General features: G+C 39.5%; 1 protein-coding gene and 1 long non-coding RNA gene across 2 annotated transcripts; both read right to left on the bottom strand.

Annotated features, from left to right (window-relative positions):
* Positions 1-8,895: 8,895 nt before the first annotated feature.
* ITGB1 (integrin subunit beta 1) lies at positions 8,896-55,096 on the bottom strand. The gene is made up of 16 exons (XM_072854601.1): positions 54,800-55,096; positions 34,640-34,709; positions 34,314-34,399; positions 32,530-32,752; positions 30,374-30,544; positions 29,824-30,062; positions 28,298-28,453; positions 27,239-27,334; positions 26,257-26,346; positions 25,384-25,524; positions 25,046-25,248; positions 22,799-23,037; positions 20,957-21,179; positions 19,481-19,713; positions 17,172-17,338; positions 8,896-10,099 (listed from the first exon to the last, which is right to left on the bottom strand). Exons 1-16 carry the CDS (start codon positions 55,079-55,081, stop codon positions 10,034-10,036), a joined length of 2,685 nt encoding a protein of 894 aa, XP_072710702.1. The 5' UTR covers positions 55,082-55,096; the 3' UTR covers positions 8,896-10,033.
* LOC140648502 (uncharacterized) lies at positions 45,925-49,890 on the bottom strand. Its single transcript, XR_012041240.1, has 4 exons — positions 48,278-49,890; positions 47,774-47,889; positions 46,503-46,617; positions 45,925-46,004 (listed from the first exon to the last, which is right to left on the bottom strand). It is a non-coding gene; the product is annotated as an uncharacterized lncRNA (long non-coding RNA).
* Positions 55,097-72,089: the final 16,993 nt, after the last annotated feature.

Raw genomic sequence — 72,089 nt, forward strand, 5'->3', positions numbered from 1 at the left:
CTTCAATTTAGATATTTTTAAAACAACTTTGAGTAATTACTGTGTCTAATATTTAGTATACCGTATTTACTATGAGAGTGCAAAGACAACTTGTCAACCATAAACACTGTAGCTTAAAATCTTCTATTACAAGAGCTTGTAAAACTTTAAATTGAATAATATATCTGTCATTTTCTACAGAGAGGAGAGGACGTGAGCTAAAAAGGATTTTAGCTGCAAGTCTGGAAGCAAAATTGAAAGACCTGCAGCAAATGGAGACTTCTGTAGCAGATCAACCAGGCATACATGCGGCAGAGGGTGAGACTCTACATGTACATTCATCTATATGTAGTCAGTAAAAATTCTGGCTTTGGGAGACAGTCCTAGGATGGATGCTTAAATATCTAATTTTGTACTGAAAATATGTATTATTATCATTTGTGTCTGATCTGGAATGTGTTAGATGATTACATTTCTTAGTCATAGAAGAAATGTGAACAAATATTCTGAACTGATCTATACACTGTAAAAGATAATTAGCCTCAAGAGTCTTCTGCCCTATCAAGTTAGGCAAATAAATCAGAAGATTGTAAATTCTTTTTTGACAGATCCCTCAATCTTTTTCTTCCCAGTTCAGTACTTACTTAATTAATAGAACTGAAAAATATAGCTAGTGATCCAAATACGTATTTAAGTAATTTTAACATTAATCAAATTTACCTTAAAGTTCTCAGTAAGTTTTAAAATATGATTTTGTGATGTCGTTCACACACAAGACCTATGTTCTAAAGCACAGAAGGCAGAGCTCATTTATGTAGACTTTCCTTTTGTGTCCTTTTTGCTGTAGCCGTTGCTGTGTTATGCTCTTGTGGTTCTACTGAAGCTGCGGAATACTTCTTACAGGCTTTATTCACCTTCTCTATTCAGCTGCAGCTATTTTGTTTTTGCAAGACTCTGAAAAACAGTATTATGGTTCAAGGTGTCAACTAGAATGTGTTTTATATCCAAGTCCAAATCTTAATTTAATAACTATCTGTCATTGTTATGTGGGTAGTGAAATTTTAATATATAAACTTAATATGAAAATTTAAGGATATAATATTGTAGTCATAAGAAACCATTTTGGTATAAAATTGTTGATGGTGAGACTTTAAATTCTGATAATATCTTTGGAAATTATTTAAACATGGAAAGATTTTCTAAGAGCAGGAAAACTTGGTTCAGAAAAAAACTTTCTACTAATTTGTGTCAGATTTTCAGGTTTTATTCAACTGTAATGGAACTGATGAGATATTTCAGAAAATCTACTATATAAGGGAAAGAAATATTAAACTTGTTAGACTGCAAATTTTGTACTACAGGCACAGGTAGTGTTCCAGTCTGCATATGCATTAGCTGACTACATATTTGCGAGCTGAAGACTGTCTCATAAAGGTACTGAATAAATGAGCTGATGAAGGAGCTGCCTGGACAGTTAATATTAAATTATAGTAATTCTTGAAGCAGTGGAGAATTTCCAGAAAGCTGTAATGGAGCTACTGTTGTGCTAGTGTTTTAAAAGGATAAATGGGACAATACCAGCTTGACACTGATCTTGGATAGAATAAGTTAGCAGGACTACATTAATAGGAAACTAAGGGAAGGAAACATAACTGATTTCAATCATTGTTGTTTTATGGAAGGTAACATGCAAACCAAAGTAAATTTTTTTGAGCGGTGTTGAAGTTACCCTATTGATTAATAGCAGTTATGTTGGCATAGCTGAGATCCGCAAATCTAGAGTTTTGCAGAAAGATATTTTTATTATGAAATTAGATAAATATGGAATTGACTGTCCTGTCAAATGTATTCCAGCTGAATACTTGTCAGCTTTGTGACGTGTTCCTTACCAATGTAAAATAAAAATGGGTTGTTATTTTCATTTTAATTTTCTATCTTGAAAGGAATTCATTGAGGACAATTTGATGGCTGGTGTTATACAGGAGATTGATTTCAGTGCAAAAGTCAGACCTGACTTGCTTTGGCACTTAAGGTAGGATGTTTCATGAGGAACTGAGGTGCCCAGGTCCAAGAGGGCAGTTCAGCAGAGGCTGAATGGGTTGAATTACCTGTTACAGACTATCATGCCTTCCTGGTTGTCAACTGTCCAAAAGATTTCTAGGTTTCTGACTGCCCAGTGATCCAGTTTCAACAAGGAACGGAGTCCAATAAAACTCTGCTACTTGATGGTGTGCTCCAACCACTGAACTCTATTATACCTGCCCACACCCAGGGCAGGACTTGGTGCTCTGGATCCTGAATGGATGAAGATGCCACTAAAGTGCCAGTGAAAGGCAATAATTGACACAAAATTTTATTTTTAATATTTCTTATTTGCTGCCTGCAGATAATGCTTCAAACAGGAGCACAAAATCATCACATTTTAGTTTGGGGATTAAATTGTTTGGCGCTTGGTTCATTTCACTAAAACAGCAGTTCTTATAGAAATGTAGATGGATTTGGATACTTCCAAGTTATAGGTGGCTTTGAAAATCCCAGACTCTATAAATTAAATTCAAATGGCTAGATTTTCTGTTCTAGTAATAGAATTCGTGCACCATGTGAAAGAACAGAATATAAAGGAGCTGACTGGTGGTGTCTTCCTAGCCATGTACTGCTAAGTGCCAGCAGATTTTTTCTGATGTATTAAAGTGAAGTGTCTCTTTCAGCTCTTTCTGCCAGGCATCTCTTCTGCAACAGCTCCCAGAACTCTTGACATACACTGGTTTCCTATTGCTGTTTGAGAGATTTAGGGAAAAGTGGTCTAGTTTTACGTCAGTGGAGGGTCTTGAAATAAAGAGAATTTGTTGCTTCCTGTTCTGGGTAGGATGAGGTTTTGATGTGCCCATTAATGTGACACAAAGTAGCAGGCCAGACAACCTTACTGAAATAAGTCTATTATTTCTTTTGAATCAGACTTTAAAATAGTAAATGTAATTTACTTCTAATTATTGTGACAAAGTATTTTTCTTGTGATAGAGAAGAAAATGCAGGAGGTAACAGAAGAAAGCTTTTGCTTACTAGCTTGGAATCGAACTGGAAAGGTGTGCAACAAGCTAGGCTCTTGCAGCTAGCCAGTTTTGTGGCATGAATGGTTAATGCTAAAGAGCATAAACGTTTCTAACCATCCTGGATCAGATTAAAGGTTCATATGATCCAGTGCCCTGTCTCCATCTGTGTTCAAAAGCAGATGTGTAGAGAACACTACATGATTCTTCCCAAAATATTCTCCAATTTCAAACTAAGCTGTATTTGCTATGTTCTGTAGCTAATATCCCATGATTCATTCTTCTTTTGTGAATTTATCTATTCATTTTAAATCCATAGTATGTTAAAGGATTTTACAACTTAACTGTGGGTTATGGGAAGAAGTATCTTCTGTTTATTTTGAGCCTGGAACCATCTTTGTCTGATAACTCTTTGATCTTCCCCTATTTATCTTCTCCATTGCCTCTCATAACAGGTCAATACGGTGTCCTCATCGAGTTGTCTTTTCCAGGCTGAAAATCCCGTTGTATTTAATCATTCCCTGAATAGAAACTGGTATGCAATGTTTGTTATCTTTGTCATCCTTCTCAGTGTCTTTTCTAGTTTTATGGTATCTTTGCTGAGATGTCTGAGACCAAAGTGATATTCAAGATTTAGTCACACCAGGTTTGTTTTTTTTTTTTTTAATTTGACAGTGTTTTCAGTTTTGTTTTTTACTCTTTTTCTAGTCATTCCTAGTTATGCTGTATGTTTTATTGACTGTTGCTGAGCATTGAGCTGACGGTCTGTGCCTTATTTCCTGAGTAGGCAACAGGTAGTTGAGAGATTGTCACTGAATATGTATAGATAAAATTTTTACCATTTCCCTTGGTTTAAATGTATGAATATAATTTTCTGAGGGGCGAGCAGTGGATGTTATCTCGACTTTAGTAAGGCTTTTGACACCGTTTCCCATATCATCATTGTAGACAAGGTGATGAAGTACAGGTTAGAGAAGTGGACAGTGAGGTGTATTGAAAACTGGCTGAATGGCCGGGCTGAAAGGGTTATCATCAGTGGCACAAAGTCTAGTTGGAGGCCAGTCACTCGTGGTAGATCCCAGGGTTGATACAGGGCCCTATAAAGTTTAACATCTTCTATAATGACCTGGATGATGGGTCTAGACTGCACCCTCAGCAAGTTTGCAGATGGTAACAAAACTGGGAGCAGTGGCTAGTACACTGTGTGGTTGTGCTGCAATTCAGAGGGACCTGGACAGACTGGGAATTGGGCAGAGAGGAACCTCATGATGTTCAATGAAGGGAAGTACCAAGACCTGCACCTGGGGAGGAATAACCCCATGCACCAACACACAGTGGGGGCCAACCATCTGGAAAGCAGCTCTGCAGAGGAGCACCTCGTGGTCCCGGTGGACAGCAAGCTGATGGCAAGCCAGCAATGCCCCCTCATGGCAAAGGCGGCTAATGGTATCCTGGACTGCAGTAGGAGGAGCGCTGCCAGCAAGGTGGGGACTCCAGCAAAAGCTGAGAGTGTGATAGCAAGCCATTTAATCACAGATTCATTGGTAATTGCAAAGTAAATAACTTGGTAAAAGGATATGAAAGCAAACATGGAGTGTGGGTGACTTAAGGAAAACAGGTGGATTTCCCATCTTTCACACGTGCTCTGGCTCCCCCTTCCCCTGCCTACCCTTCCTCTGTGCGCTGCTTCCATACCTCAGGCTTTCTCCTGATCACTCACATTCATTCCTCACTCTGAAACTTTCCTTCTTGACAGTCACCCCGTTACAAACACTGGCCAATGTACCTTGCTGCCAGCAGTGCCGTGTACTAGCTCCATCCTCCCCTTTGGTACATCATGGCTCCAGGAAGCAGAGAGCAAAGGAAGCAAGCAGTCTGTGACCAACAGTTGTATTAGAGGCTGATCCACAACACCTAGTATCTATGAAGGATAATCTACGCTTTCATCTGCGGCGTTGGCTCATTCTTCACAGCGAGATATCTTTAGCTGGTAGTGAACATCTTGATAAGAAGATGCAGCTTGGAACTTTCAAATAGCAAGAAAAAGTATCACATAGGTAAAAGAATATTCAATAGCTTGCAGTGCAAGACATTGGTAACAGAAGTCTTGCTCTTTAAATCACTTAAAAGTGAGATTAAATTTAAAGTGTGTATTACTGTCTGCCTTGGCAATCCTGATCGTGTATGTAAAATCAGGCATGGAACCAAGAGGTTGAAATTTCACATAGCAGAGAATCTACGATATAGTACTTTGAAATCTCTTGTGGATAAAAATACTTGGTTTAGGTTTTGTGTAATGCAGTGTTAAAGCAAGGTGAGACAGTTCATATAACCATCATATGAAGAATAAACAATACAACATATCTGATCATTTTCCATTGACAGAGTATTTGAGGCTCTTATTTTTTTATTTCTCTGTATTTTAGAAGATACATCTTACATTGATCTGTATGAAGCACTTCAGTTTACTGTTAATAATTTTTTTGAAAAATGCCTGCCTTCAAAATTTAAAATTAATATTTAACCCAAATATTCTCATAATTTATTTTAAATAAATTATGCCCTACAGTGATTTTTTTTTCCTAGCTGCAATTTATCCCTTTTAATGAGATGGGGCTTAATGTATTTATCATTAATGAACATTCACTTGAATTACTTTGCAACACTCTGTGTTCTGGTACTTGTATTCACAGTTGCTTATAAATATTTTCTTTCTGCTACATAACTGCTTTGGCAGCAATTCTGATTTTTCAGAAAGAAAAACAAAAGTGCTTGGAAAACAGCCTCTAAATAGAACTCTGTAACTAGAGCACACTCTTTCACCACTTCTACTTGATTAATACCAAACCTTTAGTAAATAAAAGAGTTCTGCATAAAAGTTGTTTGGTTTTTTTTTTTCCTATTCACATTCTGTGCTTGTCTGAGATTGAATTTGTATTTGGTATGGGTAAGAAAAAATGTTCATATTGTAGAGCAGTACAATTGTGCAGAAAAGAAAAACATCGAAGGACATATCTATTTATCAGTCTAGACTTCCTCATATATAGGTGCTCAAGACTGTGCTAAGAGGCTGTTTCAGTTTGTGCTCTAGACTAGTCTTCAGTCAACCTAGAGGTATTTTAAGGCAAGAGGCTCGACGTACTGTGGCAAAGTTATTTCATGGATGTTACTTAATAAACTACGTGATTACAGAGAATTACTTTCTTTAGCTGACTTGTATTTTTGCTGTTATAGTTTCAATCCAGGATAGGAAACTTTATTAACAACTGCCATGAAGCAATTCTAGCTTAGGTCTTTAGTTACTGGGCAGGAACTGGGGACATTGATGGATTAATGATAGCTAGGCTATGGTTACACTAACGGTAATTCTTTTAAAACTGATATACTGCTGGGATCGTATATCTGGCCTGTGTGGGATCACAGTCTTTTGATTCTATGCATCTGCTGGTATTTTAGCAAGAGTTCAGTGCTTTACCAGCTTGCAGAATTCAGGGTAGGTAGCTGAGGTCAGTACTTACAAGCCAGGAAGGATTCACAACTAATTCTGTTTTCCAACACTTAATTTCTATCATATTTGAATTACAGCATCTCTCTTAGCTAGAGCATCCAATCCTGCTTTAAAGCAAATCATGCCTTCTGTGACACTAATAGTATCTTGAATCTGATACTGTAGGATGGCAGCTGTTCTCTCTCATTTAAGCAACTGTTCACTTGCAGATCATTAAGCAGCTTCCATCTGGCTGGAAGTGACTACTAGAAACCCAGTTTAAACAAGGATTCAAAAAAAGCTCTCCTTAATGGGCCACTTGAATTCAAAGCCTTCAGGACCATCTCTGTGAAAAAGTCATCTACCAATCCACACAAGCATTTTGAAACCAGACTTGTTAAGGAAACTGCAGAACATGTAACATAGATGAGTGGACAGAAGCAGGTCCATGCACACAATTAAAAATTTGCTTACTTTAGGAGGACTGGTAATGCTCTCTAGGAATCAGAGTTACTAATGGTCAGCATCCCGCTCTCTGTGTGACATGAATTCTGCTCAGTTCAGGATTCCAGCATTCTGTGCAGTCTAGGAAAGACCAAGGGGTAAAGAGAGAGATCTGAAGGGGACTTTGATACATTCTGAAACAGAAATTTGGGATTAGCCTTTCCAGAACACTGAAAAACCAACAGCCATAAAGGCCAGAAATTATCCTTTCTGTTTAAGCTGCCTTGTCTCCAATGAAGACAGTTTTCATGGACAAGTAACACAGAATGTGTTTAGAAGAAATTTCTGTATCTTTTCTTACGGAGTTACTGAAAATCCTCAGTATTGTTGGGAAGTGACCAAAGCAGTAGGAAGGGAGGCAAGTACTCAAACGTCAAAAATAAAATCTCATCTATCACGGCCACAGTGAAGTCACAATTCTGTAAAGTCAGTATCAAGAGGAACAGGTAACATGAGCTGTACATACAGGTGCAGCTCCCACTGGTTTCTAACCTTGTGGTCAGGTTAGATGGCATTCGCAGGCTGTTTTGGTTCCCTTAGTTGGAAGGGCAATACAAGAAAGAGCATTCACGATGTAAGAACTAATCCAGAGCAGTACTGTGGACTTTGTTATGAAGGATAACAGGCTAAATTATTGCACAGCCTCTTCCCATCTGTGAGTTTGCTCGTTTGCACCAAACAGCAGAAAATGTACCTGTTGCCAAATCCGGTAGCCCAAGAGAAGCAAGGCCGCAGCAGCTCCATTTCCCCAGGTCCAACCCGTACTGAGCCTAAGCATGTATTCCCAGCAAGCACGTGCACACACGCAAAACGTGTACAGTACATAGATAGACAGGCACAGAGCATCACAGACAGACAACAGCACTCATGGAAATACGAACAGGACCAGCGGCCTCCTCCCCTTCGCCTTTCCAGCTGATCAGAATGAAGACCCCTCAGTGGCAAACACAGACATATCTAGAATGCCCGTCCCTCCTGCGGCTGGGCTGACACTCAGTCTACCCGGCAGCTGCCCCTGGATCTCCGCTTTCCCGTGCTGCTGCCCCCTGTGCCTGCCCTGCTCCAGCGGCTGCTGCAAACTGCCCCCCTTGCACATGCCCACATACCCCCACCCACCCCGGATCCCTCCAGTAAGCGGCCGTAGACAGCCAAGTCCATACCTCGTAACTGGCCCTTGGATGCTCTTGTCTCCAGCTGCTTCCCTCAGAGAGAGGTGGAGACAGACACACACACAGCCCAACCTCTCCGTCGATGCCCCCCTCCCGCTTCATGGAAACCAGGCTTCTTCTGCCCTCAGATGGAGGTTAAAAGGGACTTTTAGAACAGATCCCCATAGCTTCTCAGGATAACCTGAAGTACCAACAGTTAAAAAAAGGAAAAAGAATCATACAGATTCCATGAATATACTTTAGGAATGTATTTAATTACAAAGTGGTCTTGATAATCTATCTAGAACGTTATACCCTTAAAAAAAGATTTGGAAGACTTTCTTTTCCTTCAAAATGCAGTAATTTTTCTCATTTGTTGTGTTGTGAAACAATTATTAACCAAATAGTCCATTTGCTGGAACAGTTATTAAACTACAGAACTTCTTTAGCACACATGCAAATGAAAGCCTGGGGCTTTACTTCAATGGCCACCGTATGTAATGTGAAGCACTGTGCTGCATCCTGGCCTTTGTGCATTTTATACCGCAGCTAATGTTTGTTACCCAAGATCACGTCTGCTTAACTTGTCTCAGATTTGATCTAAAGGACATACTTGGTATTATCACAATGTCTATTACCTCTTGCCCAAATAGACGCAGTTCTCAGGTTTTTTGAATAGTATCAACTTCTACAAGATAAAGAGACGAGATTTAAGTATTTTAAGGTAATTTTATTTAATAAATAACTTCAGTAATAGCACTGTAAAAAGTGAACATCTGTTAAAATAAAAAGGCACTTAAAACAAGAATATGACTATGATGCAGTTTGAATGGTTGAAGGCAAATATACATGGCACATGTCAAGAATGATGTGTGACTCATGTCACATGACAGACTACGCAATCTTAGCTACGGGGCAAAGGCAAATTTACAGCTAAGACTGCCCAAAAAAAAGGAAAAAAAAAAAAGCTTGTGTTGATACAAAAATATTACAAAAAGAATCACAGCCAAATACGTTAGAAAGATTAGAAGGGTGACAAAGCACCAGGCTTTAAACCAAAGAAACATTACAGAATAAAGACACAGTATGATGTAAGGCCCTTAAGAGTTTTGAGGATGTCTTGGTAAGGTACTTCACGATACTGCCACCCAGGGCTTGAATTTACAAAGAAAAACTAAGCAAGTTACCAGTCAGCAACTTTTTCAGTAATGGCACGTGTTTTAAAGCTATTTTTGCCTTCTTAACATTCTTCTCAAACCCTTTCATTTTAACCATAACCTGGCAATAAGCAACTTAAAAATTAAAAGTAAGTTTGCACACACTTTTCAGTCTTTTACACTGCTCACTTCCAACATACTCAACTTACCATATACTTAATCATATGTCTAGCAAGTAGAAGACCAATTACCCACCAGCTCCATGCTACATGAGTTTAATTACATCTGCAAACTCAAGCCCTGATTTCCCTGTAAAGCTAAAAAGTTTAATACTAAATGGCTAGGCAGAGCCCTCATGCCGATTGCTTTAACCATTTCCCTCCCAGTCCTGCCACAGCAGTATCGCACCCTGCAGAAGACCTGGATTCACAGCACGGGAGTGGAAAAGTCAAAAAGGCACCATGTGACCTTCGCTGACTAGGCTACACAGTCTCAAGTTTTTTTATCAGACCCCTGGCACCGATTACTTTTATTTGCAAAAAACATAAAAATAAAAAATTACATATGGTACATTTTTCAAAACCTGCACAGGAAAACAAACCTATATGTAATGAATTAGTAAAATCACTGCAGTTTGCCCTACATCTATCTTACTGTGACTACAAAAATTGCTATGCTGCATACAGTGTTGTGAAGTTATACAAGCAGTGTTCATTTTCCCTCGTATTTAGGATTGACCACAGTTGTCACTGCACTCTTGTAAATAGGATTTTCACCCTAGAAAAGGAAAAATATTTATATTAGCATTTAAAGAGATGAAAAAAAGCACTGTGTTTGCAAGAAGTGTAAAAAATCACCCTAAGAAATTAGCTTAAGAAATTACCCATTCATGTTTTGTTCGTACACACAAACAGCTTAAGTCAAACTAGTTTTCCCTCTAGCAACTTGAACACAGGCATGCTCAGCTAATAAAGCAAAGGGTTAGGGCACGGTCCTGTCCAGTTTACATCACAGATCTCCTTGAAAGCTGCTGAACCTCATATGGTCATCTCAGGGTTGAGCCATCAACTTGAGGGGTCTGCAGCCCATGATGTTTATTAAAGAAAGAAAGAATTGTAAACAACATTGCTTGAAACCATGACTGACCACAGACCACATTTTGCTATAATAAACATTTAAATAGCTTATCTTGTATTAAAATTTAATTCTAGAAACAAAGTGGAAAGGTTTGTACTATTTTGATAATACACATTCAGTATATATATATTGAACATTTAGCACTTGTCACTCTCATTTTATTCCTGCAGATCCCCCCAACCCCCATATGCGCAAAATGCACAGTTAAAACTAAGAAACTTATGTAGTGGTGCAAATGCTGTAATAAAAACATGATTTCTGCTGGTATGAGAAATGCCTACAGAACAACTGCTTACATATCTCTTGCTGAAATTTGAAAGTCTCTAAATTAAGCTTATTTTAAGCTTCCTTTGTTCCCAAGTTTCCTTTTATCTCACTACATCTTACTCCATTTATGGCATCCTTGCACACCTAAGATGAACAGCTTGAACTCAATATTAATAGATAAATCTTAGTAGAAGAAAGGGCTACTGCTGGGGCTCCACTGACACAGCCTGGATCTGCAGTACTGTGCTCTTATCACAACCTGAACTTCAATCTAAATAAGTGTTGTTTACCAGTACGAAGCTTTCCTGTGCATACAGAAATAATTCCTGAGGAAATTCAGTACTGTGCAGATGTCAGCCTGAGTGCAGTTGTGGACAGAACCATATCTGGCCTTCATCAGCAGAAAGGGAAACTCCCTCCTTTTGAAGTTCCCTCCAATCTGAGATGGCCTGTATAATCATATTAATTCAATTCTACTCTATTAAGTTACACAGTGTTTAAAATATTCCAGGTTAAACCAATTTTTCCTACAGTCAATTAAAGGAAATCCTTCCCCTAGACACAAGCACCAGCTGTGTCTGTTTTTTCAGGGTCATAAACCTGGAAAATCAACTGGGAATACCACAGGATGTGCCAAAAGGTGACAAGGCAAGCAAGAAACCAACTTAGTGTGAAATTTTCATATCAAAATTTCTGGGAAGTTTGTTGCCTTCTATTTGCAAGATTTCATCTGGGGCAAGTAACTGGTCTACCCCAACAGCAGCAGCTGCTGCTAAGGAAGACCATTTAGCTGGTGAACCTCTCTGCCATGGTTCCTTTCACAGAAAAAGGGTGTTTCTCCTTAAAGCTGGCTTCGCTACATGCGAAGAGCAATGAGGCACATCCAGTCCCACCTAGACCTGAGAGACTCCAGCCTAATCTCTCAAGTCCAGCCAGAACCTGGATTGCTGGACAACAGAAGTGAAGGTTCTCTGTTCACTCTTCTCAAGACCTGAGTCAGTGTCATCTGGCTTGAGGTGAAGGAGGAACTAAGTGTCCAGTGCTGGCTACGCTTCACAAATACATGGTAACAGCAAAATACCTTTCTATCAGTTCCCAGGCCAACTCTCTCTTGATTAAAAGTGTATCAGCTACTGGTTTGGAAAGAAATAGGGAGTTAAGATTTTTTTTTTTTCTTTTTTTTTTAAATAGTGGAAATACAGTGTGGTGGCTAGTTCTCAGCCAGACAAATCAATCAATGCAAAATTACCCCTCCTTCCCCCCCATTTTTAATGAAAAGCTTTGCAATAGTTAAGATGCAAATGAAACTGGAAAAACATCCAGGGATGAGGGATTTAATCTGTAACTGAAGTATCTCATTATGCCTCAAAGTTCTTGGCAACGTATGTTGTTTGTTTCCTAGACAAGTTTTAATGAAGAATTCTTAAAAATATAAATATAAATCAGTAAAGTTTATAATGCAGAGAAAGTCTGTAAGCTTAATAGGCTGTATCATATGCAAACTAGAAGATACTGCACAGCTTTTCAACAGCAAGGCATTATATAATACATGTTACACTGTGTTTGTAACCTTCACCATTTTACAAAACAGACTACCCCCAGCACATACAGGGAGGTATATGTTTACATTTTCTCATTTGTAAAAGACAGATAACTTCTATCAGATAGCGTAGGAATCGGTCTAAAGGTTAGGACTAAAACTTGGAAATTTGCAGGGTGCTGCTCATGCAATTAATTTGCATTTGGAATCAGGTTTAAAATGCAATTTGCATAATGATTGTAAATTTTTTACTATAATGCTTTTTCAAGAGAAATCAGAATTTGAAATTTACATGCCCTTTATTTAGCATAAGCCCTATTTACAAAGAAATTGAAATGCTGTACTGTCTTCCCTTGGACTCGCATTTTAAGACCCCAAGAACTCTCAGGAGCACACAGTGGAATTTAGGTCACTGAATAAGGCACTTAGCTAGCTGCCTCTCCATGTCAGTTGAGTGTCTCAGTTCCCATTACAAACAATGGAGATTTAGTCACACACAGAACTTTTCAGCTTAACTGAACCTTACATTTGAACAGCTGAACGGCTCCTGAGGCTCCACAGCCTATAACTGCAACAGAGGTGCCCGATGGATTTGCAAGTCCTTTCCTGCTATCTTCTGTCAGACAGGCAGTGACAGCCCTGGCCTTTCCAGCCATACTCGACCACTGTCTCTCAGCCCTGGCTTGGTGAGGTCTTCTACAGATAGCTTATCATTAAAACTAACACGGAAGTAGTAAATAAATGTCCACTAGTACAACACGACTCTCACCGTGCTTAGGGCCCCTCACAGCTGGCACATGGTACAGACTTTGAGATTAGCAGCGTTCCAGATTTTTAACTGGCCACTACGACGTGGTATTCCAAACTTGCTGTCTTGGACAAATACCACTGTTTTTAAATAAACCCATTTTCTTTATGCCACTGCAGAGAATACACTGGTTTAAGCATGCAAAGTTAGGGAAAACACTTTAGCCACGTGCCCCTATAAATGAAAACACCATGCACACTTAAACCAAAATAAAAATTAACAAACAATAGCTATATAGAAGATCAAGTGAAATACATTAAAATAAAGACGGAGGTATTAAAAAAAAAGTACCTTCAGCAAAGAATAAAGAGCTATGTACTTGCAACAGTATTCACTTTCAACTAGACTGGGCTGTTCAGAGGATAATGGTTCAGTCTAGCGTTGCATAAAGATGAACCTCCTATTATACAGGATGTTTGATTAACCTTCTTATTCCTTTTTTCTCCATGGACTTACTGTTTCAGTCTAACCCACTACCTTTATAGCGGGTTTAAGCCCTAAGTCACTGCAAGATACTGCACTCTAGAATATTTAAACTCATCCACATACATTGTTCAAGAGCTGGTTCTTAGTACTTTCAGCTCTCATTAAGATCCATCATTACTTTACAGTAATATAAAATGGAGTCATCTGTCAACCTGTAAATACGGCAATTACATCAGAGGATGAAGCAAAGGCCAAGGTTAAGGGCAATGCAGACGACAGAGGGTGTCATCTACCACGACTGGAAGACTAGAGGAAAGCAGCTAGCCTGCTATTAAGTAAATACTCTTTTAATGGCACAAATCTAAACCAGACAGGCAGTGAAGACAGTAAGGCCCAACAGCGGTGAAAGGACACTAAGACAGTAGCTATGCTGCAGGCCAAGGACAAATTGAACTCGGTTCAACCTAGCTGGCTTGAGCATCAACTGCAAGGACAAGTCATTCACAACATCACGGACCAGGACTGGTGGAGTATTCGGGCACCTGGTCCATGACAATCTTCGTGGTGCTACAGTTTACTCACTGCAGTAATCAAGCCGTGTGTGTGTACGACCGCTGTGGAAGAGGGGAAAGGGTCACACAAACTGCACGCAGTTTATTTCATTGTATATGTATACACCTGGAGGGAACCTACTGCAGTGTAATTTTCTCGTAGTGGGATTTCAGATGACTTTCTTGCCTCAGCAATAAAAGACAACTCTTTCTTCACCTAAATGAAAGGTTACTTCAACAATCTAAAAACCCCAGAAAATCGTAGTTATAGGGGAAAGGAGGATTTTCTTCTTTTAATTCCTGTGGGTCATCTATCCTGCCAATACTGATCTCCTCCTTTTCAATGGCCAATAAAGCTAAATTCAGTTCCATCTCTCCCCAAAGTTCTGATATTTCTATGAATACCACAAAGGATAACGTTTAAAAAACCCACACTCTTTCATACTTCTAATCTTCGCAGTGAGTGAAATAAAAGGCCAGAAGTCAATCCCTCCATTTACACAATAGTAAAGCTTTCTGCAAGAAGTACATTTTGAGGAGAAATGGCAGCACTGAGGACATTAGATCCTGAGAGTCATGGGGTAGAGAACGAGAGCACAGAATGGATGTTACACACCATATGGTTTGTTAGATGCTTGTCCTGCATGCAACAGAAAGTACACAATTAAGTGAATAGCAGAAGAGAAGGTAAGAGAGACTTAACCAGATGGATTACGTGAAATGTTAGAAAGGAACAAGAACTCAATTTCCTCCCCAGAATAATCACCTCTGAGAAGAAAAATGGAAAGGAGGTGAATGTGGTCGGTGTGGCAAGCAAAATGAACATTTTTACAATCAGTTTTGGACACACTGCAAAGTGAAATGATTGCAAAGAGAAAAGGAAAGTATATTTCATCAAGGGCGGGCTCAGAATGCTAGACAAAGTATTTGAAATCGTTGTCACAGTGAGGGCAGGTAAGAGCTTAAATAGTCTTAATTCCTGCTTTCTCCACTCATTTTTCCTTTACAAAAATCTTTTGAGTGCAACACTGAAAAAGGGAGACAGCAGACAGAATAAAATTAGAGATACAGATCCTTCCCTTCCACTGGCTCCTGAAAAAAGCCCTTGGATATTTTAAAGGGATGTGCTGCCTTCCCAATTTCTTCATTCCCCTCCCTCTAATCTGATCTCTATAATTCTCATCTCTCAACGCTCTTCTGATATCCATTCCCCATCTCATCCTCTTTGTCACTCCTTCCCCAGCAGCTGGGGATCCCAGGGAAGGAGAACACCTAAAGCATTCAAAAAAGTGCAACCTCAAAGTCTACAGAAGATATCCATCACTTTCGGTTTACTGACTTGCTCTTCTGGATACTGCTGTTTCTGAAGTCAGCATTTCCAAACAGAAATGAGGTGTTCAGGCAGAGTTTAGGAGGGACTAAGAAACTGGGGGAAAATGCATCCGGAGGAGAAAAGAACATTTCATCCTCTCTTATTAATGTTTTTTTCTGTGGACACCCCCAAGCTGGCTGGGCTACAAGGACTGTCATATTGCCAGTTTCAATAGAAATGGGGATGGAAAAAATAAGATGTATTTTTAATTATCAAGTCAGTAGAGTATACGCATTTCACACTTTAAATACAGGCTAGTTCTATACTAGGTTAATAAGCCAAAGCAGTGAAAAAAAACCCAACAAAACCAAACCAAACTGTAAGGCTACTCTGAATGATCCCAGAGTTATTCTAATAAAGACAGTGGTATTTATAGGCTGGGATATCTGAGGAATATCTAAACTGGCTTTGCAAACATATCAACTTTAAGCAAACTGACTGCTGATTTGAGGAAATAGCAGACAAACCCTCCCCTGAACGCTGTGTGTCTTCACAATCCAAAGAGCTTCTTCAATTCTAACAGCTGTTCTATTATATATCCACATATTTATCCTCCCCCCCCCCCCCAACCCTTGTAAAATAGTTTAAGCCAGTACTGGTGGTATTAGTAAGTAAGCAATCTTGCTGTCAAAACACGTTAAAAATTTTCAAGCTGCACTCTTTAAAACCCCAGAATCAAAGCAACAGTAGATAAACTGAGCAAGACTCAAACTGTGATTAACTGACTGTGACACACAGTGAGTTTGAAGTGACATGCAAAGGGAAAAAAGGCAAGAAAATGAAAGAAGATACAAACTGAGACTTAGAGACCAGCTTTACGTCCATAGTTTGGATTCTTGAAATTGTTAATAGGGCTCTTGTATATTGGATTTTCTTGCTGAAGTAAAAGAAATGGTCAATGTCGAATAATTCAACAGGAAAAAAAATAAAAGTAACATTCTCAACTATCACCAAAAAAATAATGCTATACGTAAAGAAAAGTGTTAGTAATATTTTTTTCCAGCACAGAATTAATTTATTTTCTTAAATAAAACCAAACCATTTCCTAGGAGATTTTTTAAAATTATTCTCTCATCAAGCATACGTGGGTGTTGACTTCTACAGAAATGTAGCGAAGGGTTTTTGGTTAGCAGATTCCTAGAATTTCCCAGAGGCAGAGACCCTATAGCCTATGTAAGCCTATAGACCATAGGCTTGGTTTTTTTTGCATGCTTTTCCTTTGACAATGGGTTGGGAAGATTTCAACAAACCAATACCAGCCATGATTGTGACCAGTTATTGAAATCTCCCAACTAAACCTGTATGAGTATTTACAAGATCTCTTTCATAAGCATAAAATTTTCTTCTTAACTTTATACAAAAGTGACTCTCATCTTCTAATAAACATTTTAATAATATGTTGTAAAGTGTGGTAGAACTGCAAAGCTGAACTATTCTGTCTCCATCACATTTTCTCTCTGAAATTTTATTTCAGCTGAAGTTACTACTCGCTTTTCTAACCCAAGAGGTAGTTCTCAAAGAGGGTTGAGGTTTTTTGTTGGTGGTTTGTTTTTTTTTTTGGGGGGTGTTTTTTTGCGCTAGTGGTAACACATAACGTGTTTTAAAGTCAGCTTACAATAAGGATATTTCTGTTCCTCCATAGGCCAAAAGGCAGGAATACAATCTAAAACATTTAAGGCATGTGAACAAAAACCTTCTATTCTTCCTCAACTACTGTAGCAACTACAGATAAAAGCCTCTTGACTTACCGTATCCCACTTGGCATTCATCTTCTCCTTTTCAAATTTAGCAAATTCTCTTCTGTCATGAATGATCATTAGTAGTTTCCAAATCAATAATAATGCAAGTCCAATAAGAACAATTCCAGCAACCACACCAGCTACAATGGGAATGATGTCAGGGCCGCTGGGGCATTCTAGGGAACAAAGCGAGGGAAGCATGATTTTACAAAATGGTAAAGGTAATGCATATCCAGATGCTTTTAAAATTTTATTTTGTATTGAAGACAGTATTTTGAACATCAGAGATGTGCCAATACTATTTTCCTTTCAAATAATGGAAGTTTTAGTATGTGTACATCCTGTAACATTCCAGCTTATTTTTATTCTTCTAATTTATGTTTATTCTCTGCAATAGAACAATTCATGTTCTGATGATACAGTCTACACACTGCTAACGCCTTAAGCTATTCATCTAGAGTATTAGAGTAAAATAATTAGCAATTGAATTTTAAACATGCAAGAACTCAAAGTCAAAGGTGGTGCTGGAGGGATAAACCAGCTCAAGTACAAATGCAGATTAGCAAAACAGTCCCCACATACTCTATTAACAGTGTTACAGAAAAAGGGTGTTCCTCATTTTACCTCAGACGGCTGCTATTGTTAGTAGCTAATATATAGAAATAAGTAATAACTTTGCTTCTGAGAGATTTTTTTTTTTTTTTTTTTTAGGATATTTCCTCATCTTGGGAATTGACCTCTGCTGAAATAAAAAAAAAAAAAAGGCACATCTTCTTTGGATATAAGTATCATGTACTTTCAAAATAAGTGAATTATGTATTTGAAAAGAGCAATACAGATAGCAAAATGATTTAAGGTGACTGACATAGAAATAATAATCCTCCCAAATAAAACCCAACTCTTCTATTAATATAAAAGTCTCAGTAATCACAAACCAAACAAGGACTTTTGCAGAGCTTAATACACAGACTGAAGGAGTCAGAAGCACATCAATGCAACTCCTGTGCTGTCAATAGGAACACTGCTTCCCCCAAACTGTAGACTCCTAATCTTGGTAGCTGCCTCTGCAGGAGTGAGGGAAGTAGGAAGGGACACGGCAGGAATTCCTTGGGAACTGGTAAGGAACAAGTGTCTGCTCCACCGAATACAGCTCTACTGAACAGAGCTTGCTCCTTCAGCACTCGTATGGCACAAAATTAAGGTGTCTCCTGGTGCATGAAGGCTTGATTCAGCTCTTAACTAAGACAACAGAAGTTTATCCATGAAGAAAAGGTCAGACCCCAGAAGTGTAGGGCATGTGCTGACTTGTCCTAAAAGACAACAGGGCTCAAGGTCCTCTTTTATACTTCGGACTACATTTTTAGAGAATTTAAAACATTCTGAATTGAAGTGGTATTTATTTCCACTAACCACTAATCTGTATTACGTGATGATCACCCAAATGATCAATTCTGAAAATTCCTTGAGTAGAATACAGCACTAAACCTTTCAACGCACAAGTAAGGTGTGTATTTTGTATCAGGCTTATACAAATCAGGAGACCACACACTGCTAACGTACAAAACCAGAATTTTTGCACTGTTAGATGCAACATCCAGTGATTCAAACTAACAATACTTTTGGTAAATAAACGGTAAATTACTGATCGAGCTATAGAATTGTTCTCTCTTTTTCCTATCAGAAGACTGAACAAAATTAAGAACGGTTGACTATTAAGGATTAACTAAGCAAAAGGCTTGTCAGATCTATTCCTGAAGGCACCTCAGTTAAATAAAAGCAAAGGCTCCCAGCATGAAATAATTTAAGCAGTTTGTAGCACAGTACACAATTTTGTGGTGGTGTTTTTTTTGTGTAAGACTGGTCCCATATTATTAAGAGAAGGGAAAGAAAAAAAGCAACAAAACCCCGACAGACACCATTGTTTCTAACTGGTAGTACAAGCCTGGTCAAAAAAAAATAAAAAAATCTAAATTTAGATATCTACGACTTGCTACAGGACAGGTAAAACAAGCCTGCAAAGTATGTGAAGTGGAAACATGAAATGCTTTAACAAATATACATAACTGATTGACTTTTTGTTTCTAAAAAAACAAAACCTGTTTCTGTCAGCCTAAAGGTTTGAAAAAACTAGACCTAGAGAGAATGATGTTTTTCTAAAGCCACTCAAGTTCCAGACATCCACAACTCTCACTCAGGGAATAGGTACCTATTTCCGAAGGCACCTAACTCACAAATAACCAGAGCTACTTTGTAGTACACAACAACTACATGAATTAACAACAAAGATAAAGGGAGAGTAGGCAACATCATGTTCATACCTGGGGTCTCTACCACGTGGACATTGGCTTCACCATTTGAGTTGACAGAATACGTGAAGTAGAACCAGCAGTCGTCAACATCCTTCTCTTTGCAATGAGACAATGGATCGGGTTGTCCAGGCTGTGGCAACTTGTCTCGACTTTCTACCCGTGTCATGTTGAAATGCATACATTCCTGAGAACATGTTTCCTTCTTTTCTCCCTTATCGAAAGCTCTACATTGAACGCAGTCCCTGTGGACGTACAAATCAGAAGCAATGCTTTTTAATATGTTCACTAAAGATTTCCAGCATTTAATCTAAAGAAATGTAAAGGAGAAAATGTGGGAAAACACTCCAACAAAACCAACCCTTTTGCCATAAAGGCCAGGAAAAAATAAAGCAAGATACAGCTTTTTACCAGACAGAACATTTATGTACCTTGTGATTAACAAAAGCCCCCTTAATAAATTCCTCTTTCCCTGGATGACCCACAAGCTTCAAGGACAAGGGGGGAAAAAAACCCAAACCTAAATCTCTAAAAGGAAATAAGGCTAAAACTTTTTCAACACCTCCACCTGGAAAACGAATACTCTCAGAGAAGGTAGTGTAGGAACAGAATTATTTACAGTGAAACAGTATCTGAGAGACAGACAGGTTAAGAAGAACAAACTGAGTGACAAGCTTTGCAGTAGGCTATCACTCTGAATAACTCACTGAAAAAGGCAGACTGAGCAGGATTTTTATACTAAAAAGACTGCACTGAGAGAAGACCTTAAAGTCAGCTGCACAAAACCAGGAATCAGTCCAGCCACTAATCATAAACTTATTTCAAACTTTCTGTGCAGAAAATGCTTGGTTTCCAAAAACCTGGATTTCCAAAGGCAGGGATGTAAATTTCAATGGCCCACACAAATCTAGGTTTATTTTTCAACTGTCAGGATAGTTTGACTTTTTCAATAACATTTCAGAATAAAAATTTTAAGCAAAAAGCTTAGCTGATGTTTTAAGTATTCTGGAAATTGCACAGTATACGTATACTTTTGTTACATTAATTTCAAAAGGTCAAGATGATGGGACTTTACAGCCTGTCACATTACAGACCTATGTTCCCTCCAGCTCTACAGAAGGTTGGCTGTTGATAATCATACATGAAATAGGGGAAAACTGTAACCTGCCCAAGTAAATCTGAATGGTTAAAACTGATTTAACATAATGTACACATTTCTGTGCCTAATAAAAAATGGCAGGGAAAGAATTTAAGAAATAATTAGCTACCTGGAAGCAATCAAAATACTGTATTAATAATGTTTTGTTTGTAATTATTGATTCTTACCCAACAACTTTTACTGTCTAAAGGGATGATACAGTATGATGTCCCTACATTTTAGGGTAGAATAAAGCACAGTATCAAAATCCTCATTTAAAAAATTCTGCACATGTAAATACCACAAACTCAAATGCATAGAAGCTTGGACTTGATTTCCTAGGTACTTACTTGTGCTCTGCACAGACACCGAGGCAAGTCTGACACATTTCACATGTGGGGCCTTGGAATTTGGGATCTGTACAATTACAGGTCCCACATTCACAGGTTCCTCTTCCATTGCAAATCTGCCCATTAGATGCCATACATGGAAAAATATCCAAAGAACAATCGCACGCGCTGCCAGTGAAGTTGGGGAAACACTCGCACACTCTGCATTTGCAGATACCGTTTCCTGTGCATTGAAAAGATATGTCAGTGAAATGAAGTCTAACATGAACCATAAAATTTGTAACAGTAAGAAATAAGTGTTCACCATCTCAGGATAGATACAGGGAAAAGAAAACCCTGGTGTAGAGATAATGAAGACACTAATGAATTAAGAGCTACAAAATAAATTTTACCTCCTTGAAAAACTACTTACAAGAGTTTCTCCCCTTTTCCCATTCTCCTACATTTGGATTTCCTTTCATAAGCAAAACAGCAAGACTAGGGAAAGCTGATAAAGAACAGTATAATGTGATGGCCATATCTCCTGGGTGGAAAGCATTACAGAACTGCTTCAGTTCACAATTTTATATGTATATAGATGCATTGATCACTACTGTCTTCCTATGTAAATTTTCTATATAAATTATATATAAATATGTTATATATTATATATAACATATATATATATGTTATATATTTATATATTTCTATATAAATATGTAAATTTTCTATGTAAATTTATAAAGCAACACCCGAAAAGATTAGGAATGCACTAACTTAGACTTCACAACCTAGAAAAATGAAACACCTTTGGCTCTCTAGAACACCACCATTCAGCTTCTGTACTTCTGACCTCATCCACCCAACCAAACTTTATGCTCCTTACACTCCCTACACAGGAAACAAGATACAGGTATCTCCAGAAGGGTGATTTGGATGAAATGGAAAGATCCTTGGCTACATCCCTCCTTCTCCATTGAGAATAAAGTGTTTAGGTCAATACTTAATCTGTCACCATATATTTTGGAACACCAGCACCATTGCTACTATCCTTTGTGGAGCTGGTGAGCAATAGGTGTATTTTGAGCAAATCAGACAGATGAGGTATTCTCATAATTCAGTTAAAGCTTAGTAGCTTCTCTGCTTTATTTTTGTATCACAGTCAAAACTGAGGTAGTAGTTACAGTCCTACCAGGTACTTCCACGTGCAAAGCAGCCTAGGGAAATTACAGGACAAAAAAACCCCAAAACCAAAACCAGGCAAAATAACTGAGACACTGGCTGCTGGAGGATTTTCTAAATTGCTTTTGATTTCGGGAATTAACTGCCATCAGAGTCTCGTTTCAAGCACTTAAGGAGTTTTTCTGGATCTTGCACGTTCTAATCTTCACTTACCTTTCAGAATAGTCTCAAGATAGCATCTCACAGGTATCTTGTCAAGCATCGAGTCAAGCACTTGCTATTACAAGTAAGCTGAGGTCATTATCTCTTTTTATTGACGCAGTGGTTACACTGAGCCAGTATAACATTATAATCTCAGGCCAGTTGTCTCAGCATTCTTTACTATAATACCTGAGGGTAATTCTGTAATAAACAGCAGAAGTCAAGTTCACTTTACATCCTTCCTGGAGCTGTGATTCAAGGAAGGTGAAATGTGTATTAACACATTATATGTTCATGATCAGAGCAAGCTGTTTTATTAATAGACGTTTTCAACCACTAAATCTGTGGATATTCTCATCTTTGTTATCAAGTAGCTATGACCTATAAAAGCTAAGTATCACTACTCTACAGGGTAGAGTTGACAGACTTGTAAACTGCTGGCCAGTTTCGCCTGCAGAAAACTCTGAAGTAGTTTCTCACCTCCACAAATCAAACCATTTGATCGATCACAGTTGAAGTTATCACATTCACAATATTTGCCAGAATACACTTCATTGGTGTTTTCTCTTTTCTTGCATACACATTGTCCACAAATGCATTCTCCATTGTTACTGCATATTTCTGTACTGTTCTCTCTCCTGCAGTAAGCATCCATATCCTCACTATTTACTTCATCTGTACTACATTCACATAGTCTTCCAATACGTCCTTCATTACATCTGCAAGGTAAAAACACGACCGAAAATATAAACTTAATTAAAAGTCATACAATAAAAAGACTACAAAAATAGTACAAAGAACAGGAGTAAAAGTGACTATTCTCTCAAGGGATATTCCGAGTTAAACTTCAAATGAGATTTCCAGCTGACATCTACGTAGCCATTCTCGAAACTGCTGGAGCAAACTGGACTAAGTTGCTCCTAGGCTGATTACTTGTTCCAGATGAGAAACTATGTGTCACCACCTCTAACTAAATTGCCACATAACCACTATTAATCCCTCTCTCATGACAGAACAATTATTATTTTTAAGTGACAGTGACTGTTCACTGTAGCTGCTGTCATCTGTCAATGAAAAGATTTCCCATGAACAGCAATTAGGCAGGAGAGCAGACGATCTTCAGAGCTGCTGAGCAGAGATCTTTGGGGAGCAGCACTTCTTATTATCAAGGTTAAAATATCGATGAACAAATGGAGGTTGTTCTTGTTCCCAGCAGTGACTGACAAACTGCCATAGGATGTCAATCAGAGACAACACTTCCATCAGGAAGCTGCTACTGTTGCAAAAGCAAAAGGCTGTTCTTACCTATGGGTCTGTTCTCCCCTATGTGAAACCACAAGGACACCAGTGACAGCGATACCAAGTTTAATAAGTCTTTCTACACAAAGATGGGAAAAATCTGCTTTCCTTATTTAAAGGGAACATCAAAAACTGACTGCAAAATGGAGCAATGTATCCAGTATGTATGGCCCAAAGTGGCTTATTCCTCAACTTACAGAATACTAAGCAGTTAGGGGGCCATACCTCAGTCTTTCAGACACTCTGTCAACTACCACCAACAAATTCACCAGGTAGATGTTAGTCAGTTCCATGCCAAAGTCCTCTAAGATTGAACTCAGTATCTTTTCCTTTATTTTTAATAATAGTCACATATTAAACCATGAGGAATGGACTTACAAATTTTATTTCAGTTACAGTTCATTGAGCAGGAACCAATATTGTTTTCCAGAGTCCTGGATCTTGATTTCCTAGAGAATTCCTTCAATTCATTCTGCTCTTACCGTTCTCATCTCAAGTGTTTCCAAGAACAAAGAGTTTTCATTTTTGCTGTAGGTTTCTTGGAGGGGAGAAAAAGGCTAAAACCTTGACTTACTAGGATGATCTTCAACCAATCGCCACTGAAACTCTAAGGTTTTGCTCTGCTTTCATTGTGTGTCATTCATTGTGTGTAATTCCAGAAAATCCAGTATCATTTTACTTAATTTTCAAATGTGTAATAAGGAATACACATCTAATCTAATCCCTGTGAAGGGCAATAATGGACATTTCAAAGGCATATGTATACAAAATGTTATATATAGTCTGAAAGATTTATAGATATATGCAATTAGAAGAAACATTGTAATAAGACCCCCAAAGGTTCAAAATAAAGTAGGGAGAAGAGATTGGGGATGTCATCCAAAATAAAAGGTGGGTTTTTATGACTTTTTACTCTTCCCTGCTATGAAACAAGTGGTGCCAATCTGGGTAGGAGCTCCTACCAGAAAACTAGGAAGCCTTCGAATTTCTCAAAATCAGCAGACCTCACATTAGAAGAATATAATTAGATCAGTATGAATACTTGCAAAAATATCACAGATTAATTCAATTCATTTTGTTCCATAAATCCATAATTTTGCCATATTACATGGACCTTGAAATTAAATAAAGAAACAGAAAAAGCACTAAGACCTACATCATTTAAAGGACTGACTCAAGGCCAAATTCAAATTCTGACTTGTACAATAGTGCCAATCCCATGATCAATACTATGAATTCCAGCACATGGACTCTTTGCAGAGATAAGACAGCATGTCAAAATATCCTAAAAGAAATAGGTCTGCAACAGTAATTCTTGTCCTTTCACTAAAAAAAAAAAAGTAGAACCAAATAAACCCTATTTAAGGAAACAAAGGTCTTGCTCATAATTCCCTTTTGCAAAAATAAATAAAATGTCTATTTACTTACCTGCATGCACCACATTCAAATGTTCCATTTCCTTCGTGGCAGGCTGGACTATTAGGTTCTCCTTCACTTTGACACTGACATTCACAGATGAACTGGAGATTAATTTCCACTTCTTCAGTGAATCCCAGTGGTTTAATTTTAATTGTTTCATTTTGTCCTTTCTTTGGACATTCATTAGCTGTTACATTAATCTCAAATTTAACCTGCAAAGAAAAATAAATGGAGTGCCACATTACTAAATGGACTTTTGTCTGTACTATTAAAAAAAACACAACTGAGTGTTGGACACTTTAAATCAATTTTATATTTGAGTAGTAGCACATATACTGTTAAGTTACCTCATCTCCGATTGAAATATTAGAACATTTCCTTCCATCTTCTTGTGTGTCATTCACTCCATTCTTGCAGAAAGACTTGTAACTGATTGTCACTCCTTTTGGTAGCTTACTGTTTTCCAGGATAACCTCTGAAGAAAGGGACTAAAACAATAGTTATTAGCTAACTTCAAATTGAGTCACATAAGCATTTTGCTGAAAAAAAGACATTATACAACTATGCACAGTCTAAGCATCAACCCACGGGCACACAGGAATTACGTAAATTCCAACGTGCCGAGAAACACCAGCCCAGGGCTGCCCACAGGCACGCCGTGGTGATTCCTTCTCATGGCTGAACCCTGTTACGCAGGGTCAGGGCAGGTCTCCACTGTTGTTGGAGACACTTGTTTGCCCCATGTACTCCAAAGGAGAAATGGGTCTCATTTACACAACACAGCTATGAAGAAAATAACTTGGGGCGAAACCCAGGATTCCTTAAGTTTGATGTAGACATTTTCTTCGGGATCAAGAGGTTGCAAAATGGTGCTTTTCAATTCCACACGGAAGGAAGGCAAGAACTGAAGATGCTGAAGAAACAGTGTGGTTTTTGGTTGTGGATTTTATTTTTTAAAAGGGAAAACATGGATGATAACTTTTTCTTTGTAATGCGAAGTGGATTTAAGAGTGTATGTTTCTAGTCATCTAACCTCTTATTACCATAGTGTCTGAACATCTAATGTGGTTTTACTGCAATGGCAGTATAGTTATGGTTTAGTATACTCACATCCTATTTTGTAGAAAAAAAAAAATCCACCTTGGAGTATCTGCGTTAAAAACTCGTGACAATTAAGAAGCAAGAAAAATTAATACAACCTGAATAAAATCTGAACTTACATTGTATGCATCAATGATCAGCTGAATCACATTGCTGGAGTTTGAAGATAATGTTCCCACTGCTGACTTTGGTATCAGATTTTTCAATTCCTTTCAATATTTACAAAAGTAAAAGGAAAATTACAGTCTTACTAACAAACAAGTATAGTTTGTACTATAAATATCTGTATAGTGATATAATGCTGTAGTGGATTAACTAGTCAAGATCAAGTACTTCAAAAAACAAGGCTACCATATAGCACTACTAATATAAACAAATATCCATCCTTTTCTTCTTCTCCTTTGTGTTTTCATGTTAAATTTGGTAATAGAATATTAAGACTTTCTCTTGTATAAGTTGACCACATATAATATATCTTCAAGATCTTAAAGAACCACCACACTTCCAGTGCATTAAAGATAGGCAGATAAAAGATGATTTCCAATGAAAAAGAAAAAGCTTACAATTTGAATATAGTTTAAAAAAAAAAACAAAACCACAACACACCACCTTTTTAGGTTAAAATGTTGAAAAATATGCACCTCCTTTACACAGTCATTTCCTATTTCACAATCACATCCAGCAGTTTAGTTAATTTTAAACATCAGGAATATAAATAGACCACAAAGGACAAAATATGTTCTTTCATAAGCGTGCCTCTTGATTCGGTGTCCCCACCCCCCTCAGCTATTTTGCTGTAAAAAATGTTCATAAAAATTAGCACTGCAAGTTTGTTCTCCACTCCCTCCTACCAATAAAGTATAAAGCAAGGAGGAGGGGCACTTTCTCCTTGGAAATTACACACGCACTCAGTATCAATTTGAACAGGTAAAAAAGGCTTAATAATAAAAATGTGAGTAGCAAAACATTGTTTCCACGATCACTTACTTCCATAATTATTTTAATTTCAAATCAAGCTATTTTAATTATTTCAGAGCAAATTTTAGTCAGTCTTAGTGCTTGAGGGAAAAAAAAAGTAGAGACCAGAAATGTTATCTTTACCTTATAAACTGCCTGAAACTCTTCAGTAACAGCAAAGATTGTTTGAATATTGTTCTCACTAAGCTTCTGTACCAGATGAGCAATAGAGGGATAATCCTATAAAAATCAAGCATAAAATGCAATTAAAATTTGGGACACATTGCTAGAAAACAATAAAACTTTGACATCATAAATACAAATCACGTAAGACTTTAAATAGCCAGCTTATGTCACAGTCTAAAGCAAAACAACCTCTGAAAACAAACATGCATTGAAAAGATTCCATATATGCCCCATGAAGATAAGTGTTTTTTCACAATAACATTATCATATTCCCTGCCACTTAGTCTCCAGGTTAAATCCCTAATCTCAGTGTTCTCAGAAAATTACCTTTGGTAGTTTTCCATATGACTTATCTCAGTGAAAACCACTACCTTTTGCACTGTTTCATAAAGAAAAGATGAAATAAAAATGAATTCATTTTAGGTTTTCATTGAACAATACTCACTTAACTTTAGGAATACATGAACACACAAACTTTGTAAAGCTTATTGTGTTTACCCCATCCAGTACATGTTTTTCTTTTCACCTTTTGTCTGATCTACCTATCAATAAACCATGAAGGTAATGTTGTTAAGCATACTTTTACCATAAACTTTGTATCATAAGATTTCAAGCAGTCTTTAAAAAACTGGCCAAGGAGCTCTCTGTTTTACAGTATTTTTGACAGTAGCAAAACACTTCTGAAAACAAAATCTAGTGAAATGATAAAATAATGGGACAGAGCCACCACAGTTTGCCAGTGGACATGCAGGATTATTAATTATTAAAAAGGTTAAAATCCAACAACACAAGTCATAATGTGAAAGTTGCCATTTCTTGAAATTTTCCAATTAAGACTGGATTAATTCCTGCACATTTGATTTAGTTAAGCTAAAGTCACTTGATGTAATACAGACGTAAATGGGTAAAGTTCAAAAGATGTAGCAGCCTGAAACTGTACCAGATGACCTAATGAGTGTTTTTGAGCTTAAGCATCACAAAATATTAATTTCCCTAGAAGATGATGTAAAGACTTACATAATAGTGGCTCATTGTGTACATATTATTTTCCAGATGACATTTCCCATCATTTGGTAAAACAATTCCACCAAGTTTACCATCTCCGGCAAAGTGAAATCCAGCATCCGTGGAAAACACTAATAGTCTTGTAACATTTCTCCAGCCAATTTGTTCCTTGGGAAACAAACAAATGGATTTTTGGCATTTTGCACTAATTTATTTTATAGCATTGTGGACCAACACTTGAGATATAAATGCATGAAAAAGTAGACAGACTTAGGAGAAGCCATACTGCAAAAGTGTCACCCTGGAAATCATGTAATTCACTCAAACCTTAAAAGCACTTGCATTTAATTAAATGTCTGCTTCAAAACATCTGCTGCAAGTTTTTCACCAAAGGCAAGAAACATTCTTTGAGATGTATTTTGGTCTGTTCAGTTCTCACTAGAGTATCTGACGAGTGATAGAGCATTAGAAATCAGGCTCATCAGTCCAGCTCTTTAAAGCCAAGTCCACTTCTATGTCACTATCATGCAGCCCGAGCACAGAGGACAACATTAGCATGTAGAGCACTGCTGCAGTCTTGAATTGGAAGATGACAGCTTGCCTGGCGCTAGGCTCTGAAGAATCACGAGGCTTTGCCAATCTAGTCCAGATTTGTACCCAGCATAGTGCTTGCCGGAAGACTGCCCCTTTTTCACTGTCCCACGAGCATCGGGGCCCACAACTGCAGGGCCTAATTCTGTAACCTGCCCTTTCCTTTTTTTTTTTTTTTTTTTTTTAAATTCTTCCATCGAGTTGAAGCCCTAGTTAATTTAAGGAGAGAAGACCATATAAAAGTGTCACATAAATACCAGTTACCACCAAAAATAAAAAACAACAAAAAACCCCTAGAAGGCTTATCATTAACACTGCACTTTTAAAATAAGACTCCAGATTGTTTCAAAAAGTCCTGACTCCATTGATCAACAGCAGAAATAATATGGTAACAAAGCAATAAACTTGGATATCACTTTATGCCCCTGTACAACACGAACTCCCAATAAAGTGGTCTGTCAGACTACAGAAACATCAAAGAATGCAGTGATCTAGATCAGATCTTCAAAAACAAACAAAAATCAGGTTTCCATCTACTTCTGAGAAGCTAGTAGAAATTACAATTCACCGAACTATTCTGAAACAACAACTACAAGAAGCATATAAAACTTTGAAATAGTTTGAGAATGGTTGCTTACTCAGGATTTCATACACTTTTGAGCAGAATTTGACTCTTCTTTTACAGCAAACTTTAAAAACTTTGTCTTTGGAATGCATCTATCTGCTGTGAACATGACCTCTAATCAGCACTTTCACATTTCCCAGTTTGATTTGCTCACTAGAGGTCTCTACAAAAGACAAATGCATGTACCCATGCAGTCTGTCTAGTCTACCTTGTCTTGCTAGCATGAGATGACACGTTCAAATGTGAGCCACCAGAAAACACTAAGGCTGTATTCAGACAATTTCATTTAATAGAGCAGTAAAGAAAACTAATACACACTTACCCCACAAACTGCAACCTGCATTATTGCATCAAATCCACCTTCAGGAGAATCTAAATTCCCAGAAATGTGCTGTTTACCTACAAGTTCATTGAATTTATTTCCTTCACTGGTAAGGCTGAGTACATTTTTATAGCTAAATGGACTTGTACAGTTCTGGTCACCTGTACAAGGATTTCTGAGTTTGGCTGGTGTTGTACTTATATATGGCATCACAGTTTTCTCCACAAAAGACCCAAAGCCTAAGACAGAACAATAAAAACCCCTGTAAGTTGAAGAATGGAAGTCTCTTATTTATATTATGACACAATAGAATGCAAATGCATTATAGCTGAACTGACATCAGAAATAGCTCTCATACTTGGTTTACATTCCACTTTCTCCTTCAACACCAGGTACTCTTATGTTCCTCAACAGGTTCTATGTATTAGAATATCTGCCACAATACTGCTAATTAAAAAAAAATTACTCTTCATATATAATCATGTGAAAAACATCAGGAAGGAAACTTGATTTTTTTTTTTTTTTTTTAGAATAGGCAAATCTTTCTTACCAATTCGAAAGTCTGAAGTTATTTTTTCCATTTCTGACATCAGAGCCGTTCCGAGACTTTTCACATTCTCTAAATCATCTTTCATAGAATAGGAGAGGTCCATAAGATAATAAAGGTCAATGGGGTAGTCTTCAGCTCTCTTAAATTTTAATGAAAATGTTTGTGGTTCCCCTGTTTCAAAGATTAAACAACAAATAGAAACCATTAAAAATTCCACAACTGCACCGGCAAGAAAAATACCTTTTTAAGGAAAGTCTTTGAAATACCGATGGAGGTTTTGAACTAGAGGTGAGTGTTTTTTTCTCCTGTTAATTGAAATGCTTAACATCAAATTATGATGAAAAAAGTTTCAAGAAATATTTCTTTCAAATGTCCAACTTCATATTTCCAAGGTATTTTATCTCTCCATAGAAAATACTAGCCTGCCAAAAATCAAGACTCTCTTAGTTGCTGCAATTTCAAATCTTCATACTTGCGATAATTTTAGCAAGGTTCCTGTAAGATCTAACAGCACAAATTTTCAATATATATTTGCATCCAAGATGACTCCAAAAATTCCCAGGGTTTAGTTTAAAAAACACACATTGTTTAAATAGGTTTACAAAAGAAAAATCAGTTATGGATGGAATATTTCAAGTTACTTTGCATCAAATACAGGCTGAGAGCACAGAAATGGCAGTGAGATAATGGCAAGTTACTATTTGTTGCAACTGTAAGCCCCGACACTGAGTTTTGCCAGCAGAAGCATGTAGTCTCACTCTGATGTTGAAAGACACTGCAGAAGAACTACACACACACCCTGCCCCCCCCAAAAAATGGAAAAGTATTCTTTTGCCTATTATATATGAAATAAGGAATAGAAGTTTTTTCCCCCAGCCCCCTCAGTCACTGAAGTTAAATGGTGATATTGCTGCTGTTAAGTCTAATAATTACCAAACATTTGCTTAATATGAGCAAAATTAGCAAACTGGGGAAACCATTAGATGGGCAAAGTGAATAGCATATGGATCATGCAGCTATGCAGCATGGTTTTCACACACACAAACCCCCCCCCCCCCGAAAAAACCCCCAACAATGAAAACCAAAACCTAAAAGCTTTAGCTTTTCCTTAGCTACTGTTCAAAAGAGCCTGCACAGAAAGCAAGCCCTCTGCAAGTACACAGTCCCTCATCAGAGAACTTATGATGAAGTGAAGTGCTTATAAACAGAGTAATAATCTTTTGGGTAATAAGGTTCTGGTTGCCCAGGTCTCTTATATGTTCTCATGAAGAAACTTTTGTGTCAACAGAGGGACAATAATTTGCTTTGAAGCTGAAAGGGTCATGTTAGAAATAAATAGGAGCAATACCAAAATTGCAAAATAACTTTCATTCCTTTCCTCTCCTCATCATGCTAAGCTTCTTTAGAACATCTTGCATTTATTAAGGCAATCACCACAAAGCAGCTGATCCCAAGTACAGGCTCTTATTACAGGTAAATATAAGGTAGCTGTTGAATGCGTCTGCAGTACCTAGGAACTCGCCTTAAGGACAATCTCCGTTATGCTCAAGTACTGTATGAGCTACTAGCCCTGTTTCTGCCCCCCCATCCCCCCATGAAATAAAGTTCTCTTTACGGGCTGGAAATGGTACACAACTACTTTGTTCTCATTACTATAGTCCTGTGTCCACATTTTTAGCCTCTGGAAAGTATTTTACATAGCAATCCAAAAATCTTGCTGCATAACTACAAAACCATTCAGTTCAGACATGCAGACTTTAGGTGACAGCAGTACTTCAAGGAAAAGGAAATGCTCTCATAACTTCTCTAAGTTTTTGCACACTCCTCTACTTTCATTCTAAGAAGCCACACTGTAGAAAATCAACTACAAAATACCAAGAACAAAACAATTTTACCTTCCTATGTACCAATCAATGCTGTATCTATTTTCTCGTAAGTTCTATCGGGAACAAGTGATAATATTTAACCTTTCATAAAAATCAAACAGTATTTGGGGTATCTAAACACCTGGGGCTGACCTGAATGGCTCTTCTATCATTCAAGTTATCTGAACAACAGTAGTTTCTGTAACAAAATGGTTACACATTCAAAACAAAAAATGCAGATATGGTGGTTACAGAAAAATCATCCGAAGACTACAATGAAACTGTCCTTACCGACTCTTAGTTTCAGTACTAATTTTTGTGGCTGGATCTGTGTAATGGCCTCTGGTTTCAGCTTCTCTGCAGCACCTATCTTACGGTTTGTTACTTCTCTATCTTCAAGCACCTGTTTGCTACCTCTGGGATTTTCTATATCTTCCATAGGACAGCCTTTACTCTTTAGTGCTGCCAAGTCATCACATCGGGCAGATGTTGGTTCTCCTTCTTGCAAAAAGTCCTAGAAAACACAGGCAAGAGAGTATCAAGTTTACAGCTATCTGCAATTCGTTATATTCTACCCACAATAACACTTTCTATAATGACTCCATCTTTTTTTTTTTTTTAAAGTTCAGTAATAAAACACACAGTCCTGAAATATGTTAAATTATACTAAACACATCAGTGACTACTATTTAGTCCAGGAGTTTGCATCTACTTATACTTACCTGCAGATGCAGGTTGCAAGCAAGCAAGATGAAAGGAAAAAAAATGCCCAATGTCACCTCTTACAGAAGCAGGACATCCTTTTAAATCGGCTACTCTAAAAGTGACAGCAGGTGGAAAAAGCTCTCACCTTCATGTAGTCATCAATAACGTGAACCTATTTGTACAGCCTACTTGGCAACTACCCTCTCTTTTAACGTCTTTTTTAAAAAATGCTTTAATTAAAGATTATGTGAGTGTACCTTGGTACTCCACAACAAAATAATGGCAATATGCTGACAGAGCAGGGGAAAGACAGATGACAACTCTTTTATTTTGGGGAAATTCAATTCGAAAGTAAGATCCATAAGCAAAACCAGTATGTAACTTTGTTCTGAACAACAAATTACCATTACCTCAAACCTAAAAAAAGTTCTAACCTCAAATATTAATAAATAAGGCTTATAGTTGAGAAACTTGTCAATTCTGATCCCCCCCCCCAAAATATGCATATAAATAAAATATATCTTAAAGCTTGTCAGTTCTTGATGACTAAGACCTACAAAAAGTCTGACAGCTCAAGGCCAAGTTTTATAGTTAGTCAGTTTAATTAAATGTTTAAAATTTATAAGCTGGTTTGGGGAATAATAAGTAGGTACCATATGGAAATAAATACACATTATCATCTTCTGGCAAGAAACGGAAAATGTCCCTGTTTTCGTTAACAAACCAAAGAAGAGCTGTAGAAAACATTTTCTTCTGTTTCTAACCTGAAGATGACACTTCACCATATAGTGGTTAAGTCGCACAATTTAAGATGAACTTACATTTTGTATTTCCTGATTTTAATTTTTAATTACATAAAAAAGCACTCTTTTTATGTTTCATACTGAAACAAACAACACACCCACACAAACCAATCTCCTACCCCCTCAAGTCTACCAATAACAGAAAACTAAAATTTGAACATCTTTCTTTTATAAAAGAAAACCTTCAATCTCTTCCCCTACTCCACCTAGGTCTGTCTAAAATTACCTCTTACTCTAATGTCGCTGGAAGAATATAATTAAGCATACCCAGACAGATTCCATGCTGGAATGATTTTAAATAACTATGAGACAGCCTGTAGGGTCCGTATACACTTAAGATTTAGAAAAGTAGAAGTAAACACATTGTGGAAAGCAATACTACTCAAACCAAGACATCAGGAAGATCATAGCATCTGAATTTTTAAGTACAAATAAGTATGAAATTGAAGAGCTACAGAAAACTATTATTAATGAAAACAGACATTTCTGTACATTTAAAGTATTTGCTAAAATTTGAAACCAAGGGGAAAAAAAAACAAACCATGAAAGGAATTTTGCAACACTTACTGTTTTTTTACACCAACCACAGTTTGGTCCTGCTTGTATACATTCACCACATGATTTTGCATTAGCTTTTATGCAGTCACTTCCACCTAGCAAAGAATACAAATCAGTCACTTCATTTATGAAAAGGTGCTAATGACAATAGAATTTTAGTTTGTTTCATTCTGGCTTTGTAAACTAAGTTCTAACTACAAACAGGTTACTAACATGAGATATGATTGACATATTGCACTCATCTAACAATGATGTATTTATCTACATAAATAACTGCTAAATATATATAGGTTTAAAGCAAAATTAAACTACTGCAATGAAATCAAGTGATTTACCTTGCTGAGCAAATCCATTCAATATCAAGCAACAGAGGACGCCAGCCCATGTCAGCAATTTTAAACTAGTCTGAAATACATAACCAGAAGACCAAACTATGATTTATCACAAGGAGTAAGCAAAAAACAAGAAAAAAAAACAAAAACCACCCCCCAAAACCCAAACAACCCCCAAAAAACGTTGCATGAAACTGCAGATGTGCAGCTGTGTTTCAAAGCAGACAAGGAACATGGAGCAGACGCAAATCAAATTATCTTAGTTGTATCAGCTGGACAGTTTTGCTCCAGTACAACCATGTTTGTGGGCTAAGCTTTGTATTTAGAAGACATCAGACAGGGTAGCTTCTTCTTAAATTATTCTGAAATATTCTTATGTTAGGTAAACCAGCAAGGTATGAGAAATTTGGAAATGCTGTTCGGGGTGGGGACAGAACAGACAGGACAGCAGGAAGAACCCAAACCAATCTATTGACATCTTAAAAAATATTTAGGCTCTGAATGTTATCAGAGAGAGAGACTCCTAAATAAAGATACCACAGAAATACAAGATGGAAACAGAGCTTCTCTGTTCAAGTCTCTGTTTTAAGACAAACTTCAAGGCCCTTTCCAAAATATTTTCCTTGGAATCTTCAAAGGGCATTTTACAGCCTAACTTTGCACCTTATACTCTAAACTAGAAATTTCCTCTCACAATATGCAACATAAAACTTCCTTGATACAAACTCAGCCCCTTTTTTCTTCTTTAGGCAACAGAGAATTAATGGGTACCATCCTTATTAAAGAAAAAACACTCTACCCTTTGTTCAGTGCTATAAACCTTAATGAAAGCCTGGCAGAAAAAATAGATACATACACACTATGTAAGCTATATGCTTTAGGAGACAAGGTTTGAATGCTTATAAACCACAATTTAAGGTTACTGACTTGTCATCTTCCCTAATTATTGGTGAGACTTCACTTAGTACTCCAGAGTTAGGATTATGTTCTATAAACGGGTTTCAAATAGACCATTTTTTTTTCTAAATTTTCTTCTACTCTAGTAGCAGGTAGTCGGCCAGGGTCAGTTGTCACATCTTTCGAATTTTGGTACTATTTTAAATTCCATTTCTCTTTTATTTATTATAAGAATTCTGAGAACTTGGACTGGCTGACAATTTCCTTGGTCATCCTAAAATGTTATTGGTAATTAAAGCCTTTCCAGTCATCCTGGAAGCATCAATATTCTTAATACCTTTTTGTTCATAAAATATCTTGCAATACAGCCAAGGAAAACTGAATTTGGCAGAGTCTTTTTAAATGAACCTGTCATTTTCTAGAAGATGTACTATTATTCATATAAATTAGCAGCAAAGTGAGCAATGCTTAAATAAGCACAGCAGTTGAGCTTTAGTTTTCCCACACTGATTTAGGGTCATTCATAATTGTTACTTTGCACATCCAGCCAGACCTAACAGAGAAGGGATAGCTGCTCTAAAATCTGGTGGAGAATGTTTCAAACAGAAGCCAGCCATTTGCTAACAAATTGTATCCAACAACAGTACTATATGGTTCATATTTTTCTGATAAATCATTTTGGTCCACCCTTCTCTTCAGTGGATGCTATAGCCAGAGGGTGTGTGTGGGGGAAATTTGCTGTGGAATGACTTTGCTAGATGTTATGCATATGTATGTAAGAAATTACTGATTAAAAAAACCAAAGAAAAATTTGAACTGTGAATTATACCTTACTTAACTTTTGAGCATTACCTATTGCACATATCTAACTCTGATTTTTCCCTCTACCCATTGCTGCAGAGTCCTTCATTGGCAAATCTCTCTTTCATGAGCACTCTTATTATTAACTCCCCTCTATAAGCCATCACCTAAATCAAACCTGTGCAACCGTGAAACTTGATCAGAGGGGAACCATGATCCAACAAATGCGACTAGATGGAAGACAGACGAAGGGACTGAATCAAGGTTAGAGAAAAAAAAGCAGTTACATGGTGTAGGACCATACCTATCGGACTAGGAGTCTGAAGGGCAAAGCCTTATCTAAGGTTGGTCAACTTTTAGGTTCCTCCTTTTCTGGTTTTATGGTAAGTATGTTCTGTGTTTAGCAAACCTTGCTTCCCTCAAATAAAAGGATATTTTGTTACTCGAGAAGCAGTTTTGCTTTAAGTATAGCCCAGAATGGGGTGGGTTTTTCAGTAAGAAAAAACCTAAGCTGCTGGCATCAGTTTAGTACTTTTCTGTTAGCCAAAATGAGAAGATTATAAACAGTTCACCTTTTTAGGGCAGACCAGCAGCGGATGCACAGCAAGCCCATGCAGACGATACAAATAAGTCGAAGATGTGACACAGTGCTAAAACTATGACTAAGACCATTTGGAAGAGAAACGTTCCTGTGGAAATGCATCCGCATGATGAATGTAGTTCTGGGCACAGATTCCCCGTAAAGTTAACAAGGAAAATGTCCTCTTCCATATATGGCTAAGCCAATGCCTCTCCTAAAGCAAGCTGCCTGCCCTCCAACACATGCTAGCTCGCTTCCTTTACCTCTACTGCTTAATAGCTTTTCCATCTGCTGAGTTTTGGAAAAACTCGAGTAAAGATTTGCTAATTTGGATTCAATTCTGATTGTTCTTTAATGCAAGCAAAGCAATGCACATCCTCAGCCTCCAAGCCTCCTCCTAACCACTGTAGCATCCTGGTCACAACAGTGTCAAATACATTCTCCTGCAAGTCACTGGTTAGTACTGTGGATTGCCCTGTTGCAGATTTTTCTGTTAAGGGAACAAACCAAAACAAATAACGCCTAACTACACTAGACAGCCAAAGGAAGCCTTTGGAAACCGTTGGTGGAGCTGGAACTAAGCCTCGTGTCAGTATTCAACCACAGATGACGGGAACAGAAAAGAACCCATTGTTACAAGAAATAAATGGAATTTTTTGCGCAACATTTACATACTTTCTATTATAGTTGTTCTCCTCTTTCTAATTAAATCCTTGAAAAATATCCCAGAGTCCTTGAAAAAGTGGGGTTTTTTTCCCCCTGAAAAAAAAACAACTCAAAGCTTACAAAAGGTAAGCTTGTCAAGAACTGAAATCTCTTTAACAACTATATCACCAGTTTGATCCTTTTTAAAAGGCTGCTAATGGTGTGCTGTTGAAAAACTGATTTTGAAATTATTTCTGCATATTTGTGAACCATACTCTATTTTTGTGAAATATTTTAGGAAGACAAACATGGACATAACCTTGAATGTTTGGACTCGTTGCTTTCCAAGTTTTTTTGCTAACCATCTTTATAAACAGTAATGCTTGAAGAGAATTTTTTCTTTATAAAACCAGCTTTGATAGAAATCTCCGGAGCTTCTAATTTTAAATGAGAGACTCATTAAGTGACAACAGGAAAGAGGCAGGATTATTTCTCCATAGTGAGACTAATTTTGAATTTGAAAATCAAATATTTAGCAGCTTTGTATTCTGCTAATCATCACAATATTTAGAAATGAAGTTTACTACTCCACAGCACTAAAGCCTTTTGCAGCTTTTAAAATTTATTTATTAGAACAGCAATAGCATCTGTGCAGAAAATTAGCTGGGCAAATGGGATCAAGAAAAAAGGATAAGAGTTATAGAAACATTACTTCCTTTGAAATGAAGTATCGATGGCTATGCTGCTCTCTTCTCAACACTCTTCAGCTGAGCATTCCACCCCACCTGATACAGGCCACAGTTTATACTGATATTAAGGCAACGTTAGCAACAAGCCGTTAGGCCACTGCAGTATTGCTCCACTCAGCCGAGCAGCTCCTCATCTGCCCTGAGCAGCTCCTCATCTGCCCTGAGCAGCTCCTCATCTGCCCTGAGCAGCTCCTCATCTGCCCTGAGCAGCTCCTCATCTGCCCTGAGCAGCTCCTCATCTGACCCAGTACTCTGGCATCCACCAAGCCAATGTCAAGCAAAGGAAAACACTACAAGGCATCTGACTATTGTCTACTGAAGTGTGCCTTGGTGCAAAGCTTTCTATTGAAATACATAACCATGCTTCAGACCACAGAGGAAGCATTTAAATATCCAGTAAGAGTTGAGTTGTTGTGCAGAAGCCACCTTTTTGAGGCAATAACCAGACAGCCTACTTATTCACATCCCCACACACCACTCTAATTATACTTATAAACCTAGAAATGAATAAGCAACTCTCACTTTTGGACTAGCATTTGTGCTTCCTGCAGACTGACACCTCTTTGCATCAGCTGCGTTTTCCCAGGTTTAAAGCTTGACTGAGAAATGCTGTATGGAATTATTCCTTCCTAGAGGTGAGATTATGTTTATAGCCACTTTCATCTAGTGTAAGGATGGAAAGTCACTTAAGAGAGCTGCCCCATCCTCCTTGTTGATTATTCACCCTTGTTAATCAACCTCCTGGTTGATTATTCTTACTGCTTTCCTTTCTGACTAGTGCTAGCATTAGTGCAGCCACCAAGGAGCACTAGAGCAAGGAAAAGATTTGGCTGAAACAGTAATCCAAAGAAAGTGGCTAGTTTCAGACATGTGGGTACAGAAATGCTTGTCCTGGCATGGCAGAGGTGGTGAGATGCAGATGCAGAAAAAGAGAACTGGGGAAAAAAACCCCAAAGGATACTGCTTCTCAGCCACAGTCCATGGCTGTATGCTGGACTACACTGGTCACACAGTCGGCCCCCACCCCCAGTCATCAAGGTTCTGGTTATAAAAGGAGCAGGAAGAGACATGTTTCTAAAATAAGCAGAATTAAATAGTCTCTGGGGACTCCTGTTTCAGCACTTGATGGCTACCCTGCTAAAAAAGTTCCTTCTTCCCTCACTCCAGAAGGTTTACTGGCTTCAGCCGGAGGCCACGCTTTTGAGCATGAATTTTATGGACTGGCAAGAAGAATCCCATTCACATTTCTCGGGGGTTAAAAAAAAAAAAAAAAAGGCAGGAGGGAGGGAGAAACCAAACAACCCCAGTGACATGGGACAGCAATTACATGGCCACTACAGACCTCTAGCAACGACCCACGCCTCTGTAAGCACTCCTGACAGCCAGAACTCCCACAACAGACATTGTTAATTACAACCCCAAATTTGCCTGGACATGCAACAACTCTAAGCATGTCTGCTTGTACAACAATTCACTGCAAAGCAGCAATTCACTATAAAAGAAAGTGGTAAAATGGGATCTTGCTGCTCTGTCTTGAGAAGTATATTGCTCAGAAAGGCACAGGTACAGATATTAAAACGTTTCACACCGAAGAGTTACTTTTGATTAAAACCTCCAAGTTGTGGTGTAGATTTTCCAATTAATCTTAAATAGGTAATTCTTCATTTGTGACCTTAACAGCTGTCTTATTTACTTAATCAATGTAGATGTTACTATAAAACTGAATTATAGCTGGAATACACTGTTTGCACAGTAGATTCCAGGTCCACCAGATCAAGAAACTACGTGATGCATTCTTCTTCATGGTAGTGGAGATTTGGGGTAAACACTGACAGTTTAAAAGCAATAAATTTTAATCAAAGAACCAAAATGTTAACTGACCCTGCAAAACTATTTGTTCCCTGGATGTGGACCAGCCCTGTGGTCCACGTCACAGACAGGCCCAGCTGCTGATCTTGCACCATCAGAGATGAGCTAGCAGAGTATCCCCATGTAGGGGAAGTAAACTTGATGGAAATAGTCAAGATGTGCAGTCTCAAAAGCAGGACTTTGCAGCACCCCAATCCAAGTGGAAATGCTAGAAGTAAGCCTGCCTTCAACAGCATGGCTTATCAAGACCACGATGTTCTTTCTCCCCCTAGCAACTCTGCAGATGCTAATGGAGCGGGTTTTGAACTGCTTGCAGTAATATGGAAAGAATGGGACATTAAACCAGATTAATGTGCAAAATAAGAAATTCTTTAGCACTGAATCAGCTTTTACACAAAAAATTCATCACATCAAGCCTGCTTACTCAAATTGTGTCCTCAAAAAGCTTTTAAGGCATAACCACTTCAGCTACCATGATGCTACAGGATAAAAGAATCAGCAGTATTTCACATTGGACTTCATTTCCCTCTGTCAGTTATTATCTCTAAGTTAATGGAATAAAACAAGCATAGTCACGAAATACTCATGATAAGCACTTCCATAACCACTCTGTTTTAGTGGGGCATTATATGTTAAAATAATATATAGTAAACCAGTTAGGACTTAAATTTTAATTACAAAGAATTAAAATCTACAGGAAAATAATTTTCTGCTTAGGTTAGGGAGACCAGCTCCTCCAGTATGGTTATCTGAGGTTATCTACCACAACTAGTGTATGTCACTGGTTAGTTCAGAAGATCCCCCTGCAGCATTGGGAGTCCAAAGAAAAGATGAGAATACACACTTCTGCATGCCAGAACCATGGGAAAACATATCACAGATCTGAAGATTCTGCATGGAAACTACTGTGCCCCCCTCCTATGCTTAATAAGGCAGACAAACATACACAGTAACACAACTGGTTTACTAAGACTCTCAGTTACACTGCACTACCCATAGTTTATTCACACTTACAGCTCTAAAAAATTTCTCAAGAGATCAAGTCACTTAAAATTCACCAAAAAGGACTGGATTCAATGGGGGGGAGGGGCAATATCAATAAGCATTAGGTTCTAAAATAGACTTGTTGGTCTGAAACCACTACTGAAAACGCAGCATGGGCACCTGCATCACATTGCCTCTTCAGTTGAATACATGAAAATGTTCATGTACAAGTACCAGCAGGCTGAGGCCACAGCTCATAACAGATCTGGAAGGCTGTTCATGGTATCAGCTTGTATCCCCAGAGTACGGGGTGTTTGTTCGTTTATATAGGACACAGCTGCTTCAAGACAGAACAGCTAATTTCACAAGCACTCACACAGTTTGACCATATTAATCCTTTTATACAGAATTTATTGATATTTGTTCCTGGATTTCACAGGAGCCCTCAACTTACTGACAGTTCTAAATAGTGGAACAAAAAGCAATTAGGTATTTTTCTGAAAAGTATTTTTTGGTCTTGATTTGAATTACTGAGCAGAAACAAATCTGCTCAAGTAAGGTGCCTGGCTGCAGGGTGTGTGTGTGTGGAGACTTTTCTTCATAGAACCCATAAGTTTCCTCTGTAATCAGAAAAAAAGTTACCGATTTCAGAACAACTGCAGATGATAAAGTTTTCTGATACCTGACATCTCTCCACCTTGAGAAAGATAAAACCAAGAAGATGTGGTAGATCCAGTTGTGACACAGTTCCCATGACAGAGGGTGGTAAGGGTTCCCCAATATTTTACAGCACAAAGGCATATCCAAGAAGATAACTGGGCTCCAGTCCCTCCTCAGCCCCAAAGGGTTTGAATTCACATTTCCTGGGAACGCTCCATCAGCCTACAGGATATACTAGCAAGAGCACTCACCACTGCTCTTATTAAACCAAAGCTGATGTGCAACCAAGAATGAAAGGCACAGAGACAGAAAACAAGCTGATGAAGTTTTGGCTCTTGTTTATCTACTGAAGCACTCAGATGGCAGGAGCAGAAGAAAGATATACGTGGGGGTTCTAGATCCTGTTCCTTGTAATATGTATGCAGATTTTACAGCATATTGTCAATGGATAAAAGCAAAGAGAGTCTTGGGACCATGATTCGGAGTATGAGCTTGCTTGCTTTCTCACCAAATGCCCTAACCTGTAGGAAAGTGAAGGGAAACAGATGTATGTTCACACTCAGACACAGAAGAGAGTCTCAACTGCAAACCTCCTGTATCATGCATGACTACTCTGACTAGTGCACACTGAGCTGAAATCCCTCTCTAATTGCAGACCTGACCAATCTGAACTATATGGACTTCTCTATGGACTTAAAGAAATTAAAGTGAATACTTATCTTCCAACAAGCAAATAAGGCAGCCAGGGAGCTTCTGGTAAGTAAGGAGAGACCTATTGAATTTAGACTTCTATGGAACATAGCAAACCTATTTAGGCAAGATAGATTACATACCATGTTTTATTTCATGGCACTGTATTTCTATACATGTTTTCATTAGCAAAATCCATTGATAATTTCACTTAATGATAAACAAACTCCTGCAACCAGCTGCAAACCTAAATAACACTCATCACAAGCAAAAACAAGTTGCGTAATAAATTGTAAAGAATACCAGCACTGCTAAAGCCTACTCAAATAGAAGTATGTTATGAAAAGACAAATTAAGAAGTCACATAAATCCAGATTTCATGCTGACAACAGTGACAGAAAGTAAAAGAATGAGAAAAGATGTTCAGGGACAATGTGAAGATGCTGCCACTGACTAAGAGCCTTCACCTGTCAAGTCAGCAAACCCCAAGTACAACCTTGATCTCCTTCCCTTTGTTCTAAGGCCTTTTGGAGAGCACTGCAGTGGGGGCAGGACTAACACTGGTTAGTCAGCACCACTTTTGAAGTAGGGACCTTTTTTCAAACAGTGTATGTACATACTGCCATGCACAGAAGGTCTGTAATTCATGAGTAGACCTCCTTAGTACTAACATACTACCAATAATTATTAATTTAAGAACACCACTTTGTTGCATTAACCATCCTTGTCCCTAACGCAGACAAAGAGACTATTTGTATGTTTTCTTGACTTGTTGAATCATAATTTGAAGCCAAGGTTCCACAGTTTAGGAGTTGCTTTGGAAAGCATCTTGATGCTTGAAAGGCAAGTATTACTTCGACACAGCTCATGTGAACAAACAACCTCTGTATGATCATCACATACAGGAAACCATTTAAGAGCCAAGTAAGGTGCTCTTTCTCATGAGAATATTATTTTTTCCCCACAGGTTTATTTAGATATTTTTACCAGGCAATTATCCACAGACTTCAATTTGTAGGGTAAAATCTGACAATCGTATTTTGGAAAACTAGACTAACAAACAGGTGTATTGTGCTTAATGTTCAACATTAAATTAGAAGAGACACACCAAGCCCACAGGTACCGATACTGTGGTTGAAACTAATTTTCTGTATCTACAGCAGCTTCTACACATGTGCACCTTGAAAGCTTCCTCTTTAAGGATAAATATATAATGAGGTGTTAAGAACCAAAACACCTAATTTTTTTCCCCCCTTAAAACTGTCACTGTCAAAAATATCCGTTTTCTATACTCTTGCCAACAGAAGTTTCCAGTAGTTCAAGTCCATCACAGCCCTAATGACTCAAAGCATGTTGTCTCCACAAATTTGTAAGAATTCTTGCTGTATCCAATCTCACTGTTATCAGTAGGCATTTTTCCATAACAAATATTTCAGGGTTTTCATTATTACAAGCACCTCTTTACACAATTGTGATTAAAACAGAGAGAAAGAAAAAAAAAATCATCTGTTTCATCACTTTTCAAATGCTTTTAGACCCATCAGTCATTTTTGCCATAATAATTTAATTTCTCCTCTTGCTTAAACGTGACTTTTTTTTTAGTGGAGGAGAACATGAATCGAATATTTGGCTTGTTTACATAGGTCTTGCTAGTCTACAAGACTTCTTGGCTAAGTTTAGCATTTCCATCTCAGACAGATTACAATTAGGAATGCCACATAACGATTTAAGCCATTCTAGTAGAAAACACGGGTGTCTGTTCCTTGTGGTAATATTAAATTCCCACACACTCTGCACCACTTACTACTCCCATAAAGAGACTATTTAATTTTGTGCAACTTAAACCTCACATTCATCCACACAGGGGGAAATGAAAAGTTTAGTTAAACATATAAATATAGCTCTTGCACAGCTGACTGTAACTGATGCTTCAGAGGCTGTACTGCCTTAGTAATATCCACAACTGTCATAATGTCTGGCTAAACTTAACTTTAATCCAAGCTTTTATTTTAAAGGAAAAGCAGAACAGAGGCATGCACATTCTGAAGTAAAAAGCTAGAGAATTTCAGTTAAAGAAATAGATGAGCGAGACAGCGTATTAAGAGAAAACAGTTGCAAACATCTTGCTGGCTATTGCTGCAGGTACTGCAGGAAGCCAGAAGCTGGCATACCGCAAAGGGCAAACTCAGCGGAAACTCCGTTGTTACATGGCAGTGTTCACCCACCAGTAGCTATCATTAACACTCAGGGTACAGTTTCAGCAACCAAAACCAAGATGAAAGCTAACTGCTGCTGAAAGCAACAGCAGTGCTACAGCATCCCCACCTCCAAAAAAGCAACCTCTGCCCCTGCGCTGCCACTTGTGGACCTCCCCCACCACCATGCTGAGCCAGCTCTGCTTGCTGGGCTGGCGGAGTGATACCTTGAGTCATCCCTTTCCCCTCCACATGGACACCGCCTTCTGTAAGCCTCAGTAAACTCAACCAGATCTCCACATGGACGGAGGAGTGCTGAGGAAACAACTTCTACAAAGTGGCAGGTGGCCGTCAGACTGATTGACCTCTGAAATTACACCGTGCTCTTTGAGTGCTGCTAAACCAGCCTAAATTCAGGCTGTCACAGGCCCACCTTCCTTCTCTGCTGGCCTTGGGTGAATTGCTTATGAATGGTCTGTAACACAGCCAGCCAGTTTGGGGAGCAATTCTGATTTTATTTTTTCCAATAGGTTATTAGAATAAATTAGTTGGCCAAAACATTATGACAAGCAAAGAATGAAACACCAAAGGTTTTTCGTTTTTGTTGTTGTTTTGGGGGTTCTTTTGGGTTTGGTGGTTTTTTTGTTTTTGTTTGTTTGGGTTTTTTTAATTTTAATTCAGGATTTGAATGGCAAGTACACAGAATAATGCTTACAGATAGTATCCAAATATTTAATTGCAATTTTTTTAAAAGATTCACTATCCTAATACAATTTAGAATGAGACTTGTACTGAAACAACTCGTCTTCAACATACTTTCAACACTGGGTAAGTGGTCAGGAAAATTAACATGCAGAAATAATAAAAAACTGATCATCTCACAGAACACATACAGATTTATAATGCTGTATCTATCCATGAGACTTTTTAATATATATTTAATTCTATATATATTTAATTTTACATATGCATGTTATCTATCTATCTATCTAAAAAACTAATGATGATTACTAATTCAATGGCAGTGACAACTGGCTAGGTATAAGCACGCAGTGAAACAAACAGTGGACTTCATCCAGATTTTAATCCTGAAGTTTGAGCACTTGCAAAAAGCTCATCAATCTCAGGAAAAAAGTTACTTCAACCTTAAAAGACGCCCTTTTTTTTTTGTAAACCACACACCCATCACAAAGTACTTTATAAAAAGCAGTACTTGCCTGAACAACCTGCCTATTAATACACTTCTCCTGCTTTCCAAAGCAGGATTTTAAGCCTGCTTCAGGCTGCTTCTAAGAGGACTGCAAAAGATAATAAAATATGAGGTTTCTCAAAGTAGCCAAGTAGATCTACCAGTTTGCCACTACTGAATGGAGACAACTCAATTTCTCTGGGCCCTAAAATTCCCTGCTTTGCACCCTTCATCTATCTGGTGCCAACTGTGGATGATACTTTAACCTCTTAACTGAGACAGTGGAACAAGCTGAGCAATAACTCCTTGCTGAGTTATTTCTCACCTGATCTACCAAGCTAAGATGGATTACTCAAGTCAGAAGAGCACTGATGCATGCACGAGCAGATGCTGTGAGGTTCCACAGCAGTTTATGCCAACTTATCTCTGGACTACCACAGTTCCACACTCCTCTCACTATGAGCTGCACATTTTCCTATTCCTCCCCTTGGTCTGAAGTGTGTCACTAGTAACTCATGTGGTCACCCAGTTGAAACAGCTGATCTAGTTGAAAATTAATTTTTTGTCAAGCTATTTTTCAACCAGATCAGCTATTTAAATGACTTACTGTACAGCCTTATGACTTCCACTGCTGATGCAAGGAGGATGGCAAGACTGCACAGCTACAGGCAGGAGGGACAGTTAAGACTTACATTGGTATAAATTGCTGCAGAGCCACGTTCCTACAAAAATAAAAAACATTTTTAGTTGAATTCATGGTTCAAGGGCCACTGGAACATTTTATGAAATACGAAATTCAGGTAAATTTGAAAACCACTTGTCTACTGTGGAGTTTTGAGTTATCACTACTGAGGTTTCTTTTTTTTAAAAAAAAAATCTCTGCAGAGACATAGTATTAAAATTGCTTCCAGCTACAAGCAAATGTTAATCATATTAAATACAGACATTATTCATTTAGAAAGTGAAACTGCATTGTGAATTATGTACCAAAATGAGCCAGTACCTGTGCAAGCTTTTTGATTACTATCTAAACACTCTCCAAATTGGTCAGCTGGCAGTGATAAAAATGCTGGCAGCAATCTTACCCACCATAGTTACTCTTTAATGCTAAAGTTGAGTTTTTCACTGAAACTGGTGATATCGGCAACATGGCTATGTAACATTTTAATCTAGCCTTTGAAAAGTTATGTAAACAACATATGTAGTGGAGGGAGGTAACACATACATAGAAAAAAATGTTTATCACTGTTTATCAATTTTATGATGCATTTTAAACAACCTATAGCTGATATGTTTAGTATGTTATTCCAAAAAAGGAAATTTGCTGTTTCCTTTTTTACACTCAAGTACACACCCAGGAAAAATTACACTGAAATTCTTGAACACTAATTTCTCACAGATTTGTATTTGCATAGAAATGACAAAAACAGCACAAAAAATTATTCCCCATTTTTGAACTGTACAGTAAAAGCAAAGAACAAATGTTATCTCCTAAAATGTTACACTTACAGATGCTTTGGAAATGCATGTAGGTTACATTCATGCACAACTGAAAGACAGATTTTTAATCTATTCTGACACAAAACCAGCAAATTGACATTTCAAAACGGTCAAGCCTTGTATTTTATGCAGATAGGCTACAGTACTCCTTTCAGCATTGGGACAATCTTTAGCTAGCATGAGAAAGTGAGCACATTAACATATACTAAATACAACCTTGCAAAAAGAACAAAAGGAACCTCAGAAAAGGTAATTCCTGACTTTATCCTATGCCCACCAAAACTAATTTCCTAATACACAAGAAAATAAAACATCAGTCTAATAAGAAAAAAAACCCAGCCAGAACACACCAGCAGCACATAGTTCAACTTTGCTTACCCTAGTCAATCTTGTGGATGATGCTAGCAAAGATTTCCTCATTTCTCCTTTTTATTATCAGAAGAGGGAGCATTTCACTTGGTGACTGGACAAGAACAAAGCCTTCAGCCACTTCACTATCAAAGACGTGGTAATAATATGAGAAGTCATCCTGATGCAAAATTTAATGCCAATCTAACGATAACCGACTACTAAAATGTGTCATCTTTTGATCCGAGTGCTTTTTATTTAACATCAAAAAGATTATGTTCTTTTGTATCTATCTCCACTTCAGAAACAGGCTTTTCTTTTAGCTGTACTCATCTTCACACAAACCCCTTTTACCTAAGATCTGGAAAACCAGACAGCTGAGGGTCTAGGCAGAGCTTGCATGTTGCCCAATTTAATACTTGAGCAACTGAATCTGCAGAGGATGCCAGCCAAGCTACTAGAATGCCAGGTCCTTCAAATGACCTCCTACGGTCCCCCATACACTCCTGACACTCAGGTTACCCCACAACTCACTGGGAGAGCATCCTGTGATCTTCTGCTTTACGGCAGCGCAAGGCCACAGATCACTCCCCACAGGTCCTGCCAGCCTACAATGACACAGAGCAGACGAGTACAGATCAAACGGCTTCGTAGAGCAGCCAGCTGCACAAGAGGCAGACATGACTCTCGGTGCCAATTCCTGAAGTTAGCACTGTGTTAAGACACACTAAACTACAATTCCACCAAAGAAAATTAACAAACCCTAGAATGACAGCTTATCTTCCTCTTTCCTTTGCAAAAGGGAACGGCCGCCGCATCCTTATCTCAATACTTACTTCAAGGTTACGCCAAACCAGACATCTTGGTCTCAGGTTTTTCAAAACCATGACCTCAGGGACGAAGTACGCATTAATATCCAAGATACTACCTTTGACTCACAATATCACCATTTCCTAAATGAAATACTGACTCTTTCTAAATTAATCTAATACAATTATTTTTCTTCTCTTTCAAATAACCACAAATCAGTCATCTTTGCATGAGGGTAAGTTCAGTGTTTCAGTTCAGCCCAATATATAATTATTGTTTTTCATTCTACCACAAATGACAAGAAAAGAAGAAAGCTTTCACTTTTTCCGTTCAAGCTTCCACATCAAAAGTGCCTTTACTTGCACAGCTCTAAAGGTAAAGAATTTATTTGTTAATAGCTGTAACAGAAAATTAACTACCTGTGAGTACTTGTACGTAGCATGTATACTACACAGAAATTTGTAGTTTAATACAATAAGAATCCATACAAACAATGGCTCTCCTTCCTGATTATACACTATAAGGTACCAAGAGCAGAAGTTAAAACTAAGCTAAGTCAAAACTAGGACCAAGTTAAGCATAAGTGATCTTGTACAAAACACGAATCAGAAACAAATTAACTGCAAATATTATGTGGATCTTTTTGGGGGAGAAAATATTGGCAGTAGATATTGTATATGTTATAGTTTATGAGCATTTTAAGAAGAATCTGCCCTTAAACATGGTCTTACAAATTAGAAGTTTAGAGAAAACGGCTATAAACAGAAACCTAATGATTTGTTGGCAGAACGTGAGAACTGCATTAATTTATCAGATACTCAAGACGTTTTTCTGTGGGAGAAAGACAAGACTGAAAAGGATGGTGAGAAAACATGAGTATCTTCTTAGCTCTTCCTAGCAATAACAAAGTTAAGATTCCAGCTTCAATTTTGTTACTCAAAACTTCTCCCTCTAATAAAAACCACAAGAATACTAACGATGCTTTGCTGCTGCTGTTGGAAAAGAAAGCACACATGAAACTACTTTTAAGACAGAAAGCATATTTCATAAGCCTTTTTGCAGCTGACTGTAAAAAGAAATTGAAAAAGATATAGACAAAAATATCACTCTAATATATTAAAGAGCCTTTACTCAGTGAGCCCCCAAAGACAATTACAGGTCAGGTAGGAATCCTACTACCTTTCCCAAAAGAAAACATTAATATTGTAGTCTCATCAGGCTACTTTCCATACCATGTGCTTGGTTATGTGCAAATTTTGTACTACATTAGCGACTTTACCATCTCTGTGAACATCTTCAATCTGTTAACGGGGGAATACAATAGCCTAGGAAGTCCACTAACCACTCGGATTAGTCTAAGAATAGAAAAGTAAAAGAAGGTGGTTATTACAAAAATACAGGATTTTTAATAACGTTCTGCTAAAGAGAGCACCTTTAGTACTGAAAAAGACAACTGTACTATTTAGTGATGCATAACAAGGTGCCCAGTGTCTCATTTTTCATTCACAGAAGTCATAATTTTCATTTTCTCTGTGTGACATTCTCAATACAAGCTATTCAACAAGCCTACACACATCTTAAATTGGACTAGAAACTCATACAGCCTGTTAGGAACACAGCTAAAGCACACGACAATTTCTTACAATGAAGCTATATACACTTTTTACTGGTACTTACACTACTAATCCACATGGTGGGAGAGAAGAAAGTTTAGAGAAAGGTCTCGTCATAAATTTATCCTGACTTACAGTTTCAACAGTTTAGGTTACTGGGCCACGCCCATGTAGGACAAATTGGGGGCATGGGGAGGGGGGGAGAAAGCAGAATTTGTCTTCCCATTTGTGGGTAAACACAAAAATGACTTTTTAGGAAACCTGAGAAACTCTATAACCACAAGAACTGACAGATACTGGTCAATATTGTGGTCCACCGCGGTTACTGCATGGCAAGTAACATCATCCTTTTCAGAAAGCTGGCAACAGAACACACAACAGAACAGAGCAACACAGAGCGAGGAGGAACTACACAGAAAAAAGGAGATGGTATTGGCCACCGTAAATGACAACATTATTCAGTATTAGAACTAACCAACAAATTTCAATTTTTGACACAAAAGGCCAAGATATCAGATCAAGATATCGCCAGTGTCTGTCCAGGAGACCGAGCCGCAGAATTTGTTTCATCTGTTCATTTGTTCATGATTCTGTGACACTCCCTCTTGAAAAACAAACATCCTCTTCAGAAACAACTGCTAACTCTTCCCTACACCAAAAACTCATTTTCCGGTAAAGCTTTGAGATGCACGTTTGTATAAAAAACACCTATGCACACACACACCAGAGCAGAAGCCTGAAAAATCTCAAGTTGTCTAACCTGCAATGTTAAAACTGCTAATGAGAATACTACTACTACTAAGTGCCTTCAAAGCAAGGCGAGTAGAGCAAGTGGGATCAATTTGTAGAATCAGCAATATAAAGACAGATTGAAGATGAGAGGTAGGAAAACACAGACTTAACTCTGAGTTTTCTGCTGCTGGGAGATAGGAAGTTTTCTACAGGACACAGAATGTAGCAGATGACTTAATCTAGTCATAGGGGAACAGTACACATACTGGCAAGTACTTTTTAATGACGCTTCCGAAATAAATCTAACTACATATTGCCTTAATTAAATTTTTAAGAATTATTTAATTTATGTAATCGCTTTATGAGCAATTACATAGATAGATCTACCAATAGATCCCGAGATGCTTAAAAGACCAACAAACAAAAAAAAAAAGGCACTCCCAACAAGGATTCCCTCTCAGAGGGCTGACCACAGATCCTAAGAATTAAAAGGACGCCAAGGGAACTGGCCATTCTAAAAAAAAAGTTGGAAAAAATAAATCACTTTAAGTTCTAGAAAAGCAAATGAGGGCAGAATAGACTCTGCTACTGCCAAGCCCAGATTCCCTCTTTTCTGCATCTGTCTAACCAATATTTCTTCCAAGTGCCATGTGAGGAGGCATGAGCAATCAAAGCTAGCTAGCTTGCCACAGTTAATACTGATTAGGAAAATCCCTGCCTGTTTTAACTTCAGTCTTGCAATGTCTCACTTATTATAACAGTCTCTCTCGCATGGAAGAGGTACAAAATATATTTGGAAAGGAGCGGGGAGGAAGAGGAGGTCGGGTATACCAATTGCCAGCAAAGCTCCATCCAGCCTCTATTCTTTGCCCCCAAAACCCCACTCCCCACACCATGCGGTGGGTGCAACTAACAGAGAACAGAAAGTAGCGCAGCCCACGCATCCGCTCCCTATGTGCAACAGTGACATGAGTGAAGGCTGCACTAGGCATCACAAGCAGCACTAGGCACTGAAGCAGCCCAGGCTCCCTGGCCTACAGGCCCGAGAGGAACAGCACGGACTCTGCCTGTCTGTCCACTAGAAGGAAAGGGAGCGGGGATGGAGCCTGTTCCAGAACTTTGATGATGGCTTACAAAAAGGGTCCCATCAAGAGGAGGTACTTCAACAGCCTGTTTAACAGCAGTCCTGCCACAATCGCAATCACAGCCGTTTCTGAAGGCCACGGTACCAAGAGCCATGGACAGCCAAGAAGCCTGTAGCAAGCTGATCAGAGGGCTGGGAGAACCACGAGCTAAGCGTGCATCACATCACTTGACTAAATCAAGACTGGGTGGAAAGGTAGGCATGACAACTATTTACAAACAACTGAAGAGCATTCATACCAGTGGCAGCAAGGGAATTATATTCAGGACAATGGAGAACATAGCACGTGTCCGCCCCATGTTTGCATTGCTCTCCCCGAGCTTGTCTTTCTGCTACCCAAGTTACCTACTTCCTGAGCTGTTCGCTATAGCAAACAAGCTCTTTTCAAAACTGCACAATAGTAGAGCTACCCTAAGAGAGGTATAGGGAGGATGGCTAAGAGCAGAGGAATGAAATCGTGAATCAGGAAGAAAGAACAGCAGGAAAAGTTTCCGGACAGTTTGGTTTCAGCTGTGGGAATCACTTCCCAAAGGAAGTGGTAGAAGCTTAACCACTTGAGTCACTTAAAACTCAAGACAAAACACTAAAATTCTGCACCCACATCAGAAATTCATGCATATTCTGGAGAAACTCGCATCCCTTCAAATCAGTCCTTCACAAGGGTGGGCCTAACTAGGGACACGATGCAGATCGAATGACCGAATGTACAGAGCAAAATGAGCTCCCTGGCTGCACACACAAAGAACGCCAGATTTTTAACTGCTGACATTTCATTTTGAAATAAGTCTGGTTCATTTATCGCGTGGCTGGCAAACAGATACAGCACTTACCAGCTTCAACTTTGATTAAGGTAAGATTTCATTTTGCATGCCTGTCAGGTTTGCACCTTTCAGCTGAAACATCTTTGAAAAGGACGAAAGTTGAAGGTGTTCACATCCTAAACTTGCCTTGTCTTGCCTACCTATTGCCAATGGCTCACTGTTTTTGCAACCCTTATAAATATAGCCTTGGGCAGGCTTGCAAAATGCTACTTAATCATTTGCCAGAGGCAAGTAATATTTTCTGTGACAGGAGAATGAATCATCAGTTTCATCATCAGGATGGATGTGGACAATGAATGTCTTCACTACTTTTAAAGTCTTGTTTAATTTAGTCTAATTTACATCTTTCTAGTAGTACAATACTTCTTTAAAGAAAAAAAAAAAAAGCTGCTACCAAGTAATCTCATTTCGTAATAGAAAACTGATTTTTCTCACCCTACCACCACCACCTACCGAATTATTAATATGCCAGGAACACAGATTATCTAAATGTGGTTTCACATACATAAAGTCCTGCTCCATTTCAACACTTAGTCACACACGCAGCATTTAGCCATGAGTTGCTCCACTAATCTGAATGGAGACAATCCCTACTCCTAAAGGTTTGTGTGTCTTGGCATGAACAGGACTGTAGCACCAATGGCAAATCTACCAGAAAAATCAACATTTTCACCCAACAGATATGTGCACATCTGTTGGCATGAATGGACCGTTGTATTATACCAAGGACAAATGCAGAAGGAACCATGAACACGGTTCAATTTTTTTTTTCCATAAAGAAAAATAGTCACAAAGACTACCTGATGAGTCTAACAGGCAGTCAGACACTTATTCCATAAGATAAAGACATCTGACATGGGCTAAACAGTGAGTCAGAAATAATTTCCTATCATTTTCCTTCCTTCCAACAAACAGCATAGGAAGGTAATAATACGAGACAAAACATTGCACTCCTATTGCTGTAAGTTATTTCAGAAATCTCCACGTGAAACAGATCGCATACAGAGGCCTCACATTCCCACTTCCACCCCGCCACAATCTTATAGCAAGCTATAAAAGGCTCAGAGCCAGCTTAGAGCAAAAACCGCACGAATTTGAACGCATCGAGCAGTCAAAACGATGCACTACGACCATGCCGTCAAACAGTGCACATACCCCGCTCTTAATGGTTACTTTTCGCAGACATGTGCACGTCAGAAATCTCGATATTCAAGTTCCTACACTGCCTCACTCGATCTCATCCCTGTAACTCGCTTCTCCCCAGCGCCTGCCTCCCGCGGAAGGCAAGCCTTCCCCCGTCGGCTCTGCCGCTGCCGGACCGGGCGCTGAGGGGGACGCTCGCCCTCCCACGCACTCCCGGGGAAGCCGCCCGAAAAGTGCTGCTCCGTCCCCGGGCACCTCCGGGCGGGAGGCCGCGGACGGCACAGGGCAGCTCTGAGCGGGGCACCGGTACAGGCTCCCGCCTTTGTTGAGAGGGAAGGGCCGGGGCAGCCCGGCCGCGGGCGCTGCCGGGCAGGGCCGGGCCGGGCCCCGGGCGGACAAAGGCCTGGCTGGCCCCCACCGGCACGGGAGGCCCGAGGCCGCCGTCCCGCCGCCACAGGAAGCCGCAGGCTGAGCTCGCCACCTTCCCGCCCACCCGCCCGCGACAAGCACAGCGCCGCGGCAGGCACGACGGGAGGCGAGGCGCCCCCTCCTCCGCCCGGGACGGGCGCTGAGGGACCCGCGCCCCAGGGCGGCGGCGGCTCCCGGGCGCTGCCGGCGGCTCCCCGCGCGGGCGGGGGGCGGGAAGCCGCGCTCGCCGCCCTCTGCCCCGCACCACCCGCCAGAGCCCGTCCGGATACCGGCGGACGCGCCCGAGACGAGGCGCCCCGCGCCGGGCGGGCACCGTTCAGCCCGCTCCCGGCCGGCTTCAACCCCCGCCCCATCCTCCCGCTACCTCGGCCATGGCCGCGGCGCGCCTGGCTCCTGGCAGGGGGCGCGCTCCGGCCCGCCTGACTGACTGACTGAAGCTCCCCCTCTGCCCCGGCGTCCCGGGAGCGGGCTGGGCTGGGCGCGGCACAGCGCGGCGGGACGCCCGGCCTCGCTCCTCGCTCCCCGTCCGGCTGCCCGCCGCCGCCGCCGCCTCGCCTCCGAGCTGCTGAGGGGGGAGCCCGGCGCGGCGGGGGAGGGGAGGGGAAGGTCCGCGCTCGGCCGCGCTTTCCCCGCCCCGGAAACACATTCCTCCCCGCTGCCGTCAAGCTCGGGCGGGGGAGGGAAGGAGGGAAGGGCTGTCCCTGTCCGAGGAGGGGCTCGTCCCTTGCCTGTCCGCGACTTCCCTTCGTGGCGACCGCCAGTGCCTTATTTGGTGGGGTTTTATTAGCGCCCCGCTCCGCAGCCCCCGTGCGCGCCCGCGGGACGGGCCGCGGGGAGGGGGCTGCCCCGCGGCTGGCGGCGTTTCCCTCGGCGCTCCGGGGTCGCAAGGCTGCTCGGCCCCAGCGCGTCTTTTGCAGGGCTGCGCCCTCCTCTGCTCCCCTCGCTGCCTGGTTCCGCCCGGCTCGCCCCGGCGGTGCCCGCGGCGCCGGGACACGCGTGGGGGCAGAGGGGTGGCTGCGGGAAGGGGGACCGCCCGGCCCGCTTGCTCGCAACTGTTGCCAAAAGCAGTGGAAGTCAGCGATCGATGAGGTTGGCATGACGCTGACACACTGACACACTGTCCAAGCTAGAAAGTGCCCCCCCCCCCCCAAGTCCCTTGGCCAGAGCCTGCTGCTGTTCGGTGCCTGCCCTTAGCGGTTTTAAGTGCTCCTTGAAGTAGGTTCTTGGAGGATCTGCTGATTAAAAAAAAAAAAAGAAAAAAGTGGCATTTGACACTTTTTTGGAGTAAGGAGCGATGGGAAACGCGAGCTATGCACTCATAGCTCACGGTCATAAAAGCTGTACCTTTATGCGTGGCCACTGGAGCTAGTGTCAGTTATTATTTTGGTATGATTAACTAAATGAGTGGTGCTGCAAATTGATTATAATTTTAATCGCTTTTCCCCTGCTTTGTTTCTAGCTGCACTTTAAAAAATTAACGATGTTTCTGCCTTACTCAAGCGCAGCCTGTCATTCAACCCTATGTTCCATTTGGGCAGTGCAGTTGTTAAGGATGTAGTCTATTAACATAGCTGCATTAGCAGAAGCTTTTAATGCTGGTACATTTTATAATTGTAAAACTGTTTTAGTGGTGTTAGAAAATGAGATTGAAATGATAAGACTGCTGCTCCAAGGAGCTTCATCAAAAGCAAGCACTGGACAAATGAAGTGGAAGAGAAATAACTTTGACAATTAGAGATAAGGAAGCCAGAGACCAACAGGTAAATTAGTAGATAATATTAGTATTGCCAGGAACAGGGAAAGAAGCTGCCATAAACCCAAAGTTTCAAAATGGTAGAAATGTATGCCTTGCAAAATAAAAGCAAGTACTGGAGTGATAGTGATCTGCCAAAAAGGTAAGAAATTTAAGTACTGGGGGAGAAAGAAGACTTGTAGCCAAGGTTTTCTTCTCTGCTTCCTTATTACAGGGAAAAAAGCACATTTTGCTAGAATATGCAAATGGTGAGCAGAAGTCCACTACGGTGTACTGCAAACAAGCAGCAGCAAAAATATGCCTCAGGTTGCTGGGGCTATGCGGAGTAAATAAAACTGCTTAACAAACTGGTGCTTCAAGTAATACCCAACGCTCAGCTCAGACATTCGTGTGTCAAGTTGCCAGTGGCTAGGTGTGCTGCGCGATAGGAAATTGGCAAGAAAAAATCTCCCAAATGGCTGAAAAAAATCACTGAATTATTTGGCTGCTTTCTGGACTCCTTGGAGAGTACAGATGCGTATGAACGCCATTTGTTATTTTCCAACACTTCTGAAGTACTAAAGACGTCAGAAAAAAGTGCTGGAGGTGTCTGAGCCAGCAGACACAATTGCAGATGATGTCAAAATGTTTAATGTAGTGCCTCCATACTATGGTATACATGACATCTGGGAGAGTGAGTGAACGTTTTTGCATGGAAGGGCTCAAGAACAGACAGGTTTTCATGGCTTGAGCGGGCAGCTAGGAAATGTGTGGGTCACTGGTAGGCTTGGGTACCATTTCTGGGAATCCACATCCTTGCATCTTACAGAAAATAGGTGAGAAAATGTGACACTGGAGACAGGGGTATGAATGATGTATATTCACTTAGTATGTATATTGATTTGTTTGATACTGCTGGATTTGCTGTTGTGTTTGCTATTGTTTTTTTCTGTGATTTTGAGAGATTGTGGTTCTTTGTTACAGGATTAGGATATAAGTTTTCAACTCTTCCTTCTCCAAGTAGTTGCATGTGTCAAACCCATATAGAAACTGGAAAATATCAGAATTATAATACTTCGGTTAGTTTAACTTAGTTTTATCTAATTGGCTTAAGTACATTAAATTAATACACCATTTTTCCTGATTTTTTAAGTGTATTTAATGCTTGGGTTATATTTAGAAGACAATAAGGACTGTCATTTGGTAATGATGCCTTTTGTTTTATGTGTAACATATGTTCATTTTCTGTGAACAATGTAAGAAGTAAATTTCTGTGCTGTAGAATATACCGTCATAGGACCACCGGCAAAGTGATGTCTGCAGATATTATCAGGAATAGTAAAATACTTTGTTTTATGATTATTTGCATATCATATTATTGAAAAATTCACACAAGTAATCAGAAAAATAAATATTTTAGTTATTGCTTTCAAAGTATTTACAGTATGTTTGGCAAATTATATTACTTTGTAGGTACAGCTGATTTAGCTACATGGCATTATCTTTTATACCTACTTGAGTTTTGCTTTAAAAGCCCATTGAAGAATATATTTTCATTCTGTCTCGCTATCTTTTAATCCAAGCCATTGGCAAAAGAGGGCCCTGGTATCACAGAAGAGAAGTAGTTGGTAGAGCACCAGTGGTGTGTAGGGGCCAGTGTGAGAATCTTTGGCCTATTGTCAGTGAGTCATTTTGTATATAGAATATAAATATATATTATCAGCATGACCAGGTTGTGTTGTGGAGGAATCAATCTGTAGCTACAGCTTGCCTTGCAGATACAGGTTTTATTATAACTATTACAGAAACACCCAGGAACCCCAAACCAGGTTTTGGTCTGTCCACTGTTGCATGTATAAAGAGGCCAACTGTGTAAATCAGGGGTGCTCAGCTGCAGCTCGAGGGCTGGGGGTGAGCGTCCCTGGGCCAGGCAGCCGCACTGCGATCCCTCCCAGTGCCTGGCTGGTAACCTCGGGGGTGAGCGGTCATTTGTGTGCCTTGGGGACCGCTGCCTCCTGGGAAGGAGGAGCTGGTTGGTAGGAGAAGCTGCAGCAGCTCCTGCCCAATGATCAGGGTATTTCCTTGGCTGCGGTTTCCCAGTGGCCTCATGTTGCTGCCAAGACACTGAGCTCTGAGTTACTAAAGCCCACACAGCCGAGGGGCTGTCACACTGTTCCCCACCATCTCCTACTCCACTCCTGAAGCTTGCAGAGGGTTTAAAGGGAGATACTTTGCAGCTGGGGCCACAGTGAGGAGTGCCATGGTTTGCACATTAGCCCCCGAATGCCTCCCATCGTAGCACCCCAGTGGGCAGTTTCACAATCTCACCACCCACTAACACAGGTCTTTTCCCCTTTACTGCTTCATACTGTACTAGATATCTCACCCACCTCTGCCTCAGGGAGTGTTAATTTATCTGTACTGCTTCTCTTTCCCAACACACTTTGCTACTGCAAGCAGAGTACTGCAAGCTTTCTCTTTCTCCCCCTCTTCTTCCCCTCCCTCGTCAAAATGCTCCTACCCTACCTAAGATAATTTTTCTTTCCAAACTAAAGAAAACCAAACCATAAACCCGAGGTGAAAAATCGTAGTCTAAATACAAAAGACAGATAAAGGGTGGGAGAGAAAACAGAAAGCCAAAGTCGTTTTCCCAAGGTTAGCAATGGAGCCAGCAACAGAAGGCAGGTCTCCTGGGACCACACCAGGCTGGGGCCACCTGGGCTGTGCTGGTGGCGGGAGCAGCGGGTTTTCCTGGCCCGGCCTTGGAGCAGAGCAGCAGCAGCTGCCGCTGCTGTTTTATTCCAGCAACGTCTGTGCAGTTGCAGAGGGGCACAGAGAGTGCTGAGGCCTCGCTGGCAGCTTGTCAGCACTGGGCTATGCCTTCCCCTGTAGAGGATGAAGGAGATGTTAGACGCGGACACAAGATTAATACCGAAAGTATTATTAGAAGATAGGGTCACTCAGTACAGGAAGCGATGGTGCTAAATGGTTGTGGTAATTGCTTTCGGTAACAGCCTCTATTTGTCTCCTCTTCTCACAAACAATGAGGAACACTTCTCTGGGGGCAGGCAGTGAGCAAACCTGTATTGTTTGCCATCTTGTCAGCCACGTACAATATGCCCATTTTATGGAGTGGTATGTTTACATTGGAGTGAGGTTCTCCTGCCCCACACAAGGGCTGGAGTGAAGTGAGTCACAGATTTGTCCAGCGGGAATATTGTGATAGATTGTGGTCTGGGCAAAGGTTTGCTCTCTGAGATTGTCTACCTGCAAGATGCTGAATGACCTGCTGGACTTACCTCCTGTTCATGGGATCAACGTTCGGCACTTAGCTGCAATCAGCCTGATACATTAACACCTGGTTTATGATCAACGCTTAGGCCTCTACTTTGTTCAGTCAACAGTCCTGTGTCTAGCATGAGCCTGAAAAGGTCAGAGTCCACCAAGCTGTTCCTTCAGCTCACCAGTGTTTAAAAAGCAACTTGTCCCCTTTTGGCTGTCAGGCAAGGAGAAAGGAGAGGTCAGCCAGAGCACATGGCCCTTCTGGTGGGACCGGCCCATGCCATCCATCTCATGGGCATGGAGCAGGCTGTTAGGGTGGCGGGACTGAAGGGCAGCTTTTTTTACAGCTGCACTGTGCCTTGTGGTCCTTCTGTCTTCCTCTGACTCTTTTTCTGCATTTACTTCACCTGGTCTCTGCTCTCTTTGTGCATATGTTTGGATAAGCTAAGCTGTTGCTGTTACAGTCCCATGTTTTCCCTGCTGCCATTAGCATACACATTCCTTCTTGTTTGTCACATGGATGTGTTTCTTCCAAAGCTGTTTTGTGGGACTCCTATGTTATTGTGAAGATCATTTGTTTTATGCAGCAATTCTATGAGATATTTTGACTCTCAGTAAGCAAGGCAGGATTCCTTTGTCATCCTTAGGCATGAAGCACAGGTTCCTCCTGTGTTCCAAAGTAAGGAAGTGAGCAGGAGTTAAGTGAGGAGAATAAAGTCTTAACTTATGATCACTTAACTTATGATTCACTTATGAAACACTTATGATCATGATAACACAGGGCAGAGAACTTCTGCACCAGCTCCTTATGTTGCTTGAACTAAAGCGTGTTTTCTAGAGAACTTGATTTAAAAACTTCAGGCTTGAAGATACTTTAGTGTTTAATTACCCAAGAAAAGATGCCTATGGGAGATTAGAAATATCCCCAAAGGGTGATAATTCTGAATGTACAATAACTTTCTGAGATTCAGCAGTTAGTTAATTCTTACCATGTGTTGCTTTTATTTTGTGAGTCTCTGAGATCATGTGCCTACATATTCCATTCCCTCCTTCTCAGGGGATTCCCACTGCTTAGATAAGCAGCTCATGCTTATTTGGGGAAAAAAAAAATGTATTCCACTGCCCCTAAAGAAGTGTGCAAGGAGGGTTGTGAGAGCTTTCCTTTGCAGAATTGTTCTGCCTCAATTTTGCCGTAAGGGACATGCTGCAACATTTTAAGCTGAATGCAGTAGTTATTACTGCATGAAATTACTGAAATTTAGAATTTTGTAGAGGAGAGTAGGGATAGGAATGAGAGAGGGGGATTTTGATATCATCTGCTGCAGAAAAAGTAGGAGAGGGGAACAACCTACTAGCAGTGAGAGTCTTTGTGTCGTGAGAGCAGGACTAAGGACAGATTTTATGTTCGTTGGTATATAAGGGAAAGAGGAGCTATGTGGAAAACAGCAGATTTTAAGCAAGATTAGAAGGCAAGAAACAGGACAAATAAAGTCTGAAGGAAATAAATAGAAATAGTACCACTGGGAAAGGAGATTTGGGCAAACAGAATCACTATTGTATAAGGTGATTGGCTGCTCTAATAGAAAACAATGGCAAAAAAAGGCAGAACATAATATTTTTATAATACTATTTCTGTCAAGTAGAAGAGAGTCCTATATTGAGATTGTTCTGAAACCCCCAATTTATCCTCCCCATTCCTACACACCTGAACTTATTATCATGATTGTGTTTCTTCAAATAATTTGTTTCACTGACTCTTTTTTTTTTAAATTTCCTAGACTCATACCTAAAACGCTTTGTCAGTATTGATGTTTGGATGAAGATGACAGTGATTTACAGCCAAAAACTCTCGCTTGTGCACTCTCAATGATCCCCATATATTGTCCTCTTTCTAGCACAAGTTTCATGAATTTTCTTATTCTTAAGAAGTTACGTCTGGATGTTAATAACAATTTTGCTTGAGTATTGATTTATCCCACTACCTTGTCATCTAAGCAGAGACTAATACAAAGCAATTCTGACTTTCTGTTGTGCTATTCACCCAGCTTTTCTTCCCTTCTTTATGACTCTGCCAGCAGTTGCAGTATTTTGCAACAGTGAACAGTCACAGGACTCATCAAGAGAAGAATTCAGTTTCTCAGTCTGCAGGTGCAGGTTCTTAAATGAAATACATCATTAATTAAATCCTAGATGTGACACTACAGTAAGAAGTATTGTAGTTCACTAGTATCCTTGGCAGTAGGATATTCTGGCCACAGCTGACATTATAACTGTTACAAACACAAAGTTCCGTTCTGATTTCAGCTGGGTGTAATGAACCAGCAAGGAATGAAAGTCAAAAGATAGTTGTCGATGAACTAATATATAATGAAAAGATTCACAAGCAATTTTTAGAAAAGCTCAAAAAGAACGAGGTGGAACATCGCAAGGAGGTGAATTTATCAGTCTAGTTCATGTTAAAAAAGTATTTTGAAGTTACAGTGAGGATAATGCACACATAGGGCATGCTAGATGTCGCATTGCTCAGGTGGTGGAAAGGTGTTTGGCTTTCAGCCTTTTGCCTCACGGTTTACTTGGGATCTGTGGTATTTTCTGTAACTACATACTTGAATATGTGGCATTTCCTTTCTGCTGTAGCTAAGGTTTAGCTAAAATTAAACTGTCTTCAAACTAGTGAATGTGAATCTTAATTCTCTTTGCTCGGCTAGTACCTATATCACAGAAAAACTTGTTCCCTCTATGATCCATCTTCCATCTTACCCTGTCCTTCCTTTTCCTCCTCCCCATTTTCATCTGTGACCCTCCAGATTTCCTCATCTGCTTTGAATAGTCCCCTCATTCTGGTCCATGGCATGGACTCTGAGCTGTCCCTTTCACCAGAGGCACCTACGCCTTCGTGCTTATGCGTTCTAGCTGCACTGATCTGTTCCTGATTCCCCTTCAGGAATGACGAATTTCAAGGGCAGTTGAGTCCCACAATGTCCTCTGAAGATGGACCTGCAGGTTCCAAGAAAACTCTGCCGAGCCACTGCCTTTCCAGATTGGAGTGTGCTTGCTATAGACAAAGCTTTGGAAAATGTCAAATGCTGATAAGTTCCCATCAAATATATGTGAACTGAGGTAGTCCAGTCTCATAAAGTACCCTGATTTACTAACCTGTCATAAGAAAGACCAAGGATACCTCTAATGGCTCAAAGGCCTTTGCCCCAAGGATGGGAAGTTGCAGGAATTATTTTACCTTCACTTTTTGTATCTTAGTTTTACAGTATTGGAAATGGTCGGTCCATTTTTGCTTTCCAAAGGAAAACATACAACTTCAGGAAGATGATTTTCTTAGATGCCTTCAGCCTGATGCATAAATATAGCAAAGCTGTATAATAGAGAAAAGGGGGTTATAAACAGAAATTTGGCCTTGACTGAAGGCAGTAATACTTAGACATTAGTTTTGTATGTTTACAGGGACATTGCTGAGGTGACGTTCCTAGTAACTTAAAATAAAGTACTGCAATGCTAACATTGTAAAAAGCTGTAAAATGAAAAGAAGATGCTATTCAATTTAAATAATTCTCTCAGGTGCCATAGCACTGAGATAAGATGTGAACCCTAAATTAAAATTAGCCTGTGTTATTTCATTGTCTAAGCAGATCCAACATAGTAAGTTTAAAAGCCATGACTCATAGCAAATATTAAACTAGCTTTGAAACATATCCATTTTGATAATTTAACATCTTCTGACATTACTGGCAACACAGGTCTTTTAAGAAATACAGTGTAGGCTTTTTGTCCAAAACCCGCCTGCTTTTAAGCTTTTCTTTATGGAAACATCCTAAAACACTAACACTTTATTTTAAACTCAATCACTTTCTTTTGTTATTTTTCAAATGTCAAAGGAAAAATGTTTTACTGGTGTAAGTATTTATTTGAGCACTATAAACCCATTCCGCGAGGGGTCCTCAAGAGCAGATCTCTTGTATTGAGGCCACTGGATTGTAAACTTGGCAAAGACCTAGGAGCAGATCTTCGCCTCTGCTGGTTGCCATAGCTCCACTGGACCCATAGCTATGGACAGCTGGACAAAGAACATCAGCTGATAACCCATCCTACAAGCAAACAGCACCAAACTTTCGGTGGGATCTATCTCACCCAGAGACAGCTAATTAGTTTCTAGGCTGATACCGTAGTCAGTGGACCGAGTGATTCATGCTGCCTGAAGATAAGTGCCTGAAAAGGCTCATACCTCTCTCTGTTGAATGTAATAATAAATTTGTACTTGGCAGCTAACTTTTCATTCGCAAAGTTAAGTGTGATGAACCCTCCCTACCTGTTATGTTCCGTAATTACGAATGCTGGGACTCTTCTGAGTACTGGAAGACGTGTGTGTACCCAATTTGAGTGGTTACAGGAAGTTGCGTGCTGTCTGCTAAGTAGATTAGAGACTGTTGGCCACATTCTGAAGTTTTATAAACTTTTTACTCAGTTCTTATTCAGCAGTGCTCTCTGTGAAGCATTTCCACTTAGTCACTGGCTATTCAGCACGAATGATTGATCAGAAACATTCCTCTAATACAAATCAGTCTTATCATGTTTAAACACAAATATAACTTCTACCAGCCAGGATGTTATGCATACTGGGAGCGGGAGGGACGCAAACAGCTGGAAGCATTCCCTGTTTACCGAATCCATATTGCCATAGTGCTGCTTTGCACAGTCAGAGAATTGCTGTGCAGAAGGAACAGTTCACAAAGAGTTTCAAATTGTTTGGCCTTAAGAGCACATGGTTTGCCTTTCGTTTTCTGCCTTGATTTCAGTCCCCTGTTTGGGCTAAAAATAAAGAGACAGAAATGTTAAATATGCTGGCATTTTATTTATTCCACTAATTTAATTGCCAGCTTATAGTAGAGAATGCCTTCCCACCAAATACTTGTTCCATATTTCAGAGGCTTCTTTTGTGCTGCCAAGAGTTGTATTTTCTGACTATGATAGTACCATAAAAGTACACTGAACTGACTCGAGCTGACTCATGGTTGGGGCAGATGATGCCTATGGCTCAGCTGATTCTGGATAGCATCATGGGTTATTTATACAAAATGTTTAAGGCTTTCAAGTGACTTGTTTATTCTCCCTTATTTAAAATTTAATTTTATACCAGGCAGCCCTTGGGTGTTTCTGTAACTATTTAATCTGTTACACCTTAGCCTTTGTAGTGGAGGTAAACTGAATACAAGTAGTGTGTTGTTTGTGTGCAGGCTTTTTTATTTTTTGTTGGGAAAGGACAGGATTGAAGTAAAAATGAAGGTTGTCATTCTTGGTATCTGGACATTTTCATTTCAGTCATATTCTTAGGAACAGCCTTGACTTCCAAGTGCAAACAGGAACTTGATTCACCTGTGGGAAAAGGTCCAGACTTGCTTCTGACACTTTACCTGCAATGGAAGGTTTGTCCTTTGCTGTGATTCAGTTGTGGGAGTAAAACCAAATGACACAGCATTGATAAATCCATATACTGAGCTTGTTGTATCACCTTACTCTCTTTTTCTTACTGGACTTACTACCTTAACAGCACTGGGGTATTTCTGGAAATAAGTTTTTTCCTGGAATACAGAAAAATGAGCTAATTTCACAGAACTTTTTTTCACTAGGTAATTTTTATCATTTTATCTTTTCACAGAAATTGTTGAATCACCTAGTAAAAGAAATGCTCTATTATGAGATAATTGTGTATTTTTGGCACTCAAAAATAGTTATTTGTTACAGCTTGACTCTGCAGTACTCTGAAATTTGATTTAGTCTTTTGATCACTGGAGGAGGAAGTATGATGGATAGACTGGTGCAAGAAGCAAAATAGTGCTTAGGCACCTACTTAGACATAATTTATGTCTAAAGGGAAATCCCAGGACAGATGTATTAAATGATCTGCTATATGACAGAGGAGGTCTCATCCACCACACTACACAATATGCAGTTAATTTCATGTAGGAGTCCAGTGACTGGCTTCTCACAGCATGTGGTATTTAAAGTTTAATTTCCCAAGCTTATATCCAGTGATAGAGTGTCCCTCCAATGGCACAGAGCGCTTTCCTGGCTGAGGAAGGAATGTGAATTCTTGCATCTGACTCCTTAAATTTTAGATGTCACCCCTTGTCAGCTTCCTTTCTTTCCAGTACTGGTAAACAAAAGACAAAATTTTCTGGTTTTACATTTCTTGAAGTGAGGGAAAAGAGGTGGATTAATTAGTATGTGAATGGAATCTAAACCTTGATCTGTTTATGTCTGTACATATACATACATGCATATAGAAACATATAGATATGTGTATGTATATGATTTATAAAGATTTTCAAGTTTTCTGCTGTCATCCTCTTCTAGGAAGCAACCAGTTTCTCTTTTGCATTAAAAAAGCTTATTTTTTAAACTGTATCAGAGTGACAACTGGCTATATTATCTGGTTTTAGTATTAATTCAGAACATTTAAATAACTAATCTAAATGAAGTAGCTATATAATGATTTCTTAAAACTTTATAGGCTATACTTTGTGGGCTAAATACAGGACAAAAATAGTTCTCCTTTTGATTTCTTTAGCAGTGTTGTTACAACATTCTCCGAGAAGAGTGACATGTCTCATATCAGCATTTCAGTTCCAGTGTTTCATACCCCTCTGGTGCTCTTATTAGTTCTAGAAATAAGTATGATTTGTCACACTGGATTTTGGATAGATAATTTCTCTAACTGGTGCTACCGTATGGCCCTTGGATGCCACCACTACTCATGATTTCTCTAGAGAAGACATGAACCTTAGTGAGCACGTGAGTTCGTGAGAAACTGGTGAAGCCTGTTCTGCTGAGTGTTTGTATCCTTATGGTTTCCTTGCTTTTTAAATGAGCTATGGTAACATTGCAATTTGATATCAACATATGTTGTGCAACTAAATTGTTCTTCCCTTCTCCCATGGGGTGTTTGGGCAGCAGCATGCAGACTGCTATATTTATGGTTGCAGCACCCTATTTCTGACAGCATGAAGGATGATGCTGTGCTGCTGGCATAGTGCAGCAGTCCTGTGCTTACACCGTTTTCCTCATATTAGCCCCCTGGTTTGAGTTATCTCAGCGAGGAAATGTCCCATGATGACTGCCAAAGCTTTTTGTTTCACAAGCCTTTTTGTACTCCTAGTGCCCCATATCCTCATGCCCAAACCTCTGCCCTCCCCAGGTCAGCCTCCACATAAACCCTCGTCCCAGGCTGCCGGCCATCAGCCTCGGTCCCTCTCTGGCTGCCCAAAGCATTATGCCTGCGCTTGAGTGCTTTCCCAGCCACTCAGTTACCACCATTTTTTTGGCTACTGGTGCTGCTGGTCAAACCTCGTGTCTCCTGAATGTCTCCTCTCGTGCTGCCCCTTTCCCTGTTCAGCCTCTGGCTTTGGACAAGGATTTCACAGCACTGGACAGAAGCAGTTGTAACTAAAAATCCATCTGAGTAGATCTGAGGGCAGAGAAGGAAGAAAGGCATCCCTTAAAAAGCAAAAGAAGTGCCATTTGGTAGTTCAAGATACATTCTTCTGTAAAAGGTATTCCTCAGGCAACCAAAAATATTCATGTCTCGTCTCTTTCCACATTTGCTGGAAATCCACTAAAGGGTCCAAACACAATGGGACATGCATACATACACCTGTTTCTAGTGATGGAATGAAAAAACTTTCATTTTTCCATATTAAACTGGGCTAAAAATTGAGCAAATATTGTAGAAATATATTTTGGTCATACAAAGTAGAAATATTGCATATATACTACTTTTTAATGGACTACCACCAGCTTGAAAATATTCAAACATGCAAATTGGGTAACCCTAGCCATCTGATATCTGTGAACTGCTTATTCTGTTGTTCCACCATCCTTTGAAAATTATTTTCTTGAAAACACTTTTGCAGGCTGGCTGGCTGTTTTCCTGGAAAATAGCTTCTGAATAAATAATAGGGCTTGGTGGAAACTCCATGGAAACTGGGGGGGTGTCAGCTGTGTTTCCAGCTGTTGTCCTCATCCACATCTCTATTGTAACCACTGGATCTATTAAAGTGTAAACCCAGTGGTTTCCTCCCTGACAGACTTCCAAGTCTTTCCCTTCACATTTCTACTGTGCAGAGGATTTTTTTTTTAGGTCCTTTACAAGTCCACGAACTTTAGCCAGAACAGATAACCATCAGAAATTGCCAGTTTGGTTGTAATAGTTGGGTAAACCTATTTAGTCTGGAGTCCTTTGGCCTCATAGACTGACTTAAATTGCAATACTGAAAAGGGAAATTAGTCGAAATCAAGCATGGTTTTGGTTTTGCCAGATATCCCAAGCAGCTGTTTTTGCAAAAGCTGGGCTCATTTTCTTCTGAGCTCCTAAATCTAGAGTTCCCCGTGAGGTTTGGTATCTTAGCCAGAGTATTTTTAATGTAATAGCGGTATAAAGAACAAAAATGGAAAATGCAGAGACTATAGAACAATTACATTTCACATGACAAAACTGATTTTTTTTCTAATACGTTAAATAACTATTTTTTATTATATTTTGTTTTCATTTTCTGTTATAATAATACAGAATGAGTTTCTTATTTTTTATGTTACTCACTTGTATAGACAGTGAAAGAAAACAGCACCCTAAAAGTCCTGGCAGAGGCTTCTGAAGATAGAAACTGTACAATAGGTGTGGTGTGCTTTTCCTGTGGGTAATAATTCTGCAAGGCAGGGCAGCATTGCTTCACGTGGGATTATCTCATTTTAACACTGTTAAGTGAGTGGTTATGCTATGATTTTTTTTCCCACTGAATGTTGCCAAAATAGTTTTAAAATTGGATTTCATTAAAACAAGTCAGAATTCTTCACACACAAATAATTAGAAAAAAAGAGGTAGCAACTTTTAAAAGAGAATGAAAAATACCTACATTTAGTACACAGAGACAGTAATCCTCAACTGGAGAGTAGGGAAAAGGCACGGCTCTCCTCCTGTCTCTTGTTTTCTTGGGCAGGAAGAAAGGAAAAACGTTCCTCCCATAGTTTTCTGAAAACTGAAATTGTGCCAACAGACCTGAAAGTCTAGTATTCTTCTTCATCACTGCACTAAATTGAGTCCAGTAGTGGAGAGATGTACATCAGTACTGAGATAGAGTCAACTGAGTTTACTGCAACTGATTAAAAAGAAGACTTTCCAATTGCAGCACATTTATTTAAAAAAATAAAACAAACCATTTTTTTCCAGCTTAGTCTGAAAACATTTTGGTGAGCCAGAAGTTGCTGGACTTGCCTGTCTCCCAGCTCAGAGCCATACCTGATGACAGGGCTCTAAAGCTCTGCTGCCTCCGGTGCTGTCCAGCCCACATCCGTCGGGCTTCCTCAGAAACGCTGGCTTTGGCAAAGGCCTGCCAAATAAAAGCTATTCCAGATAGACCATTTCACATTCAACAATGCAGATTTTTTTTTTTTTTGACAAAACTTGGTTGCAGAAGTAATCTTCTAATTAGCTTTAGCTTAAATTCCTTTGGTTTTGCTATGGCACCAAACACAGAGAGAGGAGATACTATCTTTTAGTGTGACTGTGGGCTAATTTTAGCTTAAATAACAATTTTAATAGAGCTTGTAAGCAGAGTTCTGCTTTTCTGTCCCTTCATAAAAATTGTGATGCAGGTATTGGCTTGCTGGAGCTTCCAGCATCCTTTCCCTGGCAGCAGTAAGAACAGGAACTGTGACCCTGGGCCACACGACTCCGGAGCGAGACTTCTGGGGCAGTGGCAGCGTCTGCTTGCTCTGGTTCTTCTGAAGGCTGTTGATCATTGCTGGAGACACAGCAATAGATTAAGTGGCTGTGGTATAACCATTCTTACATTTTTTGGTGTACAGGGACAAATCCTTGTTGAAGCCTTTTCTGCTGTCAAGCAATAATATATTCCCTGTTCCTGTAGATTTGCTTCCAAATACATTTTCTGCTGCCTACAAGGTCATCAGCTGATCTTGCAGCCTTTCTGTCTGTGAAGAGATTTGACAGATTTCTCTCCTCTGCCTTTTTTGTAAAATTTGTAGGCACTTAATTTTCTGAAGAGATTTCTGCCCCTCTGCTGAGTTTTTTTTACAATCTATGTGAGAAAATTGAACAATCTAAGTATGCAGAATTTGGCTAGAAAATGGAGGGAGGAGGATTAATACCTACAAGTATTCAAAGGACACTGACAGAAAGGAGGGAGAGGAATTTCTAGGAGTATCCAAGAGCTTATACTAGAATCAAGAATAACTAAAATAGAGCGAAAACCTATTTTTGGACAAGTACAAGGAAAAAATTTTCCAGGTTTACTGCTTTGTAGAATAGACTCCAGAAATAAAACCTCATCATTTACAGAGTCCTCTGGAATACTCTGGATGGAAGCATGCAGTAGAAGGATGGAAAAGATGACCCAAGAGTCATGCCTGAAATTCTCTAGGAAGAAACAAATTTGTTATTAGTATCATTTATGTGATGGCAGTCTACGGACAGAAAATAAGACTAAAAGGAAGGCACCTTCCATGCCCTGAGAGAATGACAACCTAAGGCCCTGATCCTGCAGCTGTATCTGTAGGGATGGACCCTGGAGGCACAGCGCGATGGAAATCCAGAGCCTGGAGGGCTCTGCAGAGCTGCAGATCTGGCTGCAGAATAAGGCCTGTGTGAAGAGAGCCAGCTTCAGCTTGTATCCACTGAGTAAGCATGTAGGTAGCACAGCCCTGGGTGTTCAGATGGTTTATCTGGAGCTCTGGGAGACTTAATTGTTCATGGAAAACACCCATCAGCTTCAACTATCCCAGTCGATGCCTTTGTCCTCTTCTAAAAAGTGGCAGAGATATTACCTTGCACTTTTCTTTAAATACTGGTGAAAGAGAGAGGCATGGTGCAGTTTCGAAGAGTGCTTACCAGCCCAGGATTCGATACACAGATTGCTAGTGCATGTTCAGACATCCTTACGTGCTGCTAGAATGGACTTGTCCGCCTGACTAACCTGATCTGTGAGTAGAGGAGAAACTGCCCTTCCCCTTAATTTTTTTTAGTAATTTGCCTGAAAAGGGTTGGCTCTTGAAAATGTTTGTGGCTTGGCCTCCTAGTCCCTTTCTAGGAAAATGAGAAGCCTTCTCAAACAGATGATTACAGGACAGTGCAAAACAAGCCCCAAACCCATGTTTGCTGTCTTGTAATGGGAGTTACATACAGAAGCTGTACAGAAAACTGCTTGGGGGCACATTATTTTAGTTTTGGACATTTACTGTCTCAAGTACAGAATGTCTGGATTTTCTATTTTTTAAAAAAATGTAACTGGAATATCTCAACCCCATAACTTATTCAGGGAACATATTTGAATCTATATGAAGTCTGCACTGTGGAGGTGAAGATGTGAGATCAGTAGCGATCTCTGTCCTGCTTTCTAAGACAGTTTTACATGAATTGTGGTACAAGCAACCATTCCGTTTTTTCACTGAGGGATCAGAAATGCATGCAGTGTTGGAGATGCAGCCACACCATACAGTTATCTATTTTTAAGATGTGAAATTGTATAGTATGGGGCTTTCTTAAGACCTGCACTCACAGCTGTACTCCTTAGTTACTCATTAGATCCACCTTAGAACCTCTGCATGCAGAGGGGCATTTTTTCTTCTGTTTAGCTGCCAATGTAGCATGAGGGTTTGGAGGATTTGTCCGCATCATATGACACTGCCAGCTCAGCTAGATTTTGGAGAAATTACCTTTTTAATTTTCTTACTAATAATGGATATTAGAGTGTTTCTTTTTTTTTTTTTTCTCCATTCCATGGACCAGTATTCAGAAATGATGGGAAGCAGTAGAGCCTCCCTTTTGCTTCTACTCTGCTGTTCACTGCTGCTCATTCTTTCATTTATTCATGTTCTTTCTTCCCATTTTCTTAATGTCATTTATACCTGCCCTTTCTGTTTCCATACCTTCTCATCTCTTTCTCTCTTACTTCCTTTTCTATTTCTTCTTCCATGTCATCTCCCCCACCATCTGTTCAGTTCAATGCATTCTCCCAGTCTGAGTAGAAAAATACTTTGAAAATCCTGAAGGAGGCTTACAGGATGGAAACAGCAGGAAATGACGGTGCAGAAACAAAGGGGAAGCTCTTACTCATGAAATGGTGCAGCACTGTCAGCAAGAGGGGAAAAAAAGTGGTGAAGAGAGAAAGAATGTGCATGCTTAAAATCCAGCCAGAACTGGGACCATTCCTCTTCTTCTTCTCCCTAGCTTTTGCCTTGCTGAGCTGAGGACTTTGGCCTTTATCCCTAATGCTAATGAACAGGAGAAACATAAACACTACAAAGCTAAGCTACACCAAGAAGGACATATCTAATATGCTTATTTTTGAAGGACATCAAGAAGTAACCTTTGAACTGGAGTTTACTCCAGTAAACAAGACAAGAATTTGGGTTTTGAGAATGGATTGTGAGAGCAAATATTTCTGCTTGAGATATTTTTTACATTCCAGAAATAACTGGTGATTTATGTGAGCTGTAGATATGCAACCCATTCTAAATTAGCATAATTTTCTTTTCAAAATGTGCTGTTTATCCCTCTTCTAAATCTTTAATAAATATTTTAAATAAGACTTATAACAGTTTCCCTGTTGGACAT

The sequence above is a fragment of the Ciconia boyciana genome, chromosome 2, assembly GCF_034638445.1.
Source record: "Ciconia boyciana chromosome 2, ASM3463844v1, whole genome shotgun sequence".
Classification (NCBI taxonomy): Eukaryota; Metazoa; Chordata; class Aves; order Ciconiiformes; family Ciconiidae; genus Ciconia; species Ciconia boyciana.

Coding starts and splice junctions, on each gene's coding strand:
- ITGB1 (XM_072854601.1), bottom strand. CDS start 55,081: ATGTGTTTCCGGGGCGGGGAAAGCGCGGCCGAGCGCGGACCTTCCCCT. Junction 34,710..54,799: donor GCGCCGCGGCCATGGCCGAG/GTAGCGGGAGGA, acceptor TATGTATTTCAG/ACTAGTTTAAAATTGCTGAC. Junction 27,335..28,297: donor ACACAATGAGCCACTATTAT/GTAAGTCTTTAC, acceptor TGATTTTTATAG/GATTATCCCTCTATTGCTCA.